At 42.8% G+C, this 72,089-nt stretch overlaps 2 protein-coding genes and 1 long non-coding RNA gene across 3 annotated transcripts; 2 read left to right on the top strand and 1 right to left on the bottom strand.

Annotated features, from left to right (window-relative positions):
* Positions 1 to 16,100: 16,100 nt before the first annotated feature.
* Positions 16,101 to 24,783, bottom strand: LOC124412264. Its single transcript, XR_006929779.1, has 3 exons — positions 24,415 to 24,783; positions 19,625 to 19,629; positions 16,101 to 16,113 (listed from the first exon to the last, which is right to left on the bottom strand). It is a non-coding gene; the product is annotated as an uncharacterized LOC124412264 (long non-coding RNA).
* A 16,339-nt stretch (positions 24,784 to 41,122) lies between these two features.
* On the top strand, positions 41,123 to 42,112 carry LOC124412792. The gene has a single exon (XM_046892910.1). It carries the CDS (start codon positions 41,123 to 41,125, stop codon positions 42,110 to 42,112), a length of 990 nt encoding a protein of 329 aa, XP_046748866.1.
* A 761-nt stretch (positions 42,113 to 42,873) lies between these two features.
* LOC124412791 (uncharacterized protein K02A2.6-like) lies at positions 42,874 to 44,268 on the top strand. Its single transcript, XM_046892908.1, has one exon. The coding sequence runs from the start codon at positions 42,874 to 42,876 to the stop codon at positions 44,266 to 44,268; it is 1,395 nt and encodes a 464-aa protein (XP_046748864.1).
* The last annotated feature ends 27,821 nt before the right edge of the window (positions 44,269 to 72,089 follow it).

The raw sequence follows: 72,089 nt of genomic DNA, 5'->3' as shown, positions 1-72,089 counted from the left end.
ACGATAGAAATGACAAGAGAAATTATGATAGAAATTACAAGAGAAATTAGAGAAATACCTAGGTTCTAGCTTGCGATATATGCGATACGACGGAATATTATAATTACGATAAACAGGAAATAGATATCTTGACGTGTCAAGAACAGGTATTATAGAGAGCAAAATATTATAATGCGATACATTACAAACTAGAGATCTACGGACAAACTACGTAACAGCGGTATTAGCAAAGAAAGCGAGGAAAAAGGTGTTATTCGGTACGACACGATACTCCAATGTCAAAAGAGAACAACGGCTATACCGCGCAGCGATATAAGATCGCGCACGCGGTACGCTTACGATATAATTCCTCCAAGATATTCGATAATAATTAGATCAGAAAGATATTCGATAATATTCAAATCAGTAAAATATTAAGAAATCAAAGAAACGATATTTGAGAAATTATAAAAGAGATACAGAGAGAAAATAGATAGTAGATAGCGAGAAACGAAATAAGAGACAAAATTAGAGACTTTATAAGCTAATTGATTTAACAATCACTACTGAGAACAATAAATCAGAGAATCAAATAAGATACGGTATTCAGAGATATTCTACGAAAGCATAAGTAAGGCGCTGCTATTCAGCGATATCAGGAAAATCATTCGAACAAGATAAATCAAGGAAATAGATAATAGTCACTACAAATAATAGTAAACTAACCAATCGCGAAATTCCTTGCAATATTCGATAATAAGGGAGAGAATAAGATAAGAGATGAGAAGAGAATACGATACGAGCCCACGTGGCTCACGCAAAGCAAACTGCGAGATAAAAGAGAGAAAATCGATAATAGGTAAGAAAAGAAAGAAAAAAATATAAAACAAGTAAATTCGTGGCTTCACAAAATAGATAGAAGAAAAACCTCACTTACGAAGATATAAGATATAGCCGAGATAGGCGATAGTTGAAAGCAGGTCGATGAGAGAAGAACACTGAGTTGAAATGTATAGGCGAAAGTAGAGAAAAGCGAATAGGTAGAGCGATAACGAAAGCACGTCTGCCGGTAACAATAGCTGGACGTAAAGTGTGAAGAGGCGAGCGGCGATCCTGACGATCCCGGTCGATTTTCGGCAAGATTTCGTCACGTGATCCTTTTCCGGTGTTCGGTGATCGATAATTGGGCCAGAGGGTCACGTGGTACGGGTCAACAGGTGTAGACGGGCGATAGTCCATTCCTGGGTGTCTTCTCCTCCCACGTTGTCATGTAGAGAATTATCGATCCGTCGAGCGATATGTGGGAGGGCTATGGCCAGCTGCTTGCGGTACTCGTGAGAGGGGAAGGTCTACCCCTCACGGTATTGCGGTATCAATGTGTGCGAGAAGATCTAGGAACGACGACGAGAAGAATGATCCTACTCACACTGTTGCGGTATCGATACTTTGCAGAATTCGGGATTGGTGCGTCGTCAACTTATGCAGTGCTAGTACTCCCCGCGCTAACTATCTCTCGGGTACTGCAACTCGGTGCGGGCCCTACGGCACTGTTGCACCGAGCCTTCCTGATGGTGATGATTTACACGCAGGGTTCCCATCCTTAAGACCAGCAGTCCGGCGTGGTCCACCACTGTTTCTCGGGCTTGTCCTCACGATGCAGTCCTTCGATAATCGTAGGTTTGTAGACAGCTACGATTCTGCGGTATAGTAGGCGAGACAGTATGTATTATGCTGGTTCAGCTCCAGGCTGATAAGTACCGCGACGGGAGGCTTGATTGTGTTTTTGACGCACAGCCCTGTACGCCGTCTACGATGCATCCATGCGGCAGTGGCGTTGTAGCGATGGTTCGGCTCCTGGCCGATAAGTCTAAATGATCGGAGGTCTTCGTTGTGCTTCACGCACGACCCTGTACGTAACCTAGGTAGGCATCCATCTGAAGTTGACTTGGCGGTATCCGATCTGTTGCAGTTGACGATAGTTGGCTGTTGACCCGGTACGTGACCTCTGCTTCGCGATATTCAGTTCCCTCGAAGCGGTGTCGTTGAAGATAGTTCTCATAGTGCGATGCAAAGATAAAAAAAAGACAGGAATTAGCTTAATAATTGAGTCTCAATTAGAAATTAATTAGTTGTTCTTTTTGGAGTATTGGCCCCAGACGTGTTTTCGTTACTTTTTACGACATTCTGAGAATAAGGAGAGCGATATTCAGACCATGTGACGGGGTATAAAATACCTCGTCACAACATATTGCGTAGCATCGTTCTCTTATGACAACACACATGCCCGCCAAGGCGTGGGTAAACTCACTGTCCGACGCTGACCCAAACAAGGAATTAGAAGTCCGCTCACTATCAATATCTGGCATATTACCTGTTCGTCAACAACGTTTGCTTACATACTGCAAACAACACGGCTTAGACATGGAAGATTCTCCCACTCTCGATAACTCTGATACCACTCAACCTCAGGAGACCTCGACAATACCGCGTTGCAAGCACAAGTGCAGCATGTCGATATTGAATCCGATGGCGAAGATGGAGCTCGCGGACTAATCCAACGATCGAATGATTTTCCCGATACCTTAGCGAAGGGCGTGATCCGAAAACAACCCCCGGAACCGCATCCTAGCCGAATTAGCCCGAGGAATATCCCGCCAGAATTTTTATCGAATGTCAGTCAACCTATCGAGCCACCTTTTGTCCGTCGACCATTAGAATCACGAGAATATCGCCAGAGTGATCCGCCGCGTTACGACTACCGCGATATACCGCCACCTAGACCTGCTTTCCGCGCTCATGATTACGATGAAACTGCCTACAATTTCCGCAACCAAATCGCCATACCACGTCACCCGCTAGACCTACAGCTTTAGCCGCTTACAAAGTAATGCGTAAGTGGAATTTGAAATTTTCCGGAGCGCGTAACGAGGACGCCGAAGCATTTTTGGAACGCATTGAGGAAGGTCAATCGCTAATTAACATCCGAGACGACGATATCATCAATAGCATACCCTTTTTCTTATCGGGAGTAGCAATATATTGGTTCCACAGCAAATGCACTTCTTTCCGCTCTTTTGCTGATTTTAAAGACGCGTGGCGCAGACGCTTTGTCAACCCAGAGTTACAATCTGCGCTGAGAGAAGAGATCCGTAGGCGAACCAAGGGCGAATTTGAATCCGTGTCAGATTATTTAACATACACGAGGGCATATTTTGACAGGTTAAGGCCCGCGTGGCCAGAGGATGAACAAGTAGACTACGCGTGCCGAAATTTATTACTGCGACTTTAAGTGCTCATTAGACGAAATGAAGTACAGGGTATAGACGAATTAGAGGATATCGCGAGTAGAATTGACGTTAGTTTCCGCGTCGCGAGCAGTTATCAACCGCCACTGACACCAGAGGAATCCGTATTACCCGAACTAGCCTACCGCGGGCAACGCAACACCCGAACCCCGCGCGACAACGTGGTATCACTCAATTTCTTCCAAGAAGCTCAGGGTTACGAACCGGAACTAGCCAATGTCGCGCAGATTTGAAAACCACCGTCGGGTCAGAGACCACAAACTAATGAAAATACCGTGAAGTTCCAGCCATCAAACAGTAAGCAATTTCCATCTCGCTAACCTAATAATTCCAGTCCCCGAAATACCGCGCCAATAGTCAATATCGTGACTCAAGCAGGCACTAATGCCGATAACGCCGGTAACCCATTCATACCAAACGCCAGTTACACGAATACGAGCCCAAGACGCCAGTTCGTGTATTACAAGTGCAAACAACCCGGCCATAGGTATTCCGATTGTAGTAAGCCGGTAACCGGACTATTTTGCTACCGGTGTGGAAAAGAGGGACACACTAAAGCCATGTGCCCAAACGACTGTGCGGGAAACCACTAGAGGAGCCGCAAGAACGGGCAACCGCGGATACAACTCCATATCCCGAGTCGATAGATTTCTGTACTCCAGTTCAGACACAAAGTCGTATGCCGTTATTATTCCTCACCTTTCATGTCTTGTCGCTGTGACGAGGGAACCGGCCGCCCACCCGTCTACCTGTTAACCGATTCCTGAAATCGATCCGCTGCCGCCACCTCGTCACTAGGCCCCGAACCCTTCGGGCGGCGCGCAACCCCGCAAGCCGCGCGCACCCCGAGTGTTGCGCGCAACCCCGAGAGCCGCGCGCAGCCCCTGAGGGCCCTAAGCGCCCGCCAGGCACGCACGCTGCTCACACGAAGGGTACCGCGAACAAACCCTTATGGAGGACCGTTTGGCCCATTGTTAAATCAGTCTCTGCTACACCAGGCTCAGACTCATCCAGCTAACAGGCGCGACTGTTATCTCGTAGTTGGAAGTGTGAATAGATATATGCTAGCAACATATATCTATATCACACCATAAATTCAGCAGTCCGGCCTTCCGCCAGAATATTCTAGATCCGTTCCGTCTTATGTACATATATATACCATTCCGATATATGTGCATATTATTACCGGCCGGCCGCCGTTCATTAACTATACAAGAACTGCGCATGCGCGAGTTTAAATCGGCCGCCCGTGCAGTCTGGCCACTACGACTCCCTGCTGTCAAACTCTGTGTCTGTCAGCGATGTAGTTCACATGCATTTTTGAGGTTAGAATCTCAAGTAATTGAGGTAGTCACTCGGAAAGGCTTGGGAAGCATTTGTTACTAAAAATTGATACTTCAAAGAACGGTCGTAATTTAATGCTGATGCTCTTTAAAAATTCGTCCTATTCGATTGAAGCAAGAAATCTGTTCCACTGTTGGCTGCTAGGAAAAAACGAAGCAGGTACGTAGGGCCAATTTATTCAATCATTTTCATTACTTTATACATTAAGAATAACAATAAAAAAAAATTTTTTTAACAGAAAATACAGCCAAAATAATAGCATCTCTGCCGTTCGCTGATATCTCCTCCTCCCATTCAATTCATGACACGTGCAGAGATCATCGCTACTGTAGTTGGTCGGCGAAGGAAGTTGTAGGTCTTACGGTTTATTTTAATTTCAAATCTAATCTAAAAAAATCTAATCCGAAGATTAAAACTCAAAAACGTTCTGTGACACAAGTTGAAAATCAACATTTTCAAATGTGCCTCAGTGTCACAATTAGCTTTAAGGATAACCATGTTTCAGAGTAATATTCAGAACATTCATATGAAGATATTGACTTATCGGATTCAAGATTGTACCCCTTGTTCCTTTGAAACAGATGAATATCTAATTTTCAACGAAGTTCATGAAAATATTTACTTAAACCTAAATCCAATACAATATTTTCTTCATAGTGCTCCGAACATCATCCAGTAACATGAATATCCGGAAGGAATTCCTGTGTCGCAGAAATCGTTATAAAATTCTTTGTTTTTGACTTGTGCCACTTGATAACTTTTGCGTTGCAAATTCTATTTTCGATCTCAGGATGAGATTTCTTGTTTCGAACAGTGTTATTGTGGGATGCAGAATTAATTGTAATAAATGGAGATTCACAAACTTTCAGTCTCAGTGAAGGACCATGGTAAGAGTACAAAATTTAATCTGGTTTCAAGCTATCAATAAGTTACCGGATAACTCCCTGACAAAGATTCATCACAAAAAAGTTAGCCAGCAAGCAAATCCTATCGTAGACCAATTGATCATTTGTGAAGTGTACTAAGAAGTGAATGCATTCCTCAAACCTTGCTGGGATTGAACGAGACACAAGCACGAATGATAGCTGCAACCAGGTAGTCAGATGATACTGTCAATTAATATTGACTTCAAAGACATTTTCAACTGAAGTTATCCAACATTTTTAGATTGAGATTGGTCCAGTTTACCTATCAGAATTCATGCCTGGAATCTGATTCAACACTTGAAACACTATTCATCTGAATTGGATGCCAGGAGAGTAAGAAATAAAGTATCCAAACTGCAGAAAATAAAATTTCAAAAATGATGCGGGCCAATAATACTGCTTGGATTACAATGGCGCACGGAATGATTGCTCTGTAAAATTAGCTGGCAGCAATTGTTGAATAACAAACTTATTACTATTGGCTCGATCAATCTAGAATGATCGAATATTCAGACACCATGATCTGTAGCGTGACGTGATCTTCAATTTTACCTCGAGTGATGTTCAGAAGGTGGCGATGACCTGAAGAAATTCCCTCGGGTACCTGTTGTCTGATGAAACAACGGAACAACCAGGTTTGATGGTTGGAAGGTTAGCACCAATCGAGGAACTAGGGTCGTTGCCACCAAAACATTTTTACCATCAGGTAAGGTATGATTTTCCTCCTGTTATCCAAACTTGAAACTTCGAGTCTGTCAGAACAAACGAATTTTATCATTGAATACATGTGAAAATATTGTATCATGCAAAGATCACCCAGATAACAATCGTGCGGCGCACGTTACTCGCACAACGTGAGATTTCATGCGACGCACGTCGTGCGGGTGCATTGCGAGCGTATTGAGTCGCATCACGTGATTATAATACGTCGCACGCCGTGCGAGTCATCTGCGAATATATTGAGTCGCACGTGGTGTCCGCCAAGGCGTCATTATGGAATATGGCGCGATTCGACCTGTTCATCGGATCGCAGCCGTACAGCGTGGCCGCATGGGTCGTTCAGAATTAAAAATTTCATTAAACATTCAACATATAATACGACTGCGTCATTTATAAAATTCTGGTTTACCGTATCAATAAATGTATTAAATAATATCTAAAAAGACGTGGATATTTCAACGGACTTCATGGTAAGTACAAAAATCATCAAATATAACCTCATTTTTGCAAAACTATGATACGAAGTATTCTCTACAAATCTTGTATATTATTATCAAAATTGAACATATATATATATATATATAGTGACAAACATTCGCTAATTCCATGTAGTGTACCTGTATAAATGTTGAAAAACTGACAATTTTCCAAATTACTAAAATTGTTGTTGTATTTCAGAAAATTACATCAATATAACTGAATTATATATCGGACGTTTCATTAATTGAACTGCACTGACGGCATAAAAATATCCATTTGCGGTAAGTCTATCATTTCCATATAAACTTTACTTCTCTTTCTAGTACGACATGACTGTACGATAGTGTGTCAAGTTGAGGCTGCGGGATAGCGACCCAGCTGAAGGGGGTGCTCGGGTCGATTTCGACATTGACGTATATATCTCCAAATATCGAGGTCCACGTATCTGAAACATAAAAAAGGGCTAAACAGGGCCATTCTACATGCAATTCTGAACAAAAAGACTCTGACACATTTTCAGTTAACGATACAGAAATAAAGAAATGGCAGGAAAACGAAGAAATTGCAACAGTAAATTTGTAGTTTCCGTGCCATTTCGATATTTATGCATCATATGAAAATGTGTCGGAGTCTTTTTGTTCAGAATTCCGCATAGAATGGCGCTGTTAAGCCCCTTTTTCGTGTTTGGGATACGTGGACTTCGATATTTGGAGATATATACGTCAACGTTGAAATCGACCAGGGCACCTCCTTCAATCATATGATTCAAATGAAAAAACTTGTTAATTGTTAACAGGGTGTTACGAATGTTGATAAATGCAATATTTTAAACCAAATAACTTCTGCCAAGGCAACTTAAATTTGAAATTTAATTAGTGCCATTATCAGACAACAAAGTTTTTCCTGGATTTTCACTAAAAACTTGCTTCGACGCTATAATTTTGTGATATTAAGATTGGAGATTTTGTTAAAATACAATCTTCAATAGACTAAATATACAAAAAACTGACTTGGACAATATTTGTGGATCATGAAAAATGGAGACTCATCAAATACAATTTCTAATAGACTAGTTATACCTAAAACTTGCTTCGTCGCTAGTGTTCAAAATTATAAAATCTCACACAGTATTGCATATACGTTTACTTATAGCTTTTTACTCTTGGATTCAATGATTTGAGAATTATGTAACAAATGCACGTGAATGTGAAAGTAAAAGTAATAAAATGAAAACATAAATGTCTTCAACATATTACAAGAAAAAGTATGGGGTGACTTGTGCAAGAATACGTAGCCAGTGTAGCGTTCTTGCTACTCAATGTCAGTCTAAGGCTGATTTTGGTTGCCTTAATTGATGAGTTTATTGTTTGGAAAATATTCAAAACCTATTTAATGATAGGAAAAAAATATGTATATAAATATTTATTCCAACTATGAGTATCCCCCTAAAATTTTGCATTTGTTGAAAATCCTTTCACGTGATTACTTCTTCATGTGCAAATTAACATGAGCAAATCTCTGCGAGTCACTTGACGTGAACTTACCTTATTATAAATAAAAACTGAAAAAATTAAAATCCCAGAAATTAACGAAAGGACTATATATTTATGAAAATGTAGTATTTTCTCAATATAGTTTCACTAATTACTTATAAATACAGATTCCTGTATTGTTAATCGAAGGAAGATGTCTGGAAAATTCAAAAATTTCTTGAGCCTCAGCTCGAGACAGAAGAGAAGACGTCTATCTTCAGTTCGCGATCGGAAAAATAATTCTGAAGACCTCTCAGTTGATTCTGACGATTCTATTCCCTGTCCAAATGAGATTCCACGAAATGAAACTCCACCAAATGATCAGCTAAATATATTTGCGAATGATATAGGAGATGGAAATAATCAACTGGTTAGTAGTGATGATGAAAATACTGTGAGTTCTCATGAGGAACTCAGTGAAGATGAACAAGAAGAACAATTCGATGAACAAGAAGACGAACCAGAGGGTGCCGATGAAGATACTGATTCAAGTGGGTCTAGTTCTTCAGGAAACGATGATCATTCCCCCAACCATATTGATTTGAAAAAAAGAGCACTTAAGAATGCTTTTCTAGCTGCCAATCTTACCCATCAACAAGGAAATATTATGCTTCGAACTTTGCGATCATTCCCATTCAATCAGTTTTACCTGCCCCAAGGTTCCAGAACAGTGTTGCAGACTCCCACTGTTGTTGCAAGGCGGTTTGTACAACAAATCGCAGGTGGCGAGTACCTCCACATTGGTTTTAGAAAAACGCTCGTGAAACGATTGGAACATATTCCTCTGAATGAGTTACCAGAATTCATAGAAATCGATTTCAGTACAGACGGTGCAAAGATGAATAAAGGAATGGATCAATTTTGGCCCCACCAGTACAGAATCATCAATATATCTGATAAAAGACCAATCATCGCAGGTGTCTTCAAGGGTCGTCACAAGCCACTTAATCCATTTGACTTATTTCAACAATTCATTCAAGAAATCATCGATGTACGCGAAGAAGGTGGAATCTCTATTCGGAACCGACAGCTTCCTCTAGTTATCCGATGCTTTATTGCAGACGCGCCAGCCCGAGCATTCGCATTAAATCACTATGGCCACATGTCAGCTAATGCGTGTTCGAAGTGCAAAGTACAAGGACATCGTTGCACTGTACCAGGGTTTTCCCGGAACGATGGTTTTTGTAGGTGTGAGACACCAACCTAGAACAGATGAAGAGTACAACGATCTGATTGATGAAGATCATCACAAAGGTAGAAGTCCGTTGTCCCCGTTGATAGGATTAGTAACAGAAGTTCCATATGAAAGTTTACATTTGGCTTGGCTGGGTAATTGTAAAAAAACAGTATCAGCACACGTGGATGGCAAATTCGGATTCCGAAGTAGGTTGAATGGAAGAAAAATAGGTATCATTAATTCCAGAATGATACTATTGAGTAAGTACTGTCCTTCGGAATTCAATCGTAGGCCAAGGCCTGTATCTCAGTACCACCTTTTCAAAGGTACTGAATTCAGACAATTACTGCTGTATACTGCTCCAGTTGTTCTGCGAAACGTTATTCTTGAAGATTACTACGACCATTTCATGATTCTGCATTGTGTTATGCGCCTTCTCGTGGACGAGGATACACCAGAAGAAATGCTTGAATTTTGCCAAGAAGCCCTGGAAACCTATGTAAATACATGCGAAGTTTTATATGGAGAGCAATTTATGTCATGTAATGTGCATGGCCTACTGCACATAGTAGACGATGTCCGTAAACTTGGACCTTTGGAAACATTCAGTGCGTTTTGTTATGAAAACAATATGCCTCAGCTGCGAAAATATATTCGGAAACCACATCTCACTCTCCAACAGTACTATAAAAGAATATCTGAATTGAATAACTCAAACGTTGCACCTTTAGATGACAACATTGTCATTCCTGTCTCGCAGGGTCACGCAGGGGGGCCCCTCTCTGATGATATTCCTGCCAATACTTGTACACAATTTCAGAAATTAAAAGTAGGAAAAATCACTTTTTCAACTGCTTTACGCGATAGTTGTTGCATTCTCAACAATAGAGCAGTCTGTACCATCAAAAACATTGTGCAAGTGGACGGGGACACTCTTCTGATAGTTCAAAGATTTCAAAGTGCAACTTCTATTTACAATGTGGGCATAACATCAGACGATGTTGGGGTATACCACTGCACAAGTTTGTCGGACAGAATTGAAGCAGTGAATCTGAACGATGTTAAGAGCAAGTGCTACAAAATGCCGAAGTGGAGCGATGTCGAAGGAGAAGAAGAACGCACAATAGAAAACGAATGGATTTGTGTTGCTTTACTAACACCTCTAGTATTGCACCCAAATTAGACGTTTCAAGATAATTTCAAGACACATAGTAAATGCATCTGGATGATCTGGATTAGACACTGCAGTATAAAAAGGTGTACGTTACCTCAATTTTTAAGATGAAACACATTTCATCTACTAACTTATTCATCTCTTTCTTCTTTAATTTTTCATAATCCCTGTAATCTTTATTTTTGCTATCTTTGGAATTTTTGTTATTAATTTTGTAATCTCTGCTTGATCTCTGTGACCTGTGTATTCAACGTATTGTTAGTCTTATAACCTCTTGTTCTATGCAAAATTCGTAATTTTTTTTACTGTCGCTGTATTCTTTGTTTGTGATTCTAATGAGTGTATGCTATTTTCCATAGTGATCAACCCCGCGTTCAATGTCCTGTCTATAAGTTTTCGAGACATTTGTAATATCGAAAAACCTTATGTATTTTTTTATAATAATTTGTACAATATTCTTCCAAGATTTCAAAAATATCTTTGTATCTGTAAAGTTTTGATTGATTTTTAATATCAATAGGAATTTTTGGAAAGCTTAATATATTTCTTATCGGAATGTGTCTACAAAATTCATTTAAGAATTAATTTCGAATACAAGAACTTTCCTTCTATAAATGCCAGCAGTATCAAAAAGTCCCCTCACCTTTCTAAAATTTCAACTTGTGTAGCAGTGGGGTCCCGAATTCAAAGAAACCTTACTCAAAAAATGTTTCCTCGATGAACAAAAGTAGACAGTATATTGGACACAAAGATTTGAATTAATTTTTTTCCATGCATGTACGGGAATACTGGGCAAAGTGGGCCTCTTACGTTAGGAAGTTTTTTTTAGACAAAAAGAAAAAAACCATCTTCAAATACTTGGAATCATGTTTTCGTCGAGGGCCCTATTTTGCCCAGCCCTCACACATATACATTTAAACACTCCATTGTTAACTGAAGTTTACAAAAACATCCTTCCAAATTTACTGATTCTGTTGTCTCATTTGATTATAGAATCATGGATCTTGAAGACAGAAAAAAATACAAAAATCAAGAAAGCAATGACAAATATAGTAAACGTAAGAGGATAACTAAAAGTGGGCGAATGATTAAAACTCCCAATAAACTGATGACAACTTCGTCGGATGAAGCTCCTGCACGTAAAAGACCATGTAAAACCTCTATATCGGTCAAAAAAGAATTAGCTCGACTGCAAGATATCGCAATTGCAATCAAGAATAAACATGTGACTAAAAAAAGTACTTCCAAAACAATGATTCAGGGTAACAGGTGAGTAAATATTGATGAAATTAGAATCCCGAATACCGTAGAAAGTCGATAATTCAAACTTCTACTTGCTATTTTTTTTTTTTTTTTTTTTTTTGTATTGCCCGCGTTTTTCATGTTCTATTACATAAGTATACATATACTTTAAAAGCTTTAAAGTAAACGTTGAGTGTGTATAAGTGTTAATGCATAGTAACAGGTGTTACAGCGGAATACTATTTGTTTAAGAAAATGTGCCCAAAATTTCATGCAAAACGTACGTTTAACCTTCAAGAATTGTTAACCAATTTCTATTCGATTCCATTTTTATTTTGAATATTTTTTGCCTGATATTGGTGTTTCATGACTTAAAAAATAAATTATCGGTCAACAATTCTTAAAGGTTAAAGTCATGTTTCGCATGAAATATCAGTCTCGTATTTCAATACAACTAGTATTTGGCTGTAACACCCAAAAATCGGCCACCACGATGGTAACTTGAACTTTGATCTTGTATAACTTTTGTACTAATTGGTTTGGCATTAAATCATAGCAGCCCTTTCTTGGGGAACGTTCAATTCTCTACTCTAACATATTTCCTGTATGATCTTTCGTTGGTGAATTACAAAAATCGTAAGAAAATAAGATTAATATAGATCAATCTTAGTCCAGGCGATACGCTAAAAAAACGCTTATTTTGACCTAATTATATCCCAACTAGCAGTGTTCAAAGTTGCCTTTATTCTTTTTTTCAGAAGTAAGGTGGCATATAATGATGTTACCATGACTCCGGATGATAGTTCGACTTTCTTACCCTCTATAAACTCATCCGAAATGGCTGGACAGACAGAGATGGAGATAGTGATCCCGCCAGTTCATTATAATTTTAATCCAAATGCAGAAGCTGTCGCACTACCTAGTGAGTCACATATTGGAAAAATGACTATCAAAAAGTTACCTCCAGCTAACGAAACGGCTTCTTCTGTATCTCATGTTTCAGCAAAAACTTATTTAAAACCGAAAGTCATCAGTAATGAAGTCACAACTTCGGAAAAAAGAAACTTCGATTTCCCAGAAAAAAGTCACCACACTATCACAAATCCTGAACATACCACTGACGATCTACAACAAATCTTAAATGATTCACAGTAAGTTTAATGTTGTAATTAATTTATCAATTTCTTACGTAATTATATCTCTTCTCCTCCGATTGAAACTTTCTGAAAATCTTTCGTGGCGTATTTTACAGTAATTCTTCTACAAAATGGTACCTAACAATGTATGTAATATGTTTATTATCGAGTTGTATTATTTTCGTAATGATTACTCGAAAATTTCAATAGTTTACTCACTTTGAATGATCGATATTTACAAACTTTCAGAAAAGTTTCTTCGTTAGAAAATAATATCTTACTCTCTTCGATACCTACAAATGGTTGATAATATTTCAGATAATTACTGTACAATACATAACAAAATATTTCCATAAGATTGCAATCCAAGATAAGTCTGTTGAAAAATACTATTCAGCAACAAACGCAGCTTATCCTAAAGTAACCCCGTATTCCAAAATCATTTTAGCAAAAGCTCTGAATATTTATAAGTTGTAGAATATTGTTGCTGTAATGGAACTTTCCATACATTCGCCAACAATAAAATCAAGGACTAGATAATACTTTTTTGTTGCCGTATCTACAGATTGACAGTGTGAAAAATGAAAAAAAAAATTAACCCTTACTGTCAACGCAATTGACGTTATTATGAAATTTAATGATTGAACATTAGAATATTATCGATACGTGACGGTACTTCATGTTTTCTAAATTTTTTTTTATTCAGGAGAACGCTGGAAGTTAGTAATCTTGTTGTGACTCCAGTTAATAATTCGACATTCTTATTACCACCGATATCCGCATCTGAAATGGCTAGACAGACGGAGATAGTCTTCCTGCCGGCTTGTGACTTCGATTTAAATGCAGAGGCTATTGCACTGCCTAATGAGTCACATGTTGGAAAAGCGATTCAGAAAAAGTCACCTCCGGCTAACATAACGGCTACTTCTGTAACTCATAATCTTTCACAAAAAACTTATTTGAAATCGACTTTCGGTAATGAAACCAGCATTTCGAAAAATAGAGACTGCAATTTTCCCAAAAAACGCGATTACAGAAATTTAAACGACAATTGTATGACCGACAATAATCTACAAAAGATCTTCGAAACTTTACAGTAAGCAAAATATTGATCAATATCTAGGTTTGTTTGATACTTCATCGGAAATAATCATCTATATCTCACTTTCTTCTGTATATAGTTCTTCAATGTATTCATTTAACATACTATACAGGTCGATAGAAAAGCAGAACAAAGAAATAATGGAGAGCCAGACGGAAATGAAGCTGCAAATAGTTCATATCCAGGAATACCTCGCCGAAAAAAATGTGGGCGATGCACAATTAACCGAAACCTTATACCAACCTCTAATGGGCTTCCCTTTGTCTACCATTGAACAGTTCAAAGAAATAGAAACTGTTGAACAGAAGAACACACGTAAGAAACTAGTAAGTATTTTGATATCTGTAGGAAGTACATGACTATTCAGTTTTTAATTCTTTTTTCATATATAATTTTATATCATTTTCCAGTATCAACATATATTGAAGTTAGGAGGGACGAAACCGAGAGATTTTCTCCATTGCGCCTTAAAAAAAATCATGACAGACAGACTGGTGTGCAACTTTTCATGGCGTGGTGACAAAAAAAGTGAAACGTTCGGCAATACTAAAGTTTCGAATATATTATTCCGTACGTTACGTTCTTCAGTTATCTAATTTAATAATTCAATAATGCGATCGATTGGACATATGTCCTTATGGTTACATAACGCAGAGAATAATTCTTACAGAAGCAGCAAAATCCTGTCCGCTCTTTAATGGACCAGAAACGAAAACCGAATATAAAAGGGAAATTCAGGAGATCTTACGATGCATAAAACAAAGGTACCGTAACCAGATGAAAAAGTTAGTAGTACCAGAAACTGAAGATTCAGATGATGATGGTGAGTACGACGCCATTATGGAAGAAATCAACCGACTTCAACAGTTCGATGAAGAAGCCGATTCGGGGGATGCAGATTCTGAACAAGAAGATTTACTAGATGAATCATTCGACGAAAGTGAGGATTAAGAGTATAGAGTCGTGATAGGTCAAACAAATCTCATATTTTTTTTGATCTCTCATAAAAAGATGTTAATTCAACATGTTTTGAAAATGCTTACCGAAAATTGTCTGGATTAAAAAATTTTAAAAGGTTGTGTAGGATTTTTGAAAATTTCCAAAGTGGTTAAAAAATTAATTTTGTCATTTTCATTGTTTTTATTATTTATATTATTCATATTTATATTATTCATATTCATATTATTTTCTACGTTTGTAATAGTTCATATTCTAAAAATTTTAACTCGATATATCAATTTATAGAGGTCACTGAAAATTTCTCAAATTTTTCAACCTTCACTGTTTTGTTTGCAGTAAATTCCCTGAAACTGGGTAAACACGCGGGTTTTCGTGGTAGCTGAGAACGAATCCGGCATCTTGAATTTTGAAATTCTAACGTCGGATTCGTTTTCAGCAACCCCAAAAACCCTTGTGTAGCCAGTTTCAAGATATTTGACTGTAAGCGAAAAATCTATGCTTCTCAGAGTTAAAAATTACAAAAATCTCTGAGCGACCTCTATAAATTGATAAATCTAGTTGAAATTATAAGAATATTTACAATTTCAAACGTAAAAAATATATAGCATGACGAGAACGAAAATTCAGTTATTGACCATTTCGAAAATTCTTTCTATTTCGAATTATAAGTGACGACTAATTCTAGTTCGAATTATAAGTGACGAAAAAATCTTTTTATTTCGAATTATAAGTGACCTCTTCAAATTTGTCAATCGAGTTGAATTTCGATGAGCATTTCTAATACATATTAAATCAACATATATTTTTATGCAAGATAGGAAGAAAAAATTTGGTCTTTTTGGGCCACCCTAGTATAAAAACAATATAAAATAATGAATATATAAAAACAATATATGTTATTGCGCTGTTATAATATAATATAGTGTCCTTAGATTATATGTTAATTCATATAAAAGTTCAACCTTGATTAAAATTTTAACTCATATTCGTATTTGTTGTTCGCGTAAAATAAGTTATCAGTTACTTCTGCTACAAACTTGACAAGCGGTGTTCGTTATTGTCGGCTCGACTTGGGCTAGTTGCTTTTCTAATAAGAAGCTCGTCGTCGCGTTCACCTATATATATATATATATATATATATTACGATTACAAGAACCGAAATAAAATATTTTGAATAAGACATATTTATTTGTATTATTTCATCCGCACACACACACATATATATATATATATATATACTTGGCAACTTGCATAAGTGTCTTACACGAGCCAGTCATATGTGTCGCATGCGTGTGAGTATCCTGCACGCACGCGTGCTACTCATATGCGTCTCAATTGAGGACGCATCTGCGTCATCATGTGCACGCATATTGCGCGCTTTTTGTTATCTGGGTCACATAATCAGAAATTTACTTACACGCTTCGATGCCTAATAACTTTAGTCTCGCTTCGATGATGGCTTGTTTCCTACCTGAAGATATTAAAAGGTATTATCATCAGACAAGAGCTTCTAATTGTTTTGGATACCACTAGATTTCAATAAATTGAGACAAAGAACAAATTGCTACTTTTTGCACTCCTAAGCTCTGTGTTTCAAGATACACTATTTCTTTTATTCCTTGCTACTGATTTTATTTCAATATTTCATGTTCATCGGCACTGATTACTGGCTTCCGGAGCACTGCACTGTAACAAATATACTCTGGAGCTACCTTCTACTGGGTTTCAACAATCCATTTGTTTTTGATTTCATGTAAATAAAGAATCCGTTTGAAATAAACAATATTTTCACTTACCTGCCTTAGTTTGTCTAGACTCCCACTCGTTAATGACGTTTCACATTTAATTTCTGATTTCTTCTTTCAATAAATAACTGATCCAATTTCTGTAGCTTTTGATATTTGTTTCTCCATTGACGTCTTTATTATGTCGATTAAATATCTTCTAATATCAACTACGGTATTGCTGAATGACATTTTTCTCAAAAAATTTACGCTAAATAGGAATAAATATCAACATAACCTCAATACGCTACTTCACGCGCTAGATATTCAGAGCCTTGTCACATTTCGTGTACGTTGGTCGCCTTGGTCAGCTGACGAAAGTAACTTCGCGGGGCGATTTCGCTTACCAATGAGATTGAATTATTTAGCGCATGCGCAGTTCTTGTATAGTTTCTAGAGATTGTCCCGGTATAGAATAGGTAAACCGTTTATTCTAGATCCGTTCCGTCTTATGTGTATATTGTAACACGGCGATTTGCATCGCGTTATATGACCTCCGATATCCCCGTTATCGTGAAAAGGCAGCAAGGATTATTGGCAGTCGATATGGTCATATATGTAATTTTAAGTTCTGTTACTAATTTCTTTCGATTTTGTTTCCCTTTTTTCCCACCTATCCCGAGCTATCCTGAGCGATAAAGGCGGAGAGAGAGAGGAGGGAAAAGAGCAGCTACCGACAATCCAACTCCGAGGGTACATCTACAAAGATGAAACCATCCTGGCAGGTGGCTCAACGCCTCGCAGTTAGTACCCGTGCCTCCCCCGCATACGTTCCCGAGAGCTACGAGGCTGCCGCCTACAACAGCATCCACGGAGCCGAGAAATGCGAGCGAATCGGCTCGCCTGAACGACATGCCCACTCAGCTGTTTCGTCGCCCTGGTCCGAAGAAATTAAAATTCGGCCAGATTATTCATGAGGGATGTCCACGGCCGTAACCTGATGTTTACCAACAACCTTGGGAACATTAAAGAGCACTCTACTGGCTCAGTACCGCTGAAAGTACCGCCCACGCATCTTGAAGGGGTTAGGCACGGCGAAAGCTGCGTGTGCTGCGAGGCCTGCCAAAAATCATGCCCAGGAGGTGCTGCCAACTGCCTAAGAAGTTCGGCAGACAACGCCGTTGCAACAACGACGCTGCGCGGAAGAGTCCCCAACGACTTACTTCTGCATCTTGACTTGGTCTGATCAGACGTGTTTTGGTCTTGCTGCCTTTTTTGCTGTTAGCGTTCCGTTATCGTATATCGTTCCCTTACCTTTTTCATCGTTACCGTATTTTTATCGTTTATTCCCGTTCCTTTTTGTGTCGTTCAGTGAGTCTGTGTCATAAACTATTAACCAGGATTATAATTATTGTGTGTGAGACACCGATCCCGTTCTACTAACGTAAGTGAGCTTTTGTTACCGCTCGTTGGTGACCGTTTGGGTCGTAATTTTCCGTATCTCGGGTTTTCGTGTGGCCTATTAATTTATTCAACGACCATTTCGACGAGCCTAACTAATTACTAACGTCCCTAATTTTGTTCCCGAATTTTTCTGTCACTTTTACCCCGCATGGGTATCGTGGTACAGCGTACCTGGCGTCCAACAAATTTTCCTCCTGCTTATTTCGGAGAATTATTACTTTGCAGCCTGATTCACCGATTCAACCATTCCTTAATTTCGTGACGTATCGTAAGCCTCATTTGTCCTCATCCTTGCTGCTGACACGATCCTCAGTAGGCGTGCATCGATTGACGGGTCGCAATATATACCGGGACCATCTCTAGAAACTAAACAGGAACTGCGCATGCGCGAATTTAAATCCGCCGTCCGTGCAGTCTGGCCACCCCGAGACCTTGCTGTCAAACTCTGTTTCTGTCGGCGGTGTAGTTCACATGCATTTTTGAGGTTAGAATCTCAAGTCATTGAGATAGTCACTCGGAAAGGCTTGGGAAGCATTTATTATTGAAAATTGATTGTTCAAAGAACGGTCGGAATTTAATGCTGATGCTCTTTGAAAATTCGTCCTATTCGATTGAAACAAGAAATCTGTTCAAATGTTGGGTGCTTGGAAGAAACGAAGCAGGTAGGTGGGGACAATTTATTCAATCATTTTCATTACTTCATACATTAAGAATAACAATGAAATTTTTTTCTTTCAACAGAAAATACAGCCAAAATAATAGCATCTCTGCTGTTAGCTGATGTCTTCTCTTCCCATTCAATTCATGACACATGCAGAGATCATCGGCCACTTTTGTTGGTTGGAAAAGGAAGTTGTAGATCTTACGGTTTCTTTCAATTTCAAATCTAATCTAAAGAAATCTAATCCGAAGAGTAAAACTCAGAAACATTCTGTGACACAAGTTAAAAATCAACATTTTCAAAATGTGCCTCAGTAATTAACTTTAAGGATAATCATGTTTTAGAGTAATGTTCAGAACATTCATATGAAAATATTGACTTATCGGATTCAACATTGTACCCCTTGTTCCTTTGAAACAAATGAATATCTAATTTTCACTGAAGTCCATGAAAATATTTACTTAAACCTAAATCCAATACAATATCTTGTTCATAGTGCTCCGAACATCATCCAGTAACATGAATATCCGGAAGGAATCCCTCTGTCGCAGAAACCGTTATAAGGTTCTTTGTTTTTAACTTGTGCCACTAGATAACTTTTGCATTGCAGATTCCATTTCCAATCTTAGGATGAGATTTTTTGTTTCGAACAGTGTTAACATGGGATGCAGAATTAATTGTAATAAATGGAGATTCACAAACTCTCAGTTTCAATGAAGGACCATTGTAAGAGTATAAAATTGAATCTGGTTTCAAGCTTTCAATAAGTTACCGGATGACTCCCTGATAAAGATTCATCATAAAAAAGTTAGCCAGCAAGTAAGTCCTATTGTAGACAAAGTGATCATTTGTAATGTGTACTAGTAAGTGAATGCATTCCTTAGACCTTGCTGGGGTTGAACGAGGCTCAAGCACGGATGATAGCTGCAACTAGCTAGTCAGATGATACTGTCGATTAATATTGATTTTAAAGACATTTTCAACTGAAGTTATCCAACATTTTTAGATTGAGATTGGTTCAGTTTACACATCAAAATTCATCCTTGGAATCTGATTTAACACTTGAAACACTATTCATCTGAATTGAATACCAAGAGAGTGAAAAATAAAATATCAAAACTGCCGAAAATAACATCTGAAAAATAATGCGGGCCAATAATACTGCTTGGATTACAATGGTGCACGGAATGATTGCTCTGTAAAATTAGTTAGCAGCAATTGTTGAATAACAAACTTTTTACTATTGGCTCGATAGATCTAAAATGATGGAATATTCAAACACCATGATCTGTAGTGTGTCGTGCTCTTCAATTTTGCCACGACTGATGTTCAGAAGGTGGCGATGACCAGAAGAAATTCCTTCGGATCTGTTGTCTAATGGAACAACGGAACAACCAGGTTCGATGGTTGGAACGGTGGCACCAATCGAGAAACTAGGGTCCTAGCCACCAAAACGTTTTGACCATCAGGTAAGCTATGATTTTCATCCTATTATCCAAACTTGAAACTTCAAGTCTGTCAGAACAAACGAATTTTATCATTGAATACATGTGAAAATATTGTAATATGCAAATATCATAGTATCAGAAATTTACTTACACGCTTCAACGCCTGACAACTTTAGTCTCGCTTCGATGATGTTTGTTTCCCACCTGAAAATATTAAAAGATATTATCATCAGACAAGAGCTTCTAATTGTTTTGAATACCACTAATTTTCAATAAATTGCGACAGAAAAACGAATTGCTACTTTTTGCACTCCTAAGCTTTGTGTTTCAAGATACACTATTTCTTTTATTCCTTGTTACTGATTTTATTTTAATATTTCATGTTCATTGGCACTGATTACTGGCTTCCGGAGCACTGCACTGTAACAAATCTACTCTGGAGCAACCTTCTACTGGGTTTCAACAATCCATTTATTTGTAATTTTATGTAAATAAAGAATCTGTTTGAAATAAACAATATTTTTACTTACCTGCCTCAGTTTGTCTAGACTCCCACTCGTTGATGACGTTCCACATTTAATTTCAGATTTCTTCTTTCAATAAATAACTGATCCAATTTCTGTAGCTTTTGATATTTGTTTCTCCATTGACGCCTTTATTGTGTCGATTAAATATCTTCTAATATCAACTACGGTATTGCTGAATGACACTTTTCGTAGAAAATTCACGATAAGTAGGAATAAATATCAACATAACCTCAATACGCTACTTTACGCTCGAGATATTCAGAGCCTTGTCACATTTCGTGTACGTTGGTCGCCTTGGTTAGCTGACGAAAATTACTCCGCGGGGCAATTTCTCTGACCAATGAAATTGAATCATTTGGCGCATGCGCAGTTCCTGTTTAGTTTCTAGAGATGGTCCCGGTATATATACAATATATATATACAATATATATATTAGACTGTTTCAAAATAAATCGATAATTTTTTTTTTCGCTTTACACAATCTTAAACGATACTTGGACATAAAAAAATAATCCTCGCGAAAGAGGGGCCCTGTCATTAAATATTTAGAGGTGTCTCATCGCACTTTTGTATTTTTTATTTCGTTAATACGTAAATAATTAATTTTCGTAATACGTAATTAATGGATCAAACATTTTTCTTGTCCTAAAATGATAAATATATTCCAAACTTATGTATAAATACTGAATATACTAGAAAAAATGATTCTGATGATCGCAGCAACAATTATCGATCGATATATACATCGATAAATGCAAAAAACAAAAAAACAAAAAAAAAATCCCCGTAAAAATGAATTTTCTGAATGATTTTCATTTAAAACATAATTCTATTACAACCACCCGATGTTTAGAAACATATATTTATTCATATACAAACGCATTTTTCGCAACCGATACATCAGGGATTTTTTTTTACCGGCGGAGCGGCTGGTTTGTACGGCTGAACGTCGATGGCGCTGTCGTCGCGACGTGACGACTTGATTTTTCATCGTCTCGACCTGCAAAAACTCGTCTCGTCCTGCTATATTGGTGACAACAATGGCGAACAATACAAAAAACATATATTTGATCGGTTCACCCTCGGCACAAATTAATACGTGCAAGTTACCGACAACTCGGCAAGTTTTGCAATTGTTTTTTCATCATCATTACCAAGGTAAAACGACAATTCGGAAAAGTGCAGTCCTCACTATTAGAGAAGTGCAATTGTTTTGGACTCAAGCAAACATTCCAACGTGCCGAGAACAGTACGCTACTCTCAAATTAGAAAAACTCCGCAACGTTTGGAATCGGCTCCAAAAGAATCGTCTGCGAAAAAATTCAAGAGCGCAGCAAATAAAAGAAATATCGTTCAAACAAAAATTGGATTCCGTATTTCATATCGGAAGCAATAATGTAATGAAGACATTGAGCAACGAACAACGATTGCTCTTTGCCACAGAGCGAATTTTGCGCCGTCAAGGCAATCGTTCGCAAAGTTCATCGGCAACAACTGAGAATGATTCAGTTATTAAATCCAAAAAGAAGAAACCGGACGAAAATATATCTGGTCAGGATGATGATAACCCCAAAGATTTTGATCATCGAGAAGCTACGAGAGAATCCCAAGATGACATCATCGATAACGAGACTCAAGGTAATGTTTACTAATAATATTATTTTTTGCCAAGAAACGAAAAATTGATCAATATTGGGCTTTTATAAACTGTGGATTTTTTTCAATTTTATTTTGTATTTATTTCTATAAAAATCATAGATCACTCGTAAATATCAAGCTAAAAAATACAAAGTATAATACAAGTAGAATATAAAGCGATGAAAATTATAAAATAAATAGTTATGATTGCAATGATATCAGAATGCATAATGGATATTTTATTTTGCAGAATTGAGTCAAACATTGAGTCAATTATCGGTCTCGAGTATCGATTCAAATCAAAGTCATGGAATAAAAAGAACGATTTCAAATTTTGAAGCTGAACTCGATCAACCATCATCATCCACACCAAGGAAGAAAGTGATCACTGATCAAATATCCGCAACTTGTGATCGAGTAGGCTTGAGTAGCCGAAATGCTATGCACGTCATAGGAGCAGTCCTCCAAAGCCTTGGACATGATGTAGCTGAGTATTCCATCAGCCACTTGACCATCCACAGAAAGCGTATAGAATATAGATCAAAAATGGCTGCGCAATTGAAAAACAATCTCCACGCAGCGAATTTTCTAGTCCTGCATTGGGACACAAAACTATTACCGAATATCGACTGCAATGGACAAGTCGATCGATTGCCTGTTGTCATTACGGGGCTTGATACTGAGCAATTGCTCGGTGTTCCTGCTCTGGATACAGGATCAGGGATAAACGCTTCAAAAGCAATCATCGAGTGTCTGAACGAATGGAATCTTATGCCTCGAGTAAAAGCTTTGTGTTTTGACACAACTAGCTCAAATACAGGTAAAAATTGACGTAATATCGATTAAAATTTGAAAGGACACAACTTAGTCATTAAGGGCAAAAAATCATTTCAATAATTAAAAAAATTCTATCACTATATGCCAATAATAAACTAATTGCTTATAGGACGTGAAAATGGAACATGCCATTTACTGGAAAAACATCTGAATAAAACATTCCTACACTTGGCCTGCCGTCACCACATCGCCGGAATTATTCTCAGAAATGTGGTAGAAACATATTGGAAAGGCACATCCGGCCCAAATGTAGCAATTTTTCAGCGCTTTAAAAAAGAGTGGGATAATTTTGATAAAACTCAGTACAAGACGGGAATGGATGATCCAACCGTGGCTGATATACTGAGAGAGACAAGAGAAAATATTCTAGAATTCATTTTTGAGCAATTTCAGGTAATAATAGTAATAACAATTACTATTTATTTTCTCAACTAGATTTTGATTTATTATCACAATATATAGTTTTGTAACTCGTGGCAATTTCGTGCTCCTTTTCTTTATAGATCTCTCATCCTCGGAATGATTATCGAGAATTCTTAGAATTGTCATGCATCTTCTTGGGTTCGAAACCACCTCGAGATATCAAGTTCAAACAACCTGGTGCCAATCATCATGCTAGATGGCTCGCGAAAGCCATTTATTGCTTAAAAATATTTCTTTTTAGAGATCAATTTTTTTTAAAGTCGAAGAACTCTCGCGATGTTGAAAGTTTGCGTCACATATGCATTTTCATCGTTAATTTCTACGTGAACATATGGTTTTCTGCCCCTGATGGGATTAAAGCTCCTAACCACGATTTGCAATTGATGCAAAATTTAATCAAGTTCCAAACGATTAATCCTGACGTCTCGGCAGCAGCTCTAAAAAAAATCAAGGGGCATCTATGGTATCTAAATGAAGAGCTGGCAGCATTAGCTTTTTTCGATTCAATGGTTCCTATGGATGTGAAACAAAATATGTTAATAGCCTTAAGGACACGTGAGAGTACATCAAAGAATCAAACGCGCATTGCCCTGAGTGATAGCGAGTGTCAAACACTGCCTGAAATTGACATAAGTCATTTCATCACTCAAAAGTCGAGGCGCTTATTTCAACGATGTGAATTGCCCCATGATTTCCTGGATGAGCCTCTCGAACAATGGGAATCTACTGAAAGCTTTCAAACGTGCTTAAGGGTTTTCTCACAAATGAAAGTAGTAAATGATTCAGCTGAACGTGGAGTAGCCCTTGTCGAGGAATATAATAATTTGTTAACGAAAAATGAGGAACAAAAACAATATTTGTTCCAAATAGTTCAAGACCATAGAAAAAAAAACCCCAATTGCAATAAGTCAAGTTTTTTGTAGTCGAAAATGATTATCGTAACAGCGTATCAATGAATGTATTCATTGAAGATTATTGACGATAATAAAAAATTCATTTTTACGGAGAATCTTGTATTTTTGTTTAATTTTTTGCATTTATCGACGTATATATCGATCAATAATTGTTGCTGCGATCATCAGAATCATTTTTTCTAGTATATTCAGTATTTATACATAAGTTTGGAATATATTTATCATTTTAGGACAAGAAAAATGTTTGATCCATTAATTACGTATTACGAAAATTAATTATTTACGTATTAACGAAATAAAAAATACAAAAGTGCGATGAGACACCTCTAAATATTAATGACAGGGCCCCTCTTTCGCGAGGATTATTTTTTTATGTCCAAGTATCGTTTAAGATTGTGTAAAGCGAAAAAAAAAATTATCGATTTATTTTGAAACAGTCTAATATATATATTGTAAGCTAGCTGCAGTGCCGACAGTGCGCCGGTGAGTAGTCTTTGTCCAATATAATTCGTCAAGTTACTTTACATTAATATCTTAAAAAGGACATCCACTATGTCAGACAGTACAAGGCTATTGAGTTAGCGTGATGTGTGATCTATCTCAGCTCGGGTTTTATCCGTTGCTATTCTTGAGCGCGGTTTTTACTCGTTGCTCCTAAACTAGGGGTTAGTGTGTTATCCCTGATCTAGGCGCGGGTTTCATCCGTTGCTCGTCCCTCTCTGTTAACACCTCAGCTTGGCGCGGGTTTTATCCGTTGCTCTTCCCTTGCTAATTGTTTTGTTATTCCCTGAATTTGGCGCGGGTTTTATCCGTTGCCCTTCCCTGGCTAGATTGATTTGTTAGTAGTTTGCCGTCGAATGAAGTCGAGTCCAGGGATTCAAGATTGTAAAACTGACTATAATATAATTTAATCAAAATATATACAACTTATACTCTAAAAGCATATCGGAATTATAATTTAATATTACAGGTGAATGCCGACTAGTTGCCTTAGCATTATTCTCCACCACTTTGTGGATTTCTATTCTATACGTGGATCTTATTCAGTTATATCTTTAGTAATAATGAAATCAAAACAAAATATAAGGAAAAGAAAAAATGAATATGAAGATGATATTAACAAAAATAAAAGGAAATTAATTTGATCCGAAATTTAGTTCAAATCTGATTGCCGTGAATTGATTTGAATATTTCGATGAAACTATACACAAGAACGCCTATAATAACAGCCGGGTTATGAGACCACAGATCTGAAGTCGTTTTATCGAGAATGATTTGAGTAAGCCGGCTCGGTTGTCTCAGGTCTGCTGCTTGGTCACGTTTCGCCGGTCAAATATTTGTTTCCGCGCGCTGCTATTGTTGCGGGTCCTGGTCATCGCGTCGTCCCCCTGTCGGTCTACGGTCAGTACTGTTGATAGAGTCTGTCTCGTTACCGTTGGTCTCTCTCGTCTATGGTGGTCAGTCCGCGGCTGCCGCTGGGGGTTCTCAGCCGGTGACTAGGATGTAATGTAATCCGTCACCGGTCACGTTACAATATATATGAGACGGGTTCAAGTACAAAAAAATGTTAGTGGGTACTTTCAAAGAGTCACTAATATACTACAAATTCTGACTAATCGCAATGAAATACCATGAAATCAAACGAAGCTTTGTTAATTTGAACTAAAAAAATCATGAATTACATGTTATTTAAGTGGGAAATATACATCGATCGAGAGGAACCACTTAAAATTAAGATTAAGGGCTCAAATTTTCAGGGAATTTCTTTTTCGATAGAAGGAACAAAATTTTTATGTGTAAGCGAAAAAAAAAATGTTCGTTTGAAATGAAGCACCCTAATATAGTATATATTTGACTGTATCAAACAAATTGACTATTTTTTTTTAATGGTATACTGAAAATATTGTTCAAAATGACGAATAAGAGATAGCATAAAAATTTCAGATTTGAATAATGATATTTAGAGGTGCCTCATCACGATTTTCTAATTTCCATACGAATAACATGGCAAAAATGGTTCTTGCTCCTTGCGATTTTTATAACTAGATAACGACGCGTCGTACAGAAAATTCATACACATGTTTTCGTAAGAAAGTGAACGTTCTACAAAAAAGGTCCCCTGTCATTTTACGATAAGTCTACTCCTTCAAAAGTTATTTGAGGTGAACATCAGCAAAGGATGTAAATACTAGTATACCATAGTATACCATAATTTATAGTGTACCCTTTTCATTGTTATACATATATACCATTCCGATATATATATACCGTCTCGATATATACATACCAGTACCGGCCGTCCGCCGTTCATTGAATATTAGTTTACATTAATTTATAGTATACCTTTTTGCCTAGTTACATATTGTAACGAGACAGCCGTCAGCCTAACTCTCGGGCCACAGCTGATATCAATACATACGACGGACAAGGACACGGACCAGAACACCCGAAGGTGGGTGACCATAAACACGACGCAACGACGAGACCAGACAGGGCAAAAACACCAAAACACCACGCACGCAGCAGACAACCGGAAGAGGGACGAAAGCCACACGGACAAAAGAAGCGACAGCATCGCAGCGTGACCAAGCGATGCCCCGCAGGTATAAAAGGAGGAGCACAGAAGGGCTCAAGCAGCAGAATACCGGCGCACGCCGTCTGACTCACGATATTTTGAGAGGTGTCACTCGTCTAGAGACCTAACTTAGATTCATTTTGCAGAAATTAGTTAGAAAGATAGAAGGTTAGAAGGAAAACGTAAAATTTGAGCATCAAAAGTAACGCAGGAGCTGAACCAATGAATTCAAGTATTATTGTTTCATATTGTTGAGAATGTTATTCGTGCTTGAGAGTGTGAATGCGTGAAGCGCCGAGAGCCGAATGTCGGTCGGCAAAGCTCGGGTATGTTCGGATCGGCAGCAGTCGCAAACTAAATGTGCGCTGCAGTAGTAATTGTCCGAGCCTCTTAGAGATAGCCACGTGCAAAATAAAATAAAAAGAAAGTTATCTTTGTCTTACGCAATACATGTCCTGAGTTCTCTACAATTTATTGAAAATCTCTACCCATACGAGCTCCTGTCCCTTTTATCCCACGTTAAACTTAGGCTGGCTCAACAGGTTATGGGCCCAGGCTACGATATACCTGCGGAATTGTTGGATAAAAGCGTGAGTTTCTTGTTTTGGAGTATCGCGAGACACGAAGCGAAAGTGATAACGACCATCTTGGTCGCGTGTGAGAACAGGTGTATCGGACCGCGTGTGCAAGTGTTTTTGCATCTGCGATGGCTGAAGCAATCTCAGCTCGGAGCGTAAAGAAATTTGATGGATCGAATTATCAAGGTTGGAAGTTCCAAATAAATTCTTTATTTGTGGCCAACGAGATCCAAGACGTCGTAAATGGCACGCGAGTAATGCCGGCGGTCGTGGAAGGACACGAGGCAGAGGCGAAGCTGTGGGTGCGTGACAACGCTAAGGCGATGTTCCTGATTTCATCATCGATGGAAGATGACCAACTGCAAAGCGTATTAACGTGTGTGAGTGCAAAAGCCATGTGGGACCAACTTAGTCTTATCCATGAACAGAAGTCAGCAGCAAACAAATTGGGTTTGCTCCAAAAGTTCCACGGATACAAAATGTGCGCGGGAGACTCAGCAGTGCAACACGTTTCAAAAATCCAAAACATGGCGGCGCAGCTTCGAGATATCGGCGAAAATGTGTCGGATGCTACAGTGATGGCAAAAGTCTTAGCGAGTCTAACGGCAAAATTTAGTACGCTACAGACAGCCTGGGACAGTGTAGACCCGGAAAAACAAACAGTGGAAAACCTAATGCAAAGACTGATTCGTGAAGACGCGCGGTTGAGTGAAGACACCGACGCAGCAAGTGCATTAGTGGCATCGAAAAACTACAAAAAGAGACAGTAAAAAGCCGGAAAAACCGCGTAGATCGAAAGAAGACATCGAGTGTTATAGATGTCTCGAAAAGGGTCATTTCGCTCGCGGGTGCAGGAATCCGCGTCGCAGGAAAGGAGACTCCGAAAAATCTCGTGATTGTGCGTTTGTAGCTGAAAACGGCGCGAAACCAGAATCGAATAAAAAATCAAGTGACGGCGCGAGCGCTTGAGTGAGAGTGGCACGAGGTCAAGTGGAAGATATATTTTCGGCAAGTCAAAGCGAGGTCTGGCTGACCGACAGCGGCGCGTCGAGGCACCTAACATACCGACGCGAGTGGCTAACCGACTATCGGGCATACGGAAGCAGCGATGATTCAATTCGTCTCGGTGATAATGAATCCTGTAAGATCGTCGGAGTAGGAACAGTTCATATCAAAAAGCTTATCGACGGCGTGTGGCAAGACGGTAGAATTGAGAACGTGCTGTTTGTTCCGAAGTTGAGGAAAAATTTATTCTCGGTAGGAGTTTGTACGAGTCATGGTTTCGAGGTATTTTTCAAAGACAATGAAGTGAGAATCGTGCGTGACAACGAAGTAGTAGCGCCTGGTTTAAAACAAGAGAACGACCTGTATAGAATGTTTTTCAAAGTGATCGAACCGGGGAGTGTTGAAGAGGCAAACGTAGCGACTTTAAATCTGCGTGTTTGGCATGAGCGACTAGGGCATGTAGGTCAGCGTGCGATACGCGATCTATTGAAAAAGGGTCTCATAAACGGTGTATCGTTGTCAGACAAGAGTGACTTTTTCTGCGAGTCATGCCAGTTAGGTAAAGCTCATCGGTTGCCATTCAAAAATGATCCAGAGAAAGTAGAGACAAAAATCGGCGAGGTCATGCATACCGACGTTTGCGGGCCGATGTCAACCGAATCTCCCGGTGGAGCGCGATACTTTTTGACATTCAAAGACGATGCGAGCGGCTATCGTCATGTCTACTTCATGCGTCACAAGTCCAAGGTTTTTGAAAAATTTAAGGTATTCGAAAAATTGATTAAAAATAAATTCGGGCAGTCGATTAAAACTCTGAGGTCAGATAACGGTCGCGAATTCTGTAACCAAAAGATGGACGATTATCTCGCGTCGTGCGGAATCAAAAGAGAGACAACCGCGCCGTATACTCCGGAGCAGAACGGAAAAGCCGAGCGCGATAACCGCACAATTGTCGAGAGTGCGCGAACGATGATTCTGTCAAAGAATCTTCCGCTGTCACTTTGGGCAGAAGCCGTGAATGCCGCGATATACGCGCTGAACAGAACCGTGTGGACAACCAGCGGAGTTACACCCTACGAGCTGTGGATCGGAAAAACTCCGAATCTGAAACATCTTCGGATTTTCGGGTCAGAAGCGTTCGTCCACGTTCCGAAGCAATTTTCGAAAAAATTCGACGCGCGCGCGAAGAAAGTACTTTTCGTCGGATATCAGGGTGAGTCGGGAAATTACAGACTCTACGATCCAGGTACGAAAACGGTTTCGGTGTCGAGGAACGTTATTTTTCACTAGAGAGTCGGAAAAACAACGACAAAGTTGGAAGCGGAAGAAGAAGATGACGACGGCGAGATCGTATTCTCAGGAAACGAGAAAATTCAAGAAGAAGAAGATGACGACGGCGAGATCGTATTCTCAGGAAACGAGAAAATTCAAGAAGAAGAAGAAGAAGCGGAGCCCCAGAACGACGATCAGGCGGTTGGAGAGCAGCAGGGAAACGACGGTCAACAGGCGGCAAATGGTCTACGAGTAGGCAATATTCAAAATATCGGCCGTGGCAGAGGTCGCAGGCCGGTTGGTCCGGAGCAAGCTGCAACACCTGGTCGAGAAGGATTGAGGCCTCGAGAAAATATTAGGCCGGCAGCGAGGTATGAGGTCGACGTCGCAGAGTACGTCGCTCCAAACACTGTGCAGGAAGCTATGAATGGTGAAGATGCCACGCAGTGGGCGGTAGCCATTCAAGAAGAGCTAAGCGCACACGAAAGCAATCATACTTGGTCGATTGTGCCGCGTGATTTAAAAATGAACACAATCGATTCAAAATGGGTGTTCAGGCTGAAAGAAGATCCGGAGGAAGGGGTGAAGCGGTTCAAGGCGAGACTCTGTGCAAGAGGATTTTTGCAAAAGGAGGGCGTCGACTATACGGAAACCTTTGCACCAGTAGTAAGGTACGACTCACTACGAGTGTTGTTAGCAACAGTAGCAGAGAAGCAGCTCGAGCTCACGCAGTTCGACGTTCGATCAGCATTCCTGTATGGGGAATTACTCGAAACTATCTACATGGAGGTGCCAGAGGGAGCAGACGTCGCAGAAGTCTCCAACGGGAAGAAAAACAGTGTTGTGTGCAAACTAGAGAAATCGCTGTACGGCCTGAAGCAGGCGCCGCGATGCTGGAACCAAAAGTTCAAGCAGTTCCTAAATGAGTTTGAGTTGAAAGAGTGCGAAGCTGATCCGTGTGTTTTTGTCGGTCAGTTCGAGAGAGAAACGGTGTTATTAGCTCTATTTGTCGACGACGGACTTGTCGCAGCGGAATCGAAAAAGACTTTAGATATAATTATTAAAAGACTGAGCGATAATTTTAAGATTACGCTAGGCGATTCGAGCGTGTTCGTAGGACTTCAAATTGAGCGAAACAAGAGTAAAAAATCTTTAGTCATTCACCAAAGTGCCTATGTAAAGAAAATAATAGAAAAATATAGAATGATTGAGGCAAAAGTCGTAAGTGTGCCCGCAGATCCTCACGTCACGTTATCTCCATCTGAGATAGATGATGAAAAATCAAACAACGTGCCGTATAGAGAGGCGGTTGGATCCTTGGTATTTCTAGCATCGGTATCACGCCCGGACATTGCATACGCCGTAAATGCTGTTAGCAAGTTTTTAAATAGTCACAATGTTGAGCATTGGCGTGCAGTAAAAAGAATCTTTGCCTATTTGAAAGGAACAGCTGAGTACGGCATAAAGTATGTTGGCGGCGGTAGCAAATCTGAGCTAATCGGCTTCTCCGATGCAGATTATGCAGGCGACATCGAGACAAGGCGATCAACCACAGGATACGTCTTTTGTTTAGCAAACGGTGCTATTTCATGGTCGTCACAGAGGCAAAAGTTGGTGACACTAAGCACAACAGAAGCCGAGTATGTAGCTGCGTCTGCGGCAGCACGAGAGTCAATTTGGCTGCGAAAACTATTGTCAGATATCGGATGTCCATGTGAGAGAGAGACCACTCTGTTTGTCGATAACCAGAGTGCAATACAACTGGTAAAGAATCCAGTCTATCACAGGAAAACAAAACACATAGACATCGGCTATCATTTCATACGCGAGAAAACAGAAAACGGAGAGATAGTCGTAAAGTACGTTCCTTCGGAAAAACAGAAAGCAGATATATTTACAAAAGCTCTTCCCAAGGAACGGTTTAGAATATTATGCGAAGCGATGAATCTGCAAGCATGGAATCTCAACCACTGTAACGGCGGTAGTGTTGAGAATGTTATTCGTGCTTGAGAGTGTGAATGCGTGAAGCGCCGAGAGCCGAATGTCGGTCGGCAAAGCTCGGGTATGTTCGGATCGGCAGCAGTCGCAAACTAAATGTGCGCTGCAGTAGTAATTGTCCGAGCCTCTTAGAGATAGCCACGTGCAAAATAAAATAAAAAGAAAGTTATCTTTGTCTTACGCAATACATGTCCTGAGTTCTCTACAATTTATTGAAAATCTCTACCCATACAAGCTCCTGTCCCTTTTATCCCACGTTAAACTTAGGCTGGCTCAACACATATTTTTCTTTTTGTAGGCTATATTTTTGATTTAGTTGATAAGGCATTTTGTATTCTTTTTGTATTATGATATCAGTTGAATTTGATAAAACTCCAGAAGATCAAATAGTATTCGCAGGCTCATATTCGTTTCCTTGACAGTCACTTTCCTGAGCAATAGATTTGACAGACAGCCACGGCTATCCCTGGTCTGTAAGTCACAGCTGATACGGGTCATTCACGCAAAACATCAACCAAAGGTAGACAGCTCTTGGATAACACGAGTCTGTAATTAGAAAGGCACACTGGTAATCCCGTGTTGCCGAACAGGTGTCAACAATCTAGCTGCGTGTCTCCAAGACGGTCGCATTGGCCTAAAAAGAGTTGTTGTCGACAAAAAAGGGAGCACATCAGCGGAATCCTTGTTCACAGATAATACGGCTTCGGTATCGCCCAAGTCCGGAAAGCTAGAAGATTGGTTTTTAAGGCGAGTCCCATTAAGCCGAAAGTTTTTCCAATAAAGAGAGGAAGTCCGAAAATTTATCACTTCAAACTAGAAGTTAAACTCAATTCACTTCGGAAGAACTCATACGGTGCACTTTTCTACAGGCCAAAGGCCTAGAAAAGGTGTACACGTCACAATATATATATCTATAAAGATATATAAATATGTATTGCAACGTGATTATTATAGGTAAAAAGAAAATTAGCGATAATTCTTGAGGGAGGGATAATCACGCTACCCTACGGCGCAGGTACTGATCTGATCACGGAATAAACGATAATTAGAAAAAGAGATAAATGTTGGGCGCCAGACGCAGTAGCGTCAGAGATACGATAATTAAAGAATACGATATGACGAAATAGATCAGATTCTACGACGGTTTTGCACAGCTCACTCAGTAGGTAAAGATAATGGTAGAGGGGATGGGTCGTATCCAAGTCGATAAATCACAATATTAAAGAAAATGGTAATAGTATCAATTGTATTAAAAAAAAGCAAGTAGAGAAATTCAGATACAGCCAGAGAGAAAGTGAGTTCAGAGGTAGCACGGTAGCGATACAATTATTCAAGTAATTTAGCGGTATGAAGCGGGTGATCGCGATACTATTACTTGGTATAACAATCAGCAAGTTTACAAAGCAGATAAGAAATAGGCTAGCATGCAATGCACAATCTAAAGTTCTTAAACTAATTGTCACAATTCAAGTCAAGTAACATAGTATGGCGATAAAGATATGATCACATAGCAGTACAGAATAATTGCATCAACGGGTAACAATAAGGAGGCACGATAATAGATAGAAAATACGAGAATACAATTGGCAAAAGAAGGCAAGAGATATTATAGTTAGTCGAAAAGCAAAAGATATTATAGTTAATCGAGAAGCAAAAGATATTACAATTAATCGGTAACCAAAGATATGACAATTAATAGAAAGGCAAGGATTACAAGTCAGTTAGATAATTCGATATTTGAAGCGAAGTCAGAAATAATCAGGTATAGCGAAATAGTATAAAACAGGTATGATAGAAATTACAGAAGAAATCACGATAAAAATTACAAGAGAAATTAGAGAAATACGTAGGTTCTAGCTTGCGATATATGCGATACGACGAAATATTATAATTACGATAAGCAAGAAATGGATATCTTGACGTGTCAAGAACAGGTATTATAGAGAACAAAATATTATAATGCGATATATTACAAACTAGAGATCTACGGACAAACTACGTAACAGCGGTATTAGCAAAGAAAGCGATGAAAAAGGTGTTATTCGGTACGGCACAATACTCCAATGTCAAAAGAGAACAACGGCTATACCGCGCAGCGATATAAGATCGCGCACGCGGTACGCTTACGATATAATTCCTCCAAGATATTTGATAATAAGTAAATCAGAAAGATATTCGGTGATATTCAAATCGGTAACATATTAAGAAATCAAAGAAACAATATTTGAGAAATTATAACAGAGATACCGAGAGAAAATAGATATCAGATAGCGAGAAGCGAAATAAGAGACAAAATTAGAGACTTTATAAGCTAATTGATTTAACAATCACTACTGAGAACGATAAATCAGAGATTCGAATAAAATACGGTATTCAGAGATATTTTACGAAAGCATAAGTAAGGCGCTGCTAGTCAGCGATATCAAGAAAATCATTCAAACAAGATAAATCAAGGAAATAGATAATAGTCACTACAAATAATAGTAAACTAACCAGTCGCGAAATTACTTGCAATATTCGATAATAAGGGAGAGAATAAGATAAGAGATAAGAAGAGAATACGATACGAGCCCACGTGGTTCACGCAGAGCAAACTGTGAGATAAAAGAGAGAAAATCGATAATAGGTAAGAAAAGAGAGAAAAAGATGTAAAGCAAGTAAATTCGTGGCTTCACAAAATAGATAGAAGAAAAACCTCACTTACGAAAATAGAAGATAGAACAGAGATAGGCGGAGAAGCAGGCAGTCGAAAAGCGGAAAGTAGAAAGCACTGAATCGTTAGAATACGTGAGCAGAAAATAGCGATAGTAAAGTAACACTGAGTGTAGCGAAAGCACGTCTGTAACTAGCGATAGCTGGACGTAGAATGTGAAGAGACGAGCGGCGATCCTGACGATCCCGGTCGATTTTCGGCGAGATTTCATCACGTGATCCTTTTCCGGTGTTCGGTGATCGATAATTGGGCCAGAGGGTCACGTGGTACGGGTCAACAGGTGTAGATGGGCGATAGTCCATTCCTGGGTGTCTCCTCCTCCCACGTTGTCCTGTAGAGAATTATCGATCCGTCGAGCGATATGTGGGAGGGCTATGGTCAGCTGCTTGCGGTCCTCGCGAGAGGGGAAGGTCTACCCCTCACGGTGTTGCGGTATCGATGTGTGCGAGAGATCTAGGAACGACGACGAGAAGAATGATCCTACTCACATTGTTGCGGTACCGATACTTTGCAGAATTCGAGATTGGTGCGTCGTCAACTTATGCAGTGCTAGTACTCCCCGCGCTGACTATCTCTCCGGTACTGCAACTCGGTGCGGGCCCTACGGCACTGTTGCACCGAGCCTTCCTGATGGTGATGATTTACACGCAGGGTTCCCATCCTTAAGACCATCAGTCCGGCGTGGTCCACCACGGTTTCTCGGGCTTGTCCTCACGATGCAGTCCTTCGATAATCGTAGGTTTGTAGACAGCTACGATTCTGCGGTATAGTAGGCGAGACAGTAGATATTATGCTGGTTCAGCTCCAGGCTGATAAGTACCGCGACGGGAGGCTTGATTGTGTTTTGACGCACAGCCCTGTACGCCGTCTACGATGCATCCATGCGGCAGTGGCGTTCTAGCGATGGTTCGGCTCCTGGCCGATAAGTCTAAATGATCGGAGGTCTTCGTTGTGCTTCACGCACGACCCTGTACGCAACCTAGGTAGGCATCCATCGGAAGTTGACTTTGCGGTATCTGATCTGTTGCAGTTGACGATAGTTGGCTGTTGACCCGGTACGTGACCTTGGCTTCGCGATATTCGGTTCCCGCGAAGCGGTGTCGCTGAAGATAGCTCTCGTAGTACGATACAGAGATAAAAAAAAAAGACAGGAATTAGCTTAATAATTAAGTCTCACTTAGGAATGAATTAGTTGTTCTTTTTGGAGTATTGGCCCCAGACGTGTTTTCGTTACTTTTTACGACATTCTGAAAATAAGGAGAGCGATATTCAACCCATGTGACGGGGTATAAAATACCACGTCACAGTATATATAAAGACATAACTATTGTACCGGCTCCGCCGATTTATTACCCGTCATACTCTGTCTAGCGTGTAAGGATATTTCTTTGACCTGTTGTACATATATAGATGTTAGTTATAATTATTTATTAAACACCAAGTTGATTGCAGCATACGCTGTCTATATTTCTATTTTCCAATAGTGATCCGAACTGACGCGATCAAATAAACTACAGTTATCATTCTAATAACGTGTCTCAATCATTTTAATTACCCTACTCCCTCCTAAACTGACCCTGGTCGACTCCGAGCATCCGGCTGGAGGGGGGGTGCAACCACCACCGAAGGGTAATCCGACCGACCAGGACCGGTAACACCGTTACAAAATGGCGCCCGAACAGGGACCGTGATTAGTGAAACAGCCGTCAACTTGGTTACACTCAGCTCATAGTTTCTGAATACATGTAATTAACTCCCGGGACAAGTAATATATTTCCACCGCCGGTATTTCCTAGCTCCGTTATTTCTTTTTGGTATTATTCTGTTTGCTTAGTTAGGTTAAAACCGTTAGTATATATTCCTTCACCTAACAAATCCCGTCCCGCAATCCTGCACGAAAATGCCCGGACACTCATGGATATACAACCTCAGGAGAGAGGAGGTAGAAGGGCTACTCCATCAGATCAGGATTGACTGTACCGGGACGCTGGACGAACTGCGAAAACGCCTGGTGACTTTCATTAGGAGTAACCCAGGTGTAATTACCGAACCCGCCGAACCCGCCGAACCGACCGAACTGAAGGGACTAGTCAACCCGACCGAGACGACCAGACCGGGCACTTCCGAAACCGCGGAAAGCAACATGGCCGACGCTGCGAGCCAGGTGATGGCACCGTAAGCATCAGGGGCTGACCGCCCAAGACCCGACGAAGTCTGGATAATCGACCAGATCCGAAAGTGGGGATGCCACTGTGATGGAAAGGAAGTCTTTGCCTTCCTAGAACAGACTGAAGAGCTGCGTGAGGCATACCAGCTTACCGACCCGCAGATGCTGCGCGGTCTACCCGTATTATTGAGGGTCGAGACGTTATTATGGTGTCGTAACACCAAAGGCACCTGGGCAACCTGGGAAGATTTTAAGACATGCCTCAAACGATACTCCCTACCGGCCGGGGAGAGAAGAGCCCTGGACAAACAAATCAGAGACCGAGTCCAGGGCGAACACGAAACGGCAAGAGATTTTATTACGAACTTGCAAACGCTCATGCGGCGTAGAGGCGGCATGCCTCACGAAGAACAGCTAGAGACCGCATACTATGGTCTTCGCCCTGCATACCGGAAGTATATGCTCCGTGACTCGGTGTCCTCCTTTGACCAGCTCGTCCAAAGGACCAACGAGTATGAGGTGATATGCCGAGAGGAGACAGGGACGAAACCTCCACCACGCAGGAGCGAGGCTCTCGTGGTGACGAAACCGGCCGTAAGACCGCCCACGAGCAAGTACGACCGCAAAGAGTGTTGCTGGCGGTGCAAGCAGAGGGGGCACACGCGCACCCAGTGCAACCGGGCCCCGAAGCTATTCTGTTCGTACTGCGGGAAAGATGGGGTGTATTCTCGTGACTGCTAATGCTCGCGTTCAGAAAACTAGGTACCAGCCGGACGATACCACCCAGACCGATCCGGCCGGTAACCCACGAGAGATTTAGTCTAGAGACAAAAATCACTGGGTACACCACTACCGCTTCACTTGACACCGGAGCCGCCGTCTCTTACGTCAATGAAAGAATGGCCCTGAAGTGCCTAGAGGCAGGGTGGGTCCGCCACGATGACCCATCCCACGCCACATTGGCCGATGGGACCACCGCCATCATAAGTAAAAGTATCGAGGGCCACATCCGCGTGGCGGGCAGAACACTATATCACCGTTTTTGCGGTTCTTCCCACCCTTGACTACGACGTCTTGATTAGCACCGACCTCCGAAGGCAGCTCGACCTCCGGATCTACCTGAATGGGCGCGCACTCCATCCTGAGGGGTGTGGCTCAACCACGTTCACGGTGCAAGGCACCAGCCACCCAGGTCTAGCCACCGCGGCACCACACCAGCAAAGGCAGCTCCAAAATTCCTGGACGGGGAACTGCCCAGATTTGACTCCGTCAGTGGTCCGACTCCCTTGACTACACACCATGTCCGGCTAAAAACCGACCAGCCGATAAAACAAAGATACCGCCCAAGAAACCCGATGATGCAAGAGATCATCGATACCGAAGTCCAAAAGATTCTTTCGGAGGGAGTAATCGAACCCTCCGACAGTCCTTGGAGCTCTCCGTTAGTGATCGCCAGGAAAAAGGATGGGAAACCGAGGTTCTGCATTGACTACCGGCAAGTCAATGAAGTCACGGAACGAGATGTATACCCCCTGCCTCAGGTGAACGCCACCCTCGACAAACTGAGAGGAGCCCGGTACCTGACGATTATCAACCTCAAAAACGGGTACTGGCAGGTCCCTCTGACAGAGCAGAGCAAGAATGTTACCGCCTGTACCGTACCAGGGAGGGGACTGCTCCAGCTCACCGTAATGCCTTTTGGGCTCCATTCCGCCCCCGCTACTTTCCAACGGCTCCTCGACAGAGTAATTGGACTTGGGATGGAGCCACACGCCTTCGCCTACCTCGACGACATTATCGTTGTAACTCAAACGCTCGAGGACCACCTGCAACACCTCCGCGAAGTGTTTCACCGGCTGCGGAACGCAAACCTCCGAATGAATCCGGAGAAATGCCACTTCTGCGTACCCCGCCTTCCGTACCTTGGCCACGTGATCGACGAGCGCAGCATCCGTACGGACCCCGAGAAAGTCGAGACGATAAAGGAGATGAACCCACCGACGAACACCCGGGAACTTCGCCGATTCCTGGGACTCATCTCATGGTACCGCCGATTCATACCAAGCGTAGCCACCGTCGCCAGCCCGCTAAATGAGCTGCTCAAAAAGCAGACCGAGTGGCGCTGGGAGGCACCCCAGGAGGAGGCCTTCCAGCAGCTAAAGCTGCGACCTTACGACAACACCGATATTGGCCTGTCCTGACTTTAACAAACCCTTCACCCTCCAGACCGACGCTAGCGCCACCGGGCTGGGCGCGGTCCCGACCCAAGAGGAGGGTGAAGAAGAGCGCGTCATAGCCTATGCAAGCCGTACCCCACGCAGCGCCGAGCGGAATTATTCCGTGACGGAGAAAGAATGCCTCGCCGTGCCGTGGTCTGGGAGATACGAAAGCTGGGCGCATACTTGAAAGAGTACAAATTCACCATTCTTACCGACCACCAGTCTCTCAAGTGGTTACGGAAATTAGGTACCCCTTCCGGCCGACTCGCACGGTGGGCACTTGAACTCCAACAATACGAGTTCAAGGTGGACTACCGTAAAGGGAAGGAAAATCTCGTAGCTGACGCGCTATCGAGGAACAGCCTCCTCGCCTTACGTCAACCAGTGCAATGTGAGTGGTATAAGGAACTATACCAGGCCACCAGGAATAACCCTGACGCTAATGCAGATTATTGCATTAGAGATGGCAAATTATACCGGCACATCCTCCACACACTGGACTATAACGACACCAGCCCGGACGAGGAATGGAAGAGGTGCGTTCCCAAGGAGCTACGGGCGCACGTACTGCGGGAAAGCCATGATGAACCAACCGCGGGACATCTAGGTGTCGCCAAAACCTTCAGCAGGCTCGCCCGAAATTATTTTTGGCCAGGCATGCTGAGGGAGACTACCCAGTACGTGCGAACGTGCACCAGTTGTCAGAAACACAAGGCGCTGCAACAAGCCACAGCCGGGAACATGCACGCGACACTGGTTTCGACTCCTTGGGAACACATATCCATGGACCTCGTTGGCCCATTACCGCGGTCGAAGGCGGGGCATTCTTCCCTGCTTGTCCTCCAAGACCGCTTCACAAAGTGGGTCGAACTGCGGCCACTCTGTACGGCAACCGCCGCCGCCGTAACCCGCGCCGTACTCCGACACGGATGCCCGAATACCGTCACCAACGATAACGGAATGCAATTCGTGAGCAACGAATTCCAGGGGATGCTGCAACAATTCGGTATCAGCCACCGCCGCCCCCCCCCCCCCCCCCCCCGTACGCACCGCAGTGTAATCCGGTAGAACGCGTCAACCGGGCGATAGAGACCATGGTCAGGCAGTACATTAAGAAGACACAAAAGACCTGGGACGAACACTTATCCGAGTCCACCTTCGCCTACAACACGTCTAAGCATGATGCGACCGGGTACTCGCCTGCCTACCTGAACTACGGACGCGAACTCCTCATCCCCGGGGGGGTACAAAAGAGCAAGGATGGACTTTCCATGGAGTGCCGACATAAACGGCTCCGGGAAGCCTTCGAGCTCGTCCGCGTCAACCTGGCCCGTGCGTTTCAAGCACAACAGCGGTACTACAACCTGCGACATCGCGATTGGCGTCCGCAGATCGGACAGTATGTGTGGAGGAGAACACACATACTGTCCAACAAAGCCGCAGATACTAACGCGAAACTCGAACCGAGGTATGATGGCCCGTACCGGGTACACAAGGTCGTGTCACCCGTTGTCATTGATCTGAAAGTGACAAGCGGGAGAATCATACTGTAATGTATGTACACACACGAATACAAAGTGCGAGTACTTTCATTTGCAGAACATAACATTTGGCGACGAGAAATAAAGAATCACGCGTGCAGGAAAACTAGCACACCAAATGGGTGATAAAGTTAAGTGGAGTGAAATAAAAGAATACATAAAAAAAAATCAAACGGGGTGGATACAAGATAAAATAAAAGACGAACTATTGAACATTTGTGAGAAATACAAAGTGCCGGTTCTCGAAACCGCGAATATTGACACTGTGAGAAAAACTTTGCGTAATTTCATAAAAAAACATATACACGAGTGAAAGTGAATATAGTTCAGTAGAAGAGGAAATGGCGAGAGCAATCGGAAAACTAGTGGAATTTGCACCAGCAATTCAAACATGGGAGGACTACATCGAACAATTTGAGTTCTACCTTGAAGCCAACAATATAACAGAGGCCAGTAAAAAACGGTCTACTCTTCTTACCGCGGTAGGTGTTAGAATATACCCTACAATAAAATCACTCATTTTGCCGAAGGCACCGAAAGAAGTGTCATATGAGGAAATAGTAGCTAAATGCACAGCTCATTTCGGAAAAACAACAAATGAATTACTAAGTAGAATCCATTTCCACAAGCGTGACCAGTTAGAAGACGAATCACTTCAGGATTTCGTACACGAATTGAGAAAACTGGCGCAAGACTGCAAATTCGGAGGCCGAACACAAAAATTACCTTTGGAAACAATGCTTCGCGATAGATTTGTAGCGGGCATTAGAAACGAAGAGCTGCAGAGATATTTATGTCGAAGACATGAAGAAATGGTGACGGAATCAAATCCCGATGGACTCACACTAGACAAAGCTCTAGAAATAGCTCGCAGCGCTAAATTGACCATCGATCAACAGAAAATAATTAAACAAAGAGAATTGAAATCGGTTAATAAGATAATAAAAAAGGACAGGGAAAAAGAAAATAAAAACAATCGCGGAAAGGAATGCTACCGATGCGGGTATAAAAACCGCACGGCAGATAATTGTTTCTACAAAAATATTAAATGCGACTCGTGTTCCAAAATAGGGCATTTGAGTCGAGCCTGTAAAAGTAAACAGAAGGAATCGTCGAAGTCGAAGCCATCTCGCGCACATCGAGTAGAGGACGACGACAGCCAGCTAGAAAAAGACAGCGACTGTTTCTCAATCGTAAACAAAACAAACGCGACGAATAATAACGACGAATATAACGTGACAGTCGAAATAAATTTTATACCCTGCACCTTTGAAATAGACAACGGGTCTCACTTATCTATAATAAATCGGGAAACTTTCAAGAAAATATGACTGAACAACAATCCGGATTGGTCAAAAAGGGAGGTTAAACTTATCGCGTACGGAAAAAACCGTTTAAACGTGATGGGCTCAACGGACGTTTCGGTAAAGTACGGAGAATTCAAAAGAAAGCTTCCACTTACCGTTACAGAGGATACTGAGGGGCCAAACCTACTCGGAAGAAATTGGTTCGCGGATCTCGGAATAAAAATAATGGGAATTCAGCGGATCGAGAAGATCGAAACAGACTACACAAAAATGATAGACGAATTTCCCTCAATAACATCGACTAGATGAGAAGGCCATCATGGAACCCCGATAAGCATTCTACTGAAGAAAAACGCACGACCAAAATTTATAAAGGCCAGACGCGTTCCTTACGCACTGCAAGAAACAACCATAGAGGCTCTAAAGAGCATGATCAGATTTACATGGACTATATCAAGATCCAAGGAAGAACTAAAAAAGAGCACGACAAACGAATAAGAGAAGTCCTCAAACGATTACACGAAGCAAACCTTAAAATAAACGTCGAAAAATCGGTGTTCGGCGTAAAAACCATGGATTTTCTTGGGCATACTATCTCGGAAGAAGGAATCAGCCCGATAAAAAACAAATTGAAAGCAATAGAACAAATCCCGATTCCGAAGGATAAAAAGAAAGGATCTTCAAGTTTTCCTAGGAGGCATAAATTTCTATGCGAGATTCATAGAAAATCGTTCAAAAATCGCTGAACCGCTGCATCGATTGTTAGATAAAAACAAAAAATGGGAATGGGGAGACACGGAGCAACGAACTTTGACAAACCTAAAAAAAAACTGATGGGATCAGAAGTGTTGACTCATTATGATGACAAACTTCCAATAATGGTCTCAGCTGACGCTTCGCCGATCGAAATCGGAGCAGTTTTGGCACACGAAATGCCTGACAGTTCAGAGAAAACAATAGAATACAGTTCGAAGACACTAAATGAAACACTAAATGAAACACAACGAAACTATTCGCAACTAGAACGAGAAGCACTGGCGCTCATCAAAGCAACAGAACATTTCCACCAATACCTGGCGGGAAGAAAATTCAAGTTAATCACAGACCACAAGCCTTTATTAGGAATTTTCAATCAAAAAAGTAAAAGGTCACAAACACTTTCTCTTAAATTAGAAAGATACAAAAGAACGTTATCAGCCTATGAGTACGAATTAATCCATCGACCAGAAAAGAAACATGGAAACGTGGACATGCTATCAAGATTCCCACTTCCAGAAGAAGCAACAGAAGACGAAGAGGTTGCAAATGTGCTGATGCTGGAAGGGATCACCAGAAATCCGATCTCGGCTGAAGAAATAAGACAAGAAACTGAAAAAGACAAAACTCTGAAGCAAATAAAAACCTACATGAAAAAGGGTTGGCCAAAGAAAACCTCAAGAATCGTAAAGAATTTTTGGGTCAAAAGGAACGAACTGACTATTCAAGAAGGCTGCATTGTACGAGGCGACAGAATAGTCGTACCAAAAACCTTTCGACGTGAAATTTTAAAGTACCTGCACCTAAACCACAGCGGAATAGTGGCAACAAAAGCATATGCACGCTCTTATGCATGGTGGCCTGGTATCGACGAGGATATCGAAGCATTGATTAACAACTGCGACAGGTGCCAGGACAACAGAAACAATCCTCCGCGAGCACCGGTAAAAAATTGGGAAATTCCTGAAAATCCGTGGACACGAATACATATAGATTTTGCAGGACCTTTCCAAGGTCAAAGTTTCCTAATAGTGGCGGACGCGACTTCCAAATGGATCGAAGTAAGCAGTTACATCACAGTCTCAAAAAAGGTAATTGAAGAACTCAGGAGAATTTTCGCAACTTTCGGAACACCTGAGATGTTAGTTTCCGACAACGGTACTCCTTTCAAGTCAGCGGAAATGGCGGAATTCGCCAAAAGAAACGGAATCGAGCAAATTTTCGTTGCACCGTATCATCCAGCGGCAAACGGACTAGCTGAAAAAGCAGTGCAAACAACAACAAAAAAATTTCAAGATATTGATCGAAAGAAATTGGGAAGAAAAACTGAGCAGATTTCTTTTGAAGCAGCATACAACGCCATCGACAACTACGGGATTAACTCCAGCGGAAATAATGAAAATCAAAAATCCCACTCGATCTAATAAAACCAAAATCTGAAACAAAAAAGCTTCGAACGACAGAAACACCAGACGAAACGCGAGATCTGAAAATTAACCAAAAGGTCCGCATGAGACTGTACCACAGCAAACATGGACCGAAATGGGCACGCGCAATTATAAAGCGAAAGACCGGACCACTGTCATACGAGGTGCAAGAAAAAGAAACCGGATTTATACACAAACGACACGTAAACCAACTGATTAAGATAAAGGACGAAAGAGAAACAGAAGTCATCAGTGAAGATAAAGGAAACGAGTGATAAAAAAACAGAACATCGTTACCCACTGAGAAAGAAAATGAAAAGGAACTATAATCGTTGATTAAACGTTTACTAGAGGGGAGAGATGTAATGTATGTACACACACGAACACAAACACACATACACTCACTTGCTCCGAAACAGACACACACCATAACGACAATATCCCGAGACAAGCAGTGTCGTCCGGTGCAACCGTCATGCGAACAACCGGAATTAATACCATAATAAATACATAATATACGAAAATTCGAGTGCTTTCATTTGCAGAACATAACACATACGAAACATCCACGTGCGTGACCTCAAACCGTACGTCCAAGGGACAGATGACCCGCGAGAGTAAACAAGGGGTCACTATGTAAGTACTGATCGAGATCTCAGGTAATCAGTTGTACCTAGGGATCGACCGAAGTACATCTTCCCCCGAACCAGTGAGAAAAATGGAACGCAAGCCCACCAGACCCGTCCTATACGTTCCGGCCGTCAGACAACCGACGGCCGAGGTAGATGGTCCGAGGAGGCCGACCATCGTCCCGAACACCCGGACGTTGGCTGACCGGCCGAAGCCACCGGCTACGGCGCTGGCCCACGGACTCTAGGTCATCGAGGTACCGACGATGAGCCGGTACTGGGGGACACTTCGACTCCTAGCCACCCATCGACCCGCTGTCGCTACCTCGTCACTAGGCCCCGAACTCTTCGAGCCCCGCGCAACCCCGCGAGCCGCGCGCACCCCGAGCGTTGCGCGCAACCCCGAGAGCCGCGCGCAGCCCCTAAGCGCCCGCCAGGCACGCACGCTGCTCACACGAAGGGTACCGCGAACAAACCCTCATGGAGGGCCGTTTGGCCCATTGTTAAATCAGTCTCTGCTACACCAGGCTCAGACTCATCCAGCTAACAGGCACGACTGTTATATCGTAGTTGGAAGTGTAAATTGATATATGCTAGCAACATATATCTATATCACGCCGTAAATACAGCAGTCCGACCTTCCGCCAGAATACTCTAGATCCGTTCCATCTTATGTACATATATATACCGTTCCGATATATGTGCATATTATTACCGGCCGTCCGCAGGGTTGCCAGATTAGTCGCTGAGCTCGTCGCGCACAGATGGCGCTCAAATCGCCCAAAATCGCAATCACGAGATGGCGCTCGAAGTCGCCCAAAATCGCAAAAACCGACGCGCCAATGATACGAAAAAATAAGAGAAACTCATAACAAAGAACAACTAACAACTAGGGCGCACACAAAAATGATAAATAAAAATCAAATACGCTTGGACGATATCAAACGATGATAACCTACCTCTAATGAAGTAAAAAATATGTCCGTGTCCATAGCAGGTTAAGTCTGCACCAAACTCTTGTGTTTTTAAGATGGATCCCTTCGTTTTTTTTTTCTTAATCATAGGGGATACGATTGAATGTTATTCATCATGTGTTTGTTTAGTGTTAGATGCGCGAATAATTTTTTTTTTTTCAAATAATTAAATTGTATCAACTCGCATATCTAACTATATGAAAAAAAATATCATAAAATCATTAATAATAATAATCAGTTAATATTAATCAAATGCTTTAATAATTTAGAAAATAGACATTCTCATATTATTATGAACACATATTTGTTACAGTAAAGAAATAATAATTAAAAAAAAAAGCACACGAAGGAGAGATCGAACCCTCAACCATTGGGTTCTCTGACGACGGTATCATTGTCACGAGCTAGCGACAGCCAATTGCAAAGAAGATCCAAGGGAACAGTGCTACCCTCATTGGTTGTCGTTCACTAACGACAACGATAATCGTCGTTAGAGCGTTACGGAATCCCACAAATAACCTCAAATTCTGTTCACGAGGTAGCGCTCCGGGTCGCCCAAATATCGCTTAAAGAATATCTAAATCGCCCAAATTGCGACAATCGCAATACCTCCAAATTTGATCGCAAAGTGGCGCGCCAAGTCGCCCAAATCGCGATATATCGCCCAATCTGGCAACCCTGCCCGTCCGCCGTATATCAACTATATAGAATAGTTGAACCGCTTATTCTAGATTCGTTTCGTCTTATGTATATATATATATGTCGGGGGAAGGCCACGAAATGGCAGAGAGGATGAAGGATTTGCAGGATTTGCAGCACGTCGAGGTTTATTCATCGCGAAAGCGTGATGATCCCAACACGACCGGTCAATTCGTTTGCTTGACCGAGACTGCTGATTTCATCCAAGCGTTAAATAAACAAACAATTTGTTTGTTGCTAAGGTTCTATAGCAAAGCTATATTCATAGCATGCTGAATAACGCTTGACGCTCGATACGGCGGATTCATTCAAAGTTCCTCTTTATTCTTCTCCGACATATATATATATATACCGTTCCGATATATATACATATCATTACCGGCCGTCCATCGTTTATTAAATACTAGTATACCCTTTTCTTTGTTATACATATATACCATTCCGATATATATATACCGTCCCGATGCGATGTATACATACCAGTACCGGCCGTCCGCCGTTTATTGAATATTCGTATACATTAATTTATAGTATACCTTTTTGCCTTGTTATATATATATTGTAACACGGCGAATTGCACCGCGTTATATGACCTCCGATATCCCCGTTATAGTGAAAAGGCAGCAAGGAATACTGGCAGTCGATATGGTCACTTATGTAATTTTAAGTTCTATTACTGATTTCTTTCGATTTTGTTCCTTTTCTTCCCACCTATCCCGAGCTATCCTGAGCGATAAAGACGGAGAGAAAGGAGGAAAAAAGAGCAGCTACCGACATTCCGACCCCAAGGGTACATCTACGAGGATGAAACCACCCTGGCAGGTGGCTCAACGCCTCACAATTAGTACCCGTGCTTACCCCGCACACGTTCCCGAGAGCTACGAGGCTGCCGCCAGCAACATCATCTACGGAGGTGAGAAATGCGAGCCAACCCGCTCGCCTGAACGACATGCCCGCTCAGCTGTTCCGTCGCCCTGGTCCGATGAAATTAAAATCGGCCAGGTCAGTCGTAAGGGATGTCAATGGCCAGAACACGATGATTGCCAACAACCTCGGGAGCATCAAAGAGCCCTCTACCGGCTCAGTACCGCTGCAAGTACCGCCCACGCATTCTGAATGGGTTAGGCACGGCGAAAGCTGCGTGTGCTGCGAGGCTTGCCAGGAATCATGCCCAGGAGGTGCTGCCAACTAACATGCCGCCTAACAAGTTCGGCAGGCAACGCCGCTGCAACAACGACGCTGCGCGGAAGAGTCCCCGAACGACTTACTTCTGCATCTCGTATCGTGCGAATCAGACGTGCTTTGGTCTTCGCTGCCTTTTCGAGTTTTATATCGTTTCTTCATTCAATCGTTCCCTTCTTTGTTACCGCATTTTACCTTTTTATCGTTTTTAACGTTTCTTCTTGTGTCGTTTTTGAGTCTGTGAACCCAGAACTCTAATTAGTGTTACGTGGGAGTAATTCCTGTTGCTATTAACGTAAGTGAGCTTTTGTTACCGCTCGAACCCCCGAGACGCAATTGCTTATCTTTTGTCTTGGTGACCGTTTGGGTCGTAATTTTCCGTATCTCGGGTTTTCGTGTGGCTTGTCAATTTATTTAATGACCATTTCGACGAGCCTGACTAATTATTAACGTCCCTGATTTTGTTCCCGAATTTTCTGTTAATTCTACCCCGCATGGCCCCTCGCCCCGCGTCCGCGTGGCGACGGCGTCATTCTAGTTTTCTCGCGTTGCCGGGTAATTTAACTGCCATATCGTTTTGAAATAATGTTTCGATTATCGTTCGTGATTGATTAAATATCGTATCTGATTTTATTGTCTTGTTACCGTAAGTCAAAAATTATATCTCGTGTATTTGCGCAACAGTTGTGTAATATTGCGCAATAGCGTCGGTTGCGGCCATCTTTGTGGCGTCCTTGTTTGAATCGTCCCCGCGCTATCTCCCGCTACCGCGTGGCGCTGTGTTCGATATATCGGAATATCGCGGTGAATCGAAGCCGCGCTAGGCAAGTGTGCTTTTCGAGAGCTGTCGAGTTATAAATCGGACGCTCCCTGAGTGGTTACGCTACCGTACTCTCTCCCCGTTGTAGGGTGAGCCGCGCGACTGTACGCTCCCCTTCAACGTAGACCCAGCGCGTGCGCAATACCTAGTTCATCTCGCATTGTTAGAATTCTCGTTACCGGTTGTGATTTAGCGTTAAGATTGTTGGTTACATTTATTTTGTAATTGTACGAGTCCTAGTCTTGTGACAGCTGACGCTTGTATTCCGTTTTCGACTCCTCTGTATTATATCAAGTCATTCGTTAACAGCTGTCACGTTCCGTTTATTCCGTACCTTATTCTGTTAAGCTTTCTTGTATCTCATTTGAAGAAGATTGTTTTTCGATTATAGTTAGCGTTATTATTCTCGCGTTGTATCAAGTTTAAGTTTATTTGTATTTCGCTTATAGAAGATTGTTCATCGCGATTTATCTTACTATCTTTATTTTGTAACGAATTTGTTCCCGTCCTTGTAATTCGATCAAAGAAGATTGTTTTATTTTAGTTATGTTATTATTTCCGTTTCTTGTATCGAGTCTGTTGAATTAACCTTTGTTTGTTGCCATCTTTCACCAAGGACTGTGTACGATTTAGGTAGAATTTTGAGACCTACTTTCGTTCCTACTAATAAACTAACATTTCTTTACCTTAATTTTGCGCAATTTTTGTAGTAGAAAAGTGTGTTGTCCGTTCACTATCCGGCCACTCCCCTCCGCCAAATACTAAGCTACCGAGTTCCCTTTTTCCTTTTACCTTCTTTCTTTTTCAGGTTATCGTGGTACATCGTACTTGGCGCCCAACAAAATTCAACTTAGGTTATTTCGGAGAATTAATACTTTCTAGCCGGATTACCCGATTTCAACAATTTCTGTAATTTTATAACGTATCGAACGCCTCATTTGTCCTCATCCTTGCTGCTGACACGATCCCCAGTAGGCGAGCATCGATTGACGGGTCGCAATATATATATATATTGTAACGGGCTTTTTACTTCGCCCGGGGGAAAGCGGGGTCGGCACAGAGGCTCGTTTACAAAAATGGCGTTGACCAACACGGCAATAGAAAGATGAAAAAAAATAAAGATTGACGGCACTGCAGAACAGGTGTTGGGCGCCAGGCTCGAGAGAGCCGTAAGAGAATACACTCTTACCAGATTCGAAATTTACCGTCCAATAGTATTCGTTCGTCGACTCGAACGGCGAACCTAACTCACACCACCAAATCTCAAAGCGAAACTATAGCAGGGGCAAGCACACACAAAAACAGCCGACTAGCTAGCGGTGAGGGGAACGTGGGCGCGAAGTTGAAATAGTATAGATAATAATCGAATGATTATAGATGTCATTACCAGCGTTTATTAACAAACAGTGCCGTTACGGCAAGGCAGAAGGCAACAGGCAATAAAAGAGTTATTTACACGGCAAGCGGTCTTATCGGTGGCGGTACGCTTCGATACAATTCAAAAATAAATAAAAATAAAACAAAATAGCCTAAAATATACCACAGCAACCAAATTCAACAAGTCAATAGAACACGGCAAAATCAAGCAGTATAAGCTAGAAGCGACGAGCGGCAAGCGACCAAGATAAGCGAATAATAAGCGGCATAAAATCAGTAACAATTCAATAACTCATGCGACTGCAGACTCGTGGTGAAGCCAGTTCGTTAACAATTTCAAGACTCAAAACAGGGCAGAACAATTCAGAAAAACAAGCTTGCTAACAATCTAACAGTTTCACAAGTACGAGGCAATCCTCCTTCACTTTTTCTATATTATCGGCACGGTCGCCTGTCGCTGCTTGACGGTGGAAGTTACGCTCGGCAACGACGGCACGGGCGCACACACTCACTCACAGATTCTCTCTCTCTCCCACACTCACGTACTCGGTACGCGGCCGGGAAGCGGCACGGTACACGATCTATTACAAAGTATACGCTACAATAAAGCGGCAAAAGATTACCGAGTGAACAACCAGAGTATCTTATCGTAATTAGAATAAATCAAGGTAGCAAGTAAAATCAGAAATACAATTTAATAGAAAAGCTTAGCTACCACGAGGCTCGCGGGCTTTCACACCAAAATGGCCGACCGAAGCCGGCCGGCAACCTGTTGCAAAAGGAAAAATGGCCTGAGGCCGTTGAGAATCTATAGCCAGCGAGATTCGGGGTAACGTCCGCCTACCTTTCCACGGCAAAGAGCTCCGGTTTCCAGCGACAACGGGAGCGGCAACAATTTCTCTACGGCAATTCCTCGTCCACACAACTCGCGGAAAAGAAAGCGTCAGATTAGCGTACCAAATTATTTCCAAAGCGGTTAACATAATTACTACGTGGGCACTAGCGACACGGATAGCAACGCAGCGCAAGGGAGAGTGAGGTGGCCGCCGGCCCTCGGCGATCGCGATCCCGCAGTGGCGCTACGGGAGGGGATGATAGGTAGATTGGCGAGAGACCGGCGGGAGCCTAGGCAGCCGGTCTGTTCGCCGCGCTGTGCTGCGGGTTGCGAGGGTGGTCTGGCGAAGGCGGAAATGTCCTGTCGGCATCGGCGAGCCCAGGGGGAGACTGAGTCCGGTTATTTGTGGGTGCCGGGTGGCAAGGCCGGTCTTATCGGAGGCTCAGGTGGAGGCAACTCGACCCCTGGGCGGCAGCGGCAGCATGTCCTTGGCGGCATCGAGGTCCGAGCAAGCAACAGCACGACTACTGGGTCCAGGGCTTCGAACTCCGCGCCGGTCGTCCTGTGGTCCCTCCGCGTTTCCCGCGACGGCAGCGCAGGGTGGTCGTTGGATGGCGTCGGCATTGGCGGCGGCAGTGGCGGCGGCAGTGGCGGCGGCAGTGGCGGTCACCTCAGAGAATGGGTCGGGGGAGTAACAAAAAGCATTAGCAACAATACATGAATCTTAAAGCTAACTCTGGTTGTTCATTGGCGGCACGGCAGGACTCTCCCTTGCTCTTTAAGAGCGCTTGACGCGGCCGCCTGGGAGTGGAGGTGCGGGTCGGTGACGGCCTGGTAGACCCGCCACGTCACAACACCCCCCCCAGACGGAACGTACAGGGCTCAGAAGGAGCCTCGTAGGCTTCCGCAACCCGAACCTCCACTGGCTTGGATAAAGAGCCCGCGAGTCTGGTAGCGGTTAAGAACGAGAAAGGTAACGAGGGAGAGGCCCACTCGGGCTCGGCAGTATGCGTTACGTTGAGTTCATTCGGTTCACATCCACACATTCATACTCAGTTTCGGCACAGGCCCATTATAAGTCGGCAGTTACATACAAATAGCGGCAATACAGGCCGTGAGAAGCATAGCTCCTCACGCAAAACAATATACAAACGACTAGAGAGTGGGTCCCCGCTCCGCACCTGGGGTTGGCGTGACGGTGCTTACTCCGGTCGCGAACTGGGTCTCAGAGGGAGTGACTAGGCGACTCGCGTCATGACTAGAAAGTGCTCCGCAACCCAAACGGCACGGCAGAAACTCGCGTCACTCAGAAGGAGGATGCCTATCGGCACAATCCTACAGTCAAACGGGGAACAACCCCGGACAAGACGGGGCTCGTCTAGCGGCACGATTCAAATGCATAAGCGAAAACGGCAATCAAGAAAGAAGAGAAAGAGAAAGCAGAAAAGAGATGAGAAAAGAAGAGGAAAGAAGAGAAATCGGCAGCGGCACGGTAAGAGGAGAATTACAAAAAAAAACAACAAAACACAAAAAAAAACGGCAGTGGCAAGGCGGCGTCTAGCCCGCGTGGCCCCCCCGGCGCTCCGTGGCCTCAGTGAGGACGCGTCGCACGATACGTGCGATGGCGTTCTCACTCAGAGCCAGAGGGGCTGCAGGAGAAGCACCCTGAGGGTTTAGTCGGGGGCGGCGGGGTTCTTCCCTCCACGGAAGGTGGGGGCCCGGCTCCCCACGACGCCAAGCGTTCTGGCAGAACGGGCACTCCCTCAGAGTGTGCTCCCGCAACCCGCACCGGAAGCAAAACTTCCGTGTGAGCGGGCGGGGGCATTGACCGAAGTCATGCCCCGCCCGCTCACAATTATAGCATTTGCCCACTGGTGGGCGGAGGCGCTCCATCCGCGGGGCCGGGCGGGCTCCGGTCGGATGATGGGCGCGTGCGGTAGCGACCGCGGCGCGAGGCGGGCCCAGGGCGGCCACGGGAGCCGGTGCCGGCCTTGGCGGCAGCCCCAGGTACACTGCGGGGGACCGGATGAGGGAGCCCGGGGGTGCCCGCAGGTCCGGCAGCGGGACCGGCAATGCCGTGGGCCGCGAGGGACCGCAGGGCATAGGGGGGTATCCCGGGATGGGCTTTGGCGGGTTCGCCTGGAGCCAAGCCAGTATCCGGGCCACCTTTTCGCGTCTGGGCTGGCGGGCGTTGGAGGTTGCGGGGTGGGTGCCGGCGGTTCCGGGGTTGTAGGCTCTCCGGGGTCCGGGCCGTAGAGGGGTTCGAAGCCCCAATCCAGCACCGGGCTGGTCGCGGGTTCCTCCTCCCGGGGAAAGCCCGGGGGGTGGTCCGGGGAAGCGGCACGGCACGATGGTCGTCCCCTTCGCCCCCGACGGTATGAGTGCGACATCCTGAGGGGAAGGAGGCAGGGTAACCAAGGCAGGGTCAGTTTCGGGCTCGGTCGGTACGACACTCACTCCATTCTCGACATCCATTCTCGGCATGTTCGGCTCTACATCCTCGACTACGTCGGCGGCAGTTTCGTTAATCAACGCGGCATGGTACGGTTTCAGATCATCCAAGTAGACTTTACCTAAGATTCGCCCGTGGGCATCAGCTAAATCGTAAACAAGAGGTGAACGTACGCGCACTATGGTATACGGGCCGCTATACTTCGGGCTCAGTTTGGCGGCAATGAAGTTCGCGGCCGAGGACAGCACCCGCTGTCACCGCATTACTTCGTCGCCTTCTCTGAACGCCTCGTTGCGTCGGCCCCTGTCGTAGTACCTTGCGCGTCTGTCAGACGCCTCTTCTAGATTTCTGGCTACCCAGTCTCGTAGCTCCGGCAGGCGCTGTATTCGCGTGTGCCAATCGGCAGTCGGCAACGGCAAAATCTCCGGAGGACCTTCGACGGTCCTGCGTTCCGATTTTGCGGGTCGGAGCTCTCTGCCAAAATTTAAGAAGGCTGGCGTAACGCGAGTGCTGCTATGTACGGAGGTACTTACGGCAAAGCGAAACTTGGCAAGGTGTAAGTCCCAATTTTGGTGGTCTTTTTCTACAAAGGAGACAATCATGGTTTTGATGGTTCGATTCGCGCGCTCTACAGGGTTCGCCTGTGCATGATACGGCGGGATGGTGGTTTGGAATATTCCGAGCTCTTTGCAGGCGGCAGTAACAAGTTTGTTTGAGAACTTCGTCCCGTTGTCGGTCAGCAGGACCTCTGGGGTTCCCCATCGAAATATGACGAGCTCCTCGAGGGCCTTGACGACCGCGCTCGCTGTTGCCCGCCGGAGCGGACAACACTCGACCCATTTCGAAAAGAGATCTTGCAACACGAGAATGTATATACCAGGTATAACCCTGGTGGCTTTTGGGAAACGGTCCCATGATATCTGCGGCAACCACCAGCCAGGGCTGTTCTACTATTCTCCTACCCATGAGTCCGCGGGGACCGGTCTGTTCAACTTTACACTCCTGGCAAACCTGACAGGCCCGGACATATTCGGCAACATCTTTATACATCCCCGGCCAATGATACAACTGGGCGAGGCGAGCGTGCGTCTTCGCGACCCCCAAGTGGCCCGTGGTCGGCACGGCATGTGCCTCGGCAAGTACGGCAGCGCGAAGTTCGGACGGCAATACCAATTTCCAGGCGTCTAAATCAGGCAATAACGGATCTGTATGCGGGTCAACTTTGTGAAAATATAAGCGACCCTCTTCCACCTTCCAGTCGGCAAATTGAGTCGGGCGAGTCGTAACTAATTCTATTCGTCTTCGGTACCAGGGGTCGGCAGTTTCCATAATCGCGGCAACTGGGTCTGTGTCGTCCTCAAACATGCGTGATAACGCGTCCGTCACGTGGTGTGGGGCACCCTTTCGATGGATCGGTTTGAAATCATACTCCAGGAGCTCCAGGGCCCAGCGGGCTAGTCGACCCGTCGGATTCTGTAAGCTCCGTAGCCATTGAAGGCTACTGTGATCCGTGATGACGGTGAAATGGTCGCCCTCCAGGTACGGACGGAACTTCCGTATCGCCCAAATGATCGCAAGGCATTCACGCTCGGTGACCGAATAGTTTCGTTCCACGTCTGATAATACGCGGCTCGCATATGCTATTACATGTTCGGCATCGTCGATGGTTTGGGTGAGGACGGCACCGATTCCGGTATTACTCGCATCGGTTTGTAATACGAACGGCACGGCAAAATCAGGGCACGCTAAGGTAGGCGCCGTGGTGAGGGCCGATTTTAAATCTTCGAACGCGGCTCCTTGTTCGCCTCCCCACTTCCACGAACGACTCTTTTTAAGGAGACGCGTGAGTGGTTCGGCTCTTTCGGCAAAGTTGTTGATAAACCGCCTGTACCACGAAGCCATTCCCAAAAAGCGACGCACCTGTTTGACCGTGCGGGGTGCGGGGTATTCTACGATCGCGGAAATCTTACCTGGATCGGCACGGAGGCCGTCCTTATCGACCAAAAAACCTAAATACTGGACTTGAGAACAACAAAATTCGCACTTGTCCCTATTGATCGTCAGGCCGGCACTTTTGATTTTATGTAGAACACGTTTTACCCAATTTAGGTGGTCGGCAAAGGTGCGGTTAACAATTATCACGTCATCAAGGTATACAAACACATGCGGTTCCATTTCCGCTCCGATTAACTTATCCATTAATCGTTGGAAGGTGGCAGGCGCCCCTGACAATCCATATGGCATTCGCCTAAATTGAAACAAACCCCGACCCGGTACGGTAAATGCCGTGATCTCGCGGCTTGCCTCCTCCAACGGGATCTGGAAATACGCTTGGCTAAGATCGATTTTCGTGATATAATGCGCTTCATTTAATTTGTCTAAAATGTCCGTCATGTACGGCAGCGGGTACGCGTCCTTCTTTGCGACCTGATTTACCTTGCGGAAGTCTAAACAAAATCGATATTTTCCATTCGGTTTCTTAATCATGACGATTGGACTGGACCAATCGCTATGCGATGGCTCGATTACTCCCGCAGCTAGCATCGCGTCGACTTCTTCGTACATCGCTGCTTTGACTCTAGGTGACACCGGGTAATAGCGCTGCTTTATGGGCTCGTGGCCCTGGACATCAATACGATGGACGGCAAGTTCGGTGACTCTTGGTTGTGAGATCGGAGGCGGCACATTTTCGGCAAGGAATAACGCGAGTTGTTCTGATTCGCTGACTGTTAGTTCGGATAGTCCCGCGCTTGGAGAAGGCAACGCGAGATCCGACACGGCATCGGCGCGAATCGGCAACGGTACGGCATATCCCTCGGTAAATGTTGCACCCCCTGGCACCTCAGAGCGACTCGGTATGGCTGAGGAGGCGGGAGGCCTCACTCCGGCACGTCGTCGTCTGGTTCTTCGCCCTCGTGGGCCTGGAGAAACTTCTTCTAGAGGTTCGGGCGGCGGGAGGTCCGGCCGGGGTAGAAAGGTACCCCTCGAGCCATTCTCCAGACGCCACGTTCCTCGAACAAAATCTACTGTAAAGCCAAAGGCTTTCGCACAATCGATTCCGACGATACATTCATATTCGAACGACGAGGCAAATCTGACCGTTAGGTCGCGGCACAGTGCGCCAAAGCGGACGCTGAGCACGAGTTCTCCCTCCGTCTCCTCGATCGTGCCATTCGGCAACAGGACTTGGGGTCGGCCACACCCAGAGGTTAAGGCTAACGCATCCGCGAAGCGGCAATAAGCTAACCTCCCTACATAAGTGCGGCAACTCCCCGGGTCGAAGAGAACGTGGACGGACTTCCCGTCGATGCTCACGGTTAAATAATAACGGGTGTCATTATGGCCGGCAGTGACTGGACTACAAAATTCCGGCACAATAACACGCGGTTCGGCGGCACTGGGGACAGTTTCAGGGACTAGTACGGGGACAGGGACAGCAACAGATACAGGTTCGTTGACTAATTCAGGTTCAGATGCGGGTGCAGGTTCAGGTTCAGTTTCAGGGGCAGGTTCGGGTGCAGGTTCAGTTTCAGAGGCAGGTTCAGGTTCAGGTTCAGAGGCGGGTTCAAGTTCAGATTCAGAGGCAGGTTCAGGTTCGGTTTCCGATTCAGCGGCAGGTTCAGTTTCGGAGGCAGTTTTAGGTCCAGAGACAGGCGCAGGGTCGGCAACAGGTTCAGGTTCAGGGAGCTGGTTCGTTATAAATCGGGAATTAGCGGCAGCTCGCCCCCCTAATTCCCCGCGGCGTTTCCCAAGTTCGATTGTCGGCAAAACGGGCAATTCTCGGTACTAACCCCCGAATACCCGCAAGCATGACAATACCGTCGCCGTGGCCTGACGGTACACTCCCTTTGAAAGTAACCGGTCGCACCACAATTCCAACAGGTCCCCCGGTACCCCGTTCGCGGAGTCGTTCCGGAGGGAGCGGCCCCCGGGGCCGAGGAAACCTGAGGAACCATGCTTCCGGCCGATCTCTCGCCGGTCGAGCCGCCAGCCCTGACGACGGTGTCCTGGGTCGGCACGGCAGATACGCTCGCGGCGGCAAGTTGCACAGGCGGTGCCACCCCCGAGGTTCTACCTTTCTTCCGGGCGGCAGACGCAGGAGCGCCTGTCCCCGTCGCGGTCGAATTAACGGTGGTCTCCACTTCAGCGGTCGCGGCCATTCGCGATCGACTATTGCTGACCGGAGCCCGGTAAGCGAACTCCGGCAAAACGGATTCTTCAGGTCGCGGCGGCAGAGTATAAAATCTTCGTAATGCCCTTGTGGCTTCGGCGGATTCGGCGGCACGTTCAAGTTCATCAAAGGTTCTAAAGGTACCCCGGGGAATGGCTGCCTGGAAGTCGGGATGCAAATTCGTGTAGGTGAGTTCGAGCTGTTCGGCATACGGGTACGGGGGCTGTAGATGACCGAGCATTAGGCGGAAATTTAGGATGAAATCGGCAACTGGTTCATCGGGACCCTGGAATCGACGCCTAATCTCATCTCGTAGGCGGTGCTGGAAATTTACTCCCCCGAAACGACGACGAAAGTCTTCTACGAACTCGGCCCACGCTAGCCATCGGTGTTCTGAAAGGCGGTACCATTTACGCGCGGTGTCGGTTAATAAAAACGGCATGGCTTCTAAAAGGTCCTCATCTGTTAAGCCAGTTCCGCGTCGGCACTCGGCAACGCGAACCAGAAACTCTTCGGCACTCGCATCTCTTTCCCCGGCATAAGTCACCCCCCATTTACGTACGACATCTTGTAAATTTCGGGTACGCTCCGTGAGCGCACGCGAATATGAACGCTGTGGTAGTCCAGTCGGTTGCGACCCGGGCGGCAAAACGGCATGGTGCGGATAGCCAAACTCCGGCAGAGGTGCTGGAGGTGGAAGCAGGTGGTGTGCGTATGCATACGGATCCGGAACGCGGTCGGTAATCGGTGCGGCAGGCCCGTAGGCTGTGACAGGTGAAGCAGGGTGGGAGCAGTATGCTAAAAATGGGTTGTCCGCCGCGAGTCGGCGGGTTCCTTCCGGGATGACCCCGGAGATTCCCCCGCGCCTCAACGGCGAGCTACTCGTCGGTTCGGCAATGGGTCCCTCCCCCCTGGTAGATGGCAAAATTTCGACAGAAGGTCCAAAATTTACTCGCGTCGGCAATGATCTAGAACGCGGCATCTCATGCATGGTAGTCGATGGACGTGTCGGCAAGGTGGTTGAGCTACCAATCGGCACGGGACCAGGTCCAGACTAGGTGGTCATCGCCAATTGTCTTTCGGCAAGCCACGTGTCGAACAGGGACGGGGGCGGCGGCAGCCTTCGGCGAGGCACCCGCGGTGGTGGTCCTTCCGATGGCGCCCACGTCCGCCACCATCCTCTTATGAATCCGTAAGCAGATGCGGCCCGTATTTGTCTTACTAAAATTGTTCCCTCCCGCGAAAGACCATAATAAGTTAGAAATGCGTTCACCTCTTCCGATACCAAAGTTTCAGCCCAGGTTCGCACCTGAGCGACAGTTTCTAGCGCTGGCGGCAAGTCACAATTTTCTTCCGACATTTTACAGAACACCCGGTATCTCAAGCAAATTCGAAATTATCGGCAGACCGCGTATGTAGAGCTCGAACAAAAGAAAGTCGCACACACGCTTAGCAAACACACAGATACTAATACTCGGCTAAGCAACAGGCTGATCGGCACGGCACGGTACGGCGAGGGCGTACCGGCCGCAGTCGCTGAGCGTAAACAAACTCGGCTCGCTCCGCGCGCTAGAGCGAGACCGCAATTCACAGGTACAGAAAGGCACAAGTACAGAATATACGGGGACCATCTCTAGAAACTGAACAGGAACTGCGCATGCGCGAATTTAAATCCGCCGTCCGTGCAGTCTGGCCACCCCGAGACCCTGCTGTCAAACTCTGTTTCTGTCGGCGATGTAGTTCACATGCATTTTTGAGGTTAGAATCTCAAGTTATTGAGATAGTCACTTGGAAAGGCTTGGGAAGCATTTGTTATTGAAAATTGATTGTTCAAAGAACGGTCGGAATTTAATGCTGATGCTCTTTGAAAATTCGTCCTATTCGATTGAAACAAGAAATCTGTTCAAATGTTGGGTGCTTGGAAGAAACGAAGCAGGTAGGTGGGGACAATTTATTCAATCATTTTCATTACTTCATACATTAAGAATAACAATGAAATTTTTTTCTTTCAACAGAAAATACAGCCAAAATAATAGCATCTCTGCTGTTCGCTGATGTCTTCTCTTCCCATTCAATTCATGACGCATGCAGAGATCATCGGCCACTTTTGCTGGTTGGAAAAGGAAGTTGTAGATCTTACGGTTTCTTTCAATTTCAAATCTAATCCGAAGAGTAAAACTCAGAAACATTCTGTGACACAAGTTAAAAGTCAACATTTTCAAAATGTGCCTCAGTAATTAACTTTAAGGATAATCATGTTTTAGAGTGATGTTCAGAACATTCATATGAAAATATTGACTTATCGGATTCAACATTGTACCCCTTGTTCCTTTGAAACAAATGAATATCTAATTTTCACTGAAGTTCATGAAAATATTTACTTAAACCTAAATCCAATACAATATCTTGTTCATAGTGCTCCGAACATCATCCAGTAACATGAATATCCGGAAGGAATCCCTCTGTCGCAGAAACCGTTATAAGGATCTTTGTTTCTAACTTATGCCACTGGATAACTTTTGCATTGCAGATTTCATTTCCAATCTTAGGATGGGATTTTTTGTTTCTAACAGTATTAACATGGGATGCAGAATTAATTGTAATAAATGGAGATTCACAAACTCTCAGTTTCAATGAAGGACCATTGTAAGAGTATAAAATTGAATCTGGTTTCAAGCTTTCAATAAGTTACCGGATGACTCCCTGATAAAGATTCATCATAAAAAAGTTAGCCAGCAAGTAAGTCCTATTGTAGACAAAGTGATAATTTGTAATGTGTACTAGTAAGTGAATGCATTCCTTAGACCTTGCTGGGGTTGAACGAGGCTCAAGCACGGATGATAGCTGCAACTAGCTAGTCAGATGATACTGTCGATTAATATTGATTTTAAAGACATTTTCAACTGAAGTTATCCAACATTTTTAGATTGAGATTGGTTCAGTTTACACATCAAAATTCATCCTTGGAATCTGATTTAACACTTGAAACACTATTCATCTGAATTGAATACCAAGAGAGTGAAAAATAAAATATCAAAACTGCCGAAAATAAAATTTGAAAAATAATGCGGGCCAATAATACTGCATGGATTACAATGGTGCACGGAATGATTGCTCTGTAAAATTAGTTAGCAGCAATTGTTGAATAACAAACTTATTACTATTGGCTCGATAGATCTGAAATGATGGAATATTCAAACACCATGATCTGTAGTGTGTCGTGCTCTTCAATTTTGCCACGACTGATGTTCAGAAGGTGGCGATGACCAGAAGAAATTCCTTCGGATACCTGTTGTCTAATGGAACAACGGAACAACCAGGTTCGATGGTTGGAACGGTGGCACCAATCGAGAAACTAGGGTCCTAGCCACCAAAACGTTTTGACCATCAGGTAAGGTATGATTTTCATCCTAATATCCAAACGTGAAACTTCAAGTCTGTCAGAACAAACGAATTTTATCATTGAATACATGTGAAAATATTGTAATATGCAAATATCATAGTATCAGAAGTTTACTTACACGCTTCAACGCCTGACAACTTTAGTCTCGCTTCGATGATGTTTGTTTCCCACTTGAAAATATTAAAAGATATTATCATCAGACAAGAGCTTCTAATTGTTTTGAATACCACTAATTTTCAATAAATTGCGACAGAAAAACGAATTGCTACTTTTTGTACTCCTAAGCTTTGTGTTTCAAGATACACTATTTCTTTTATTCCTTGTTACTGATTTTATTTTAATATTTCATGTTCATTGGCACTGATTACTGGCTTCCGGAGCACTGCACTGTAACAAATCTACTCTGGAGCAACCTTCTACTGGGTTTCAACAATCCATTTATTTTTAATTTTATGTAAATAAAGAATCTGTTTGAAATAAACAATATTTTTACTTACCTGCCTCAGTTTGTCTAGACTCCCACTCGTTGATGACGTTCCACATTTAATTTCAGTTTTCTTCTTTCAATAAATAACTGATCCAATTTCTGTAGCTTTTGATATTTGTTTCTCCATTGACGCCTTTATTGTGTCGATTAAATATCTGCTAATATCAACTACGGTATTGCTGAATGACACTTTTCTTAGAAAATTCACGATAAGTCGGAATAAATATCAACATAACCTCAATACGCTACTTTACGCGCGAGATATTCAGAGCCTTGTCACATTTCGTGTACGTTGGTCGCCTTGGTTAGCTGACGAAAATTACTCCGCGGGGCAATTTTGCTGACCAATGACATTGAATCATTTGGCACATGCGCAGTTCCTGTTTAGTTTCTAGAGATGGTCCCGGTATAGGTCCCTTGTTGATGTTTGACCTCAAATAACTTTTGAAAGAATAGATTTATCGTAAAATGACAGAAGATTTTTTTTGCAGAACGTTCAATTTCCTACAAAAACGTGTTTATGAATTTTCTGTACGATGCGTCGTTATCTAGTTATAAAAATCGCAAGGAGCAAGAACCATTTTTGTCATGTTATTCTTATGGAAAGTAGAAAATCGCGATGAGGCACATCCAAATATCAATATTATAATCTGAAATTTTTATGGTATTTCTTTTTCGTCATCTTGAACAATATTTTCAGTATAACATTGAAAAAAAAAATAGTTAATTTTTTTGATACAGTCTAATATATTGTAACGAGCTTTTTACTTCACCTGGGGGAAAGCGGGGTCGGCACAGAGGCTCGTTTACAAAAATGGCGTTGACCAACACGGCAATAGAAAGATGAAAAAATAAAGATTGACGGCATTGCAGAACAGGTGTTCGGCGCCAGGCTCGAGAGAGCCGTAAGTGAATACACTCTTACCAGATTCGAAATTTACGGTCCAATAGCATTCGTTCGCCGACTCGAACGGCGAACCAAACTCACACCACCAAATCTCAAAGCGAAACTATAGCAGGGGCAAGCACACACAAAAACAGCCGACTAGCTAGCGGTGAGGGGAACGTGGGCGCGAAGGTGAAATAGTATAGATGATAATCGAATGATCATAGATGTAATTACCAGCGTTTATTAACAATCCGCGCCGTTACGGCAAGGCAGAAGGCAACCGGCAATAAAATATTTACATGGCAAGCGGTCTTATCGGTGGCGGTACGCTTCGATACAATTCAAGGATAAATAAAAATAAAACAAAATAGTATACAATATAACACAGCAACAAAATTAAACAATTCAATATAATACGGCAAAAATCAAGCAGTATAAGCTAGAAGCGACGAGCGGCAAGCGACCAAGATAAGCGAATAATAAGCGGCGTAAAATCAGTAACAATCCAATAACTCATGCGACTACCGACTCGTGGTGAAGCAAGTTCGTTAACAATTTCAAAACTCAAAACAGGGCAGAACAATTCAAAAAAAAAAACAAGCTTGCTACAATCTAACCGTTTCACAAATACGAGATAATTCTTCTTCGCTTTTTCTATATTATCGGCACGGTCGCCTGTCGCTGCTTGACGGTGGTAGTTACGCTCGGCAACGACGGCACGGGCGCACACACTCACTCACAGGTTCTCTCTCTCTCTCACACTCACGTACTCGGTACGCGGCCGGGAAGCGGCACGGTACACGAGCTATTACAAAGTATACGCTACAATAAAGCGGCAAAAGATTACCGAATGAACAACCAGAGTATCTTATCGTAACTAGAACAAATCAAGGTGGCAAGTGAAATCAGAAATACAATTGAATAGAAAAGCGTGTAGGTTCGTATTTTATTAGTTATATTCAATGGCATGTGCCATGTACACGATTGTGTGAGCTGTACGGCAGCGCAGCTCTCCCTGAAACATTCTCACCGCCTCACTCGCAGCACACGATCCGACCGTGGTTGATCGAGCCCGCGTGCCACCTGGCGGTTCGTTAGCCTGGCTTAGTCCAGACTTACATCCCCCCTCCCCCACCACTCAAGGAGATTCATAGGAAGCAGGAAGAGGTAGATAAGGTACAATTTTACTCGCATGGAAGATGTTTGATTCTCTCTTTTTACCTGAATCTATCACGAAAATCAAATCCGAAAGCTTCCTTTTTATCCGGAAGGGGCCCACCCTGACTGGTTGCAGTTTCTTTCGGCCTATACGACTGCCGTTTTGAATGAAAACAAGATCTCCCTCTTTGTAACGGATTGGGTTACTGTTTTTATCGTAATAAACCTTATTTTGTTCGTGGACTTTCTTGGAATTTTCAAGGGCAATTTTCCTGTTTTCTTCCAGATTCTCCGGTTTATTCTCATTCAGTTCAGGGGGTGCAAAAGAGCAATCGATCCCGGTTAATAAATAATTGGGGGTAAATTTAGTTGTACTGTGTACCGTATTATTATAATCCTCAATTACCTTGTCCGCGATAACACTCCAAGGACGGTGTCTATTTTCTGATATTTTGCAGCGAATCGAATTTACTAATGTTTGGTTTGTCCGCTCATTCTGACCATTAGAAAAGGGACAGTCCACTGCAGTAAAAATAAGTTTTATTTTACTTGACTTTAAGTATCTCTTAAACTGATTTGCGTTTATACCCCCGTATTGGTCTGTTAAAAGTAACTCTGGTTGCCCTTTTTTCTGAATTTTTTTCACTAGATTGACAAAATCTCTTGCCGTCTGGGAGCTTGAGGTTATCGCGAAAGCGTATTTTGTGAAGTGGTCAATTACCAAGTGCAAATATTTTTTTTTTGATTTATTTCCCGCGAAGCCGCCTATAGTGTCCAAGGATATAATTTGAAATGGTTTGGAAGCCGGGCCTAGTTGAGATAAAGGTTGTCTCGAGCTACCAAACCTTGACTTATTTCTCGCACACGTTTCGCATGTTCTGCAGATTAATTTAATATGCTTGTGCATGTTTTTAAAGTAAAATGCCGGAGTCAAGGTCAAGGTTAGTTGTTTCACTCCTATATGTGTATTGTTATGTAGTTTTCTTATTAAACCAATGCCAAAGTCTTCCGTAACCCAGACTTTCTCTTTTTTATTCAAAGACTTATAATAAATATTATTCTTTATGGTGAATTTTTCGTTCCTCGTTGGAAGTTGTTTTTGATTTTCTTTAATGTCATTCAACGTAATAAAGTTAACTATCTTTATTATGGATTCGCTATTGGCATCCTCTTGTAAAACCGGATTACGCGAAAGACAATCAGCCCCCAAATTGTTTTTACCGGGATTATATTTGATTTCAAAATCAAAATTTGAAATGTAATTCAGTATCGATAATAACTCAGGGTCCTGACATTTTTTTACTCCAAAACCTTCTAGAGGCTTATGATCCGAAAAGATAATGAATTTTTGTCCCATTAATTGATATTGCCAGTATAAGATTGACTCTTTTATCGCCAAACATTCGAGAAAAATTGCTCGTTTATTTCTCTGCGGCTTTGTCAATTTCTTCGAAAAGAAAAATACTGGTTTTAACGAGTTATCTCTCTGAGGTTGTTTAAGAGTTGCACCCACCCCTTCTTTAGACGCATCAGTAAAAATGTAAATTGGGAGTCTCGGATCAAAGATGGCCAGTATCGGATCCGAGCAGATAAATTGTTTTATTTTTTTAAAGCTAGATTCGCATTCCAATGTCCACTCAAAGCGGACATTTTTTCTGAGTAAATTATGCAGGGGTTCCAATACAGCTGTCGCATTAGGAATAAATTTTAGATAAAAATTAATTTTACCCAAAAGCTGTCTTATATTTTTCTGGTTCTTAGGGGTCGGAAAATTTGTTATCGCAATTAAATTATCGTTTAATGGTTTTATAGTGTTATCCCCTATTAAATGACCTAGATACGATACCGAAGTCTGAATAAACCTACATTTTTCCCTGTTTAATTTAAAGTTTGCCTTTTTAAGTGCCTCCAAAACCCTATCAATGTGAATCATGTGTTCGTTGAGGTTTTTGGAAAAAATCAGAATGTCATCAATGTAATTCATACTGAATGAGTCTAAGTCATTTTCGAAAATTACGTTACTCAAAATTCTTTGAAATATAGCCGAAGCTGACTTAAGCCCGAACGGTAAACATGTCCATTGGTAATGCCCATTGTGTGTGACAAAGGCTGTTTTGTGTCTGTCCTTTTTTCTTATTGGCACTGACCAAAATGCCGAGTTGATATCAAGTTTCGTAAAGAATTTACAATCTCGCGCTTTAAGAAGCAGGTCATCGATCACGGGAAACGGGTGAACTTCCGGAACAATTATTTTGTTAAGCGCGCTAAAATCAATACATAGGCGCGATTTTCTACCCTCTTCTTTCTTATAGGCAAGTGTTACCGGGGCCGCAAATGGGCTTGTCGAGCGCTCTATGAGATTAGCTTTCAAAAGGGATTTTACTTGGGAGTCAATTTCATCTCTGTCCTGCAAGGAGCATTTATAAGGCCCTTTTGCCACAAATCTATTTTCAGTTAATTTTATTGATGCTTCATAATTTTCTATTGTTCCGATATCAAATTTATTATCAGCAAAACTTTTATTATGTTTAATAAGTAGCTTATCGAGAGTTAAATGACTATCCATCAACTCATTTCCCCTCTGTTTATTATGAAACCCACCGAGAGTCGTATGACTATTCATTGGCGTGTTTATATTCACAGTCGACGCGTTTATTCTTATCTCGCCAACCGGGTTTTTTTTAGAATCATTTCTCTGCGAGATTTTCAATTCCTCATCTTGGCAGAGCTTAAAAGTTTTAATTGTGTCTAGGCCAAGAAGGAGATCATCGTTAAACGAGTTACTCTTCACGACAAAGAAGAAAACTTTTTTTGTAATATCGAAGATTTTCAGTGGAATGACTATTGAACCAAGGGTCTCAGTGGATCCTGAAAAGGTTTTTATTTTCTTCACCCCACTTATATTTTGACTTAGTTTTAATTTTTTTACCGTCTCAAAGTTTATTATTGAAATGTTAGAGCCTGAGTCATACAAGGCGATAACTGGAGAGTCAGCTAACATAACTTTCAATTTGATAAGTGGGGTTATTATTAGTTTTTTGATTCATCAGAAGATGAAATACTATCCTCCAATTCCGTATTATTAACAGTTTTAATCTTATCATTCCTAAAATTTTGTTTATTAGTAGTAATGAAATTTCGGCACAAGTTCTCCGGATGGAATCTATTTGGGAACCCCTTGGCAGCGCAATGCGAGCACGGCTTTGAAATCTGTTTATTTACATTTTTGCCCTTTGTTTCCCCAGCTGTCGTACTTTCGACCTTCTCTTTGTTGATTACTACAGTGGACCGCTCGTTGCGTGCGGAATTCGCGTTTTTATTTTTGTTTTCCATCAGCGACTCTAATTGCCGGATACATGACATCAAGGTATCCCTACATTTCAAATCAGCTTTGTTAATGCGCGATCTTACATGAGCGGGCAAGCCTAAAACAATAAAATTCATTTGACTGTTCGCGGTTAATTCCGGGTCTGTATCTATAAGCAAATTCAATTTTTTTAGTGCGTAATCCAGAAGCGATCCGTTTAAATAACGGAAGGTGTAGGCATAATTTATCTCAGTCCATCCAACCCCCGAAAACGTGTCAATGAAAGAGTTTTGCCAGAACTCCCAACCGTGCGAGAGGGAGTTTATTTTTAGAAAAGAGAGATACCAGTCAAGGGCCGGCCCCTCCAAAAAGAGTCTAAGCACTTCCGAATAGCGCGTGCTATTAATGTTCAAGCGTTCGCATTCTGTAGTTAATAGATTTAAAAAAATCTTTGCGTTTTGATTTTTTCCCGAAAACTTTTCGAGAATCATGCTCTTCACTACCGAGTGGATAGGTTTATTATCTATTAAATTTGGTTGAGGAATTTGAGGAGTGGTGGTGTTAGGACCCTGGGCCTCATCAAGATATTGATCACGAAAGCACACGTTACCCTCCTCGTCTAGGTACTCCTGGGCCAGCTCATTAGCCAATGTGATGCGAACGTTGCGGAACTTTCCTCTAGTCTTCATGCTTTTAATTACATTTTTGACGATGTTCGTTTCAAACAAGGTCGGGTGCTGTTCCTTGAGTTGCTGCTCTCTCGGAAATTGAAAAATGGTATCCTCTCCTTCTAGCTGTATGGTGAGAACCCTCACGACCGTTGTTTTGGCATCTAAAGTGTCCGAGGTAAAGTGGAAGTTTGCTCGTGACGCCATGGCTGTTGTTGATTTGTAGGTTCGTATCCAAAACTCACAAGGTTTAGAATAAATGAGGTGGTTGATGCGAGTTAACACTGTAATTTATTTAAACAAAATTATAGTTATAGTGTTTACGTTAGTAAAAGACACTCATAAGATTGTGTATTCACATGTTATCTCATATTACCTGAATCAACAACAAGTACCACACTTAATTTATTAGTTATATTCAATGGCATGTGCCATGTACACGATTGTGTGAGCTGTACGGCAGCGCAGCTCTCCCTGAAACATTCTCACCGCCTCACTCGCAGCACACGATCCGACCGTGGTTGATCGAGCCCGCGTGCCACCTGGCGGTTCGTTAGCCTGGCTTAGTCTAGACTTACAAGCGTAGCTACCACGAGGCTCGCGGGCTTTCTCACAAAATGGCTGATCAAAGCCGGCCGGCAACCTGTTGCAAAAGGAAAAATGGCCTGAGGCCGTTGAGAATCTATAGCCAGCGAGATTCGGGGTAACGGCAGCCTACCTTTCTACGGCACACAGCGTCTTCCCAGATACGGCAATTACTCGATCTCACGGACAGCGGTACAAAACAAATGACCAACACAACGGTACTCGGTTTCCAATTCTCAATATAACACTTCTAAGCGATTAGGCACGACGATGAACTACGGTACGATTAATAGCGCAGCACAAGGGAGAGTGAGGTGGCCGCCGGCCCTCGGCGATTGCGATCCCGCGGTGGCGCTACGGGAGGGGATGATAGATAGATTGGCGAGAGACCGGCGGGAGCCTCGGCAGCCGGTCTGTTCGCCGCGCTGTGCTGCGTGTTGCGAGGGCGGTCTGGCGAAGGCGGAAATGTCCTGTCGGCATCGGCGAGCCCAGGGGGAGGCTGAGTCCGGTTATTTGTGGGTGCCGGGTGGCAAGGCCGGTCTTATCGGAGGCTCAGGTGGAGGCAACTCGACCCCTGGGCGGCAGCGGCAGTATGTCCTTGGCGGCATCGAGGACCGAGCAAGCAACAGAGCGACTACTGGGTCCGGGGCTTCGAACTCCGCGCCGGTCGTCCTGTGGTCCCTCCGCGTTTCCCGCGACGGCAGCGCAGGGTGGTTGTTGGATGGCGTCGGCATGGGCGGCGGCAGTGGTCGCGGCAGTGGCGGTCACCTCAGAGAATGGGTTGGGGGAGTAACAACAAGCATTAGCAACAATACATAAATCTTAAAACTAACTCTGGTTGTTCATCGGCGGCACGGCAGGACTCTCCCTTGCTCCTTAAGAGCGCTCGACGCGGCCGCCCGCGAGTGGAGGTGCGGTTCGGTGACGGGCTGGTAGACCCGCCACGTCACAATATATATATATATTCTGTCCACGGTCTTATACACAGGTCTTGCAACTGTGAATCTCGACGTGGTCCTCTTGACGTGCCAAGCCGCTAGGGTCGCTGCGATCGAGGGATACCCGGTGCGACAAAGATAACGATAGTCACGCATGCGCTTTACACGAGCGTTGAATTCAAACCCAAGAATCTCGCTGATACATAATATTTTCTATGAATTTTGTTCCTTGAAAGAAAAAGAAAGATATGCAATGACTAACAAATCCAAAACCAATAGATATGTTAGTCGATATCAAAACTTCACAACGGGTAAAACGCGTAGAATAATAGAACGGTCACCGTGAATGATAAAGTTCAAGAATTGTAGAGGTTATGTTTATACATCCCTCGATCGCAACGCCACCTGGATATTGCTTCAATAGTGGAGTCACTGCCTCCTATTGAGCTTCTTGCCTAGTTGCAAGACCTGTGTAGAAGACCGTGATTCTGTCTAACGGAGATGAAATTCAAATTGTTTCAGAGAACGTGTCTCACGGAATATGAATATCAATTTTGAAACGAATTTTACCCATAAAAATAAAACGCCTCTTGCACGCGGCTTTCTCATATTACGTGATGTATTTCTTATAGTCTAACCGCGCAGGTTTATTGACGAGAATTTTATGGAGCGTTGGTGTAGATTGCGCATAAACTAGACCGTGACTGTTCATTCATATCCTTGTAAACGTCTTTTGAAAAACAATACTATAAACGATAATAATTATAAAAACAAGCCGCAGTTATTTCGATAAAAATTACACGGTGAACTCTGGAATTTTAACTTGAAACATAATAATCAGCATACGAGTTTAATTAAGCTGACAAATTTTTTGGAAAATAAAAATCAGAATGTTTTTTTGTTCTAAAAAATGAATCTCAATTTTTCAACAAATGTCCTAAAAATTTAATAAAATATCGTAATGAAAATGGAGTCGGTATTGTTGTTATATTTTATAATGCTATATACGGTGTATGAAAAATTATTTTTCACTGACGATTGTGAATAAAAAATTATGAACGAGGGACATGCATGGAACTTCAAAAAAGCAGAAATAACGTATTTATTCATACGCGCATAATTTTTCACACACGGACCGTATTCTCGGCAGTATATATAAATGTATAATTATTATATGCTTTGAAAATTAATTAAAGTTAGAGAATTCACCCTTAGAATGGAGGGTAATTATATAAAGTGCGGCAGCAAAGTGGAACATTGGAATGCACGCTTACGTGTGATTCAGTTTACGGTAAATTTCAGCTTTGAGGAAGCTCTCTATAAATTTACAGCCTAACGTGGAAACACTTGATGGAAAATCCTTATTCAAGAATTTAATGTCAGACATAATATGAAGATCTCAGGATTTTGAAAATTTTCGGAATATTCCAGGCCTTCGGAGAAATGTTTTAAAATATCTGAAGAATCTTTGATACGACGGATTAGTTGTTTGGAATATTTCCGAGGATTCTTCTAGAGTTTTCTACAGTAACTGCGATTCATTTCCCTGAAATACGCTGATTCGTTTCAAAAAATTCTAGTGATAGATTTGGGAATTTTTTTTTTTTTCAGAGAAACACTTTATTCGTTTAGTAAAGAAAAAATACTGTTTTGATTTTTTTTTTTTTAAGTATTAAATTTTTGAGAAATTATCGAAGCGCGTTTATTTCTATTGAAATTTTCATTCCGCATTTCGAAAGTCTCCAATCATCTGAATTTTTCCAAATAACACTAAATTAAAGACGATTTTCAGACAATTTGCCATCTTCTCTATTGGAAATTGTAAAATTTTTTGAAAAACATGATTCAAACATTTTATTCCACACTAATAAATTCCGTTTTTCACCAAACGGAAGAAGTATAATTCTGGCTACACAATTAAAAAAAAAAATTTCGCAGCTGTAACCAGAAAATCTACTGTTTTCTTGCAATTTCAAAAATTCTCAAACCGTTATTGTAACAATATCCATTTTTAATAAAATTTCCAATCAACCATAGATATTGAAATTTAGTACAGCGCAATTGTCAGAAACCGCTTTCACGACAAGATTTGTGCTAACCAATTATCTGTTTCCATGATCCAACCTTTGCTTCCGATTGATCTTGACGATATAAACACACATTAAACGAATACGACCACCAAGCAGCATAGTTGTATCAGCAAGATATGATTTGTTCAGGTTGGAATGGCGCCGGCATTGAACCGTGAAGAGAAGATAACCACACGCTGCGGGCCAATTTTTTCCCACGTACACTTGGCGGCGGTGATTCTGAAATGGCTAATTTTCTCGATGAGTCAGTTACGTTTGCAGTTCCGAATCAGACCGCAGCGCCACCGTCGGTCGGCTGTGAAACGGACGTGATCTTTGTAAACATATTGTGGTGGCTGTGCATTTCTTTGGTATCAAGCTGTGTGTGATGTGTGTGTTCATTAGGGTGGTTATCAAAAAAATCATTTTTGAATTTCGACCGACTCACCCTCTAAGTCAGCTCCAAATAATTAAAAAATAATTCCCGCATTTTTCAGGTTTTTATCTCAACTCTAATTCGTGCCCGGTAAGAAATTTGGTTTTAGGGGAGTTTTTTGGGTCGCTGACTACGCATCTGAAGTCGGAATTTGAGAATTCAAAATGGTGGATGCAACATGGTGGATCAAAATCCCAGAAGTCACTTGATGTCTCCATACTGGATCACCATTTTGAGTTTCGTAATTTCAAGCTCAGATTCGTAATCAGCCATTTCGAAAACCCCCGAGCTCTGAGTTTTATCGAAACCGAATGACTTTTTGGATTTTGGTCCGCTATATTGAATCCGCCATTTTGAATTTTTGAATTTTGAGTTCAGACGCGTAGGCACCGGCCCAAAAAACTCCCTTAAAACCAAATTTTATCGATATTTGTTCGGTTAAATCGGGGAAATCCACATTCTTCTGGGCACGGGTTAATCTTGCTATAAAAATCTGAAAAAAATTGAGGAATTATTTTTTAATTGTTCGGAATTGATTTGAGGGTTGGGCCAGTCGAAATCGAAAATGACCTTTTTAAAGAACACCCTAGTGAACATAATAGGTCCACAAAAATAACTCATGACCGTAGAATCTAACCTAAAAATACGATATCCATGGGTCATGAGTTATCTTATGTTCACAAAGGTTGAGCCAGTTTCGCGAACCTAACCCAAAAGTATGAAACTCGAGGGTCATGGA

The sequence above is a fragment of the Diprion similis genome, chromosome 11, assembly GCF_021155765.1.
Source record: "Diprion similis isolate iyDipSimi1 chromosome 11, iyDipSimi1.1, whole genome shotgun sequence".
NCBI classification, from domain to species: domain Eukaryota; kingdom Metazoa; phylum Arthropoda; class Insecta; order Hymenoptera; family Diprionidae; genus Diprion; species Diprion similis.
Note: the sequence above shows the minus strand (reverse complement) of the source record. Positions and strands in the feature narration are given on the sequence as shown.

Coding starts and splice junctions, on each gene's coding strand:
- LOC124412791 (XM_046892908.1), top strand. CDS start 42,874: ATGGGGAGACACGGAGCAACGAACTTTGACAAACCTAAAAAAAAACTG.
- LOC124412792 (XM_046892910.1), top strand. CDS start 41,123: ATGGCGAGAGCAATCGGAAAACTAGTGGAATTTGCACCAGCAATTCAA.